Raw genomic sequence first — 72,089 nt, 5'->3', positions numbered from 1 at the left:
TGTGAAGCCCCTCGGAGATCTTTCGCCAGCGCTGTTATGAATGGACGGATTAGTGTTCATTGAAATTTGTTCAAGGAGTGGAGTGAGTAGAGCAGAGGGGTGGGGACTTACCCAGCTAGGAGGATTCTACATGGAAAATCCATCTCTGCGCTTGATACGAAGAAATTCCTCCTCCTCCCCTTTAAACAGTTCGGCCAATATTTTGGCCAGAGCGGCGGGGGTGTCCAGACCCTTCCGGCCGCAGCGGGAGGCGTCATCCTCCCCATTGTAGTGCCACATGGGAAGCCCTCTGTACTGGAGTGGCTGAACCCCCCTTACTATGGAAGTCACCATTACCTCGACTATTGATAATCCGGACTGGGCGAGCGTCTTTATCTTGCTCATGAGTTGACGAACTTCCACACTATCTTCCTCCTCGAGGCTTTCAGGGCACCAACTGTGGCGTTTCTTCAAAGGAACGCTTGTGAACTCGGGAAGACCCCTCCGAACTGGGTCAGGAAGTGCAACGTCCTTGATATAGAACCATTCAGAAGGCCATTCTTCGGATGCTTTCTTCGGTGTGCCGGACAAGTATCCGGTCTCGGCAATGCGCCATACCTCGGCTCCACCCACTTCAAATATGGATCCCTCGCAGTTACGCGGGACGAGACAGAAGAGCTTTCTCCACAATTCAAAATGGGCCTCGCAACCCAGGAACAGCTCACAAAGAGCCACATAACCCACGATGTGCAGGATGGAGGCGGGAGTGAAGTTGTGCAGTTGGAGGCCATAATACTCCAGAAGCCCTCGGAGGAACGGATGAATTGGAAATCCGACACCTCTTAGCAGATGAGGGACGAAGCACACTCGCTCCCCCCCCCCTAGGCGGGTTGGGGAAATTCTCTGCCTGGGCCTCATCGTTGAAGGAGGTCAACCCTGCCCGAACAGGGACCAGATCCGCGGGGGGGGGGGGGGGGGAGAAATCGATGTGTTTGCAGCTTCACTAGCTGACTGTGGGATACAGAACATTTCTCCCAATCGCCATTTTCTGGGGCGCATGGACGGGAGGAGCCGGGAGTGCTAGCCATGCTCGAGTGGTCTTTCCTAGCGATCTCTGAGGATTTTTCCGGGTGGTGCCGAATGGATCTGAGATCCAATCTATTTAAATAGACAATCTTTCTTACATGGCCAGGGTGTTATGTGCAAAAATACCCTGACCTCTCGCATTCACTTGACACGTGGAAGCTGAAATTGTTGATACACAGAAGCCGAGGGGTACGACATTAAATGGAAGGCTGAATACATCGCTTTGAAGTCATCGAAGGAGGAACCCGCCTTGCAATGCCGAAGACAATCTGTGCGCCGGACACCTCGTTATTGAAGCCTGCTTCAGGGGCTACTGAGGGAGTCCTGGACTAAGGGGTCCTCGGGCGTCCGGCCTATATTAGACGTGGGCCGGACTAATGGGCTGTGAAGATACAAGACCGAAGACTCTCTCCCGTATCCGGATGGGACTCTCCTTGGCGTGGAAGGCAAGCTTGGTGACCAAATATGAAGATTCCTTTCTTTGTAACCGACCTTATGTAACCCTAGATCCCTCCGGTGTCTATATAAACCGGAGGGCTAGGTCCGTAGAGGCCAACAATCATAATCATAGTCATACAGGCTAGACTTCTAGGGTTTTAGCCATTACGATATCATGGTAGATCAACTCTTGTAATACTCATATTCATCAAGATCAATCAAGCAGGAAGTAGGGTATTACCTCCACAGAGAGGGCCCGAACCTGGGTAAACATTGTGTCCCCTGTCTCCTGTTACCATCGACCTTAGACGCACAGTTCGGGACCCCATACCCGAGATCCGCGGGTTTTGACACCGACATTGGTGCTTTCATTGAGAGTTTCGCTGTGACGTCGAAGACAGGGTTGATGGCTCACCTTGTTGTCAAGGATAATATCACCTCCGGAGGAGCCCTAGCTCCGGGCCGAACCCTCCGACTTGGCGGCTTTACCATGACCGCCTGTTCGGCTGTTAAGCCGACGATGGCCTCTCAGATGTTCCAAGAGCTGAAATTGGTATTTCAGACTCATGCCCGAGTCGAGAGGTATGAGACCTGTGACAAGTACTTTGCCTACAAGATGAAGGAGAATAGCTCAACCAGTGAGCATGTGCTCAGAATGTCTGAGTACTACAATCGCTTGAATCAAGTGGGAGTTAATCTTCCAGATAAGATAGTGATTGACAGAGTTCTCTAGTCACTATCACAAAGTTACTGGAACTTCGTGATGAACTATAATATGCAAGGGATGACGAAAATGATTCCCGAGTTCTTCGCGATGCTAAAGTCGGCGAAGGTAGAAATCAAGAAAGAGCATCAAGTGTTGATGGTTAACAAGACCACTAGTTTCAAGAAAAAGGGCAAAGGAAAAGAAAGGGAACTTCAAGAAGAATGACAGGCAAGTTGCCACTCCCGCGAAGAAGCCCAAAGCTAGACCTAAACCTGAAACTGAGAGCTTCTACTTCAAAGGGAATGGTCACTAGAAGCGGAGCTACCCACATACTTGGCGGATAAGAAGGATGGCAAAGTGAACAAAGGTATATTTGATATACAGATTATTGATGTGTACTTTACTAGTGTTCATAGCAACCCCTGGGTATTTGATACCGATTCAGTTGCTAAGATTAGTAACTCGAAACGGGAGTCGCAGAATGAACAGAGACTAGTTAATAATGAAGTGACGATTGATATGAACATCATCGCACACTCCCTATACTTTCGGGATTAGTGTTGAACCTAAATAAATGTTATTTGGTGTTTGCGTGGAGCATGAATATGATTTGATCATGTTTATTGCAATACGGTTATTCATTTAAGTCAGAGAATAATTGTTGTTCTGTTTACATGCATAAAACCTTCTATGGGCATACACCCAATGTAAATGGTTTATTGAATATCGATCATAGTGATACACATATTCATAATATTGATGCCACAATATGCAAAGTCGATAATGATAGTGCAACATATTTGTGGCACTGTCGTTTAGGTCATATTGGTGTAAAGCGCATGAAGAAACTCCATGCAGATGGACTTTTGGAATCACTTGATTATGAATCATTTGATACTTATGAACCATGCCTCATGGGAAAGATGACTAAACTCCATTCTCCGGAACAATGGAGCGAGCCAATGACTTATTGGAAATAATGCATACCGATGTATGTGGTCCGATGAGTGTTGAGGCACGCAGCGGGTATCGTTATTTTCTGACCTTCACAGATGATTTGAGCAGATATGGGTATATCTACTTAATGAAACACAAGTCTGAAACATTTGAAAAGTTCAAAGAATTTCAGAGTGAAGTGGAGAATCATCGTAATAAGAAAATAAAGTTTCTACGATCTGATCACGGAGGCGAATATTTGAGTTACGAGTTTGGCCTTCATTTAAAACAATGTGGAATAGTTTCACAACTCACGCCACCTAGAACACCACAGCGTAATGGTGTGTCCGAACATCGTAACCATACTTTGTTAGATATGGTGCAATCTATGATGTCTCTTACCGATTACCACTATCGTTTTGGGGTTATGCATTAGAGACAGCTGCATTCACGTTAAATAGGGCACCGTCTAAATCCGTTGAGACGACACCGTATGAATAGTGGTTTGACAAGAAACCTAAGCTGTCGTTTCTTAAAGTTTGGGGTTGCGATGGTTATGTGAAAAAGCTTCAGCCTGATAAACTCGAACCCAAATCGGAGAAGTGCGTCTTCATAGGATACCCAAAAGAAACTGTTGGGTACACCTTCTATTACAGTTCCGAAGGCAAGATCTTTGTTGCAAAGAATGGATCCTTTCTAGAGAAGGAGTTTCTCTCGAAAGAAGTGAATAGGAGGAAAGTAGAACTTGATGAGGTAATTGTACCATCTCTCGAATTGGAAAGTAGCTCATCACAGAAAACCGTTCCTGTGATGCCTACACCAACTAGAGAGGAAGCTAATGATATTGATCATGAAACTTCAGACCAAGTTACTACCGAACCTCGTAGGTCAACGAGAGCAAGTTCTGCACCAGAGTGGTACTGTAATCCTGTTCTTGAAGTCATGTTACTAGACCATGACGAACCTACGAACTATGAGGAAGCGATGTTGAGCCCAGATTCCGATAAATGGCTTGATGCATGAAATGTGAGATAGGATCCATATATAAGAATAAAGTGTGGACTTTGGTGGACTTGCGCGATGATCGGCAAGCCATTGAGAATAAATGGATATTCAAGAGGAAGACAGACGCTGATGGTAGTGTTACTATCTTCAAAGCTCGAATTGTCACAAAAGGTTTCCGACAAGTTCAAGGTGTTGATTACGATGAGATTTTCTCACTCGTATCAATACTTAAGTCTGTCTGAATCATGTTAGCAATTGCCGCATTTTATGAAATCTAGAAAATGGATATCAAAACTGCATTTCTTAATGAATTTATTAAAGAAAAGTTGTATATGATGCAACCAGAAGGTTTTGTCAATCCTAAAAGTGCTAACAAAGTTTGCAAGCTCCAGCGATCCATCTATGGACTGGTGGAAGCATCTCAGAGTTGGAATATATGCTTTGATGAGTTGATCAAAGCATATAGTTTTATACAGACTTGCGGTAAAGCCCGTATTTACAAGAAAGTGAGTGGGAGCACTACAACCTTTCTGGTAAGTATATGTGAATGACATATTGTTGATCGGAAATGATGTAGAATTTTCTGGAAAGCATAAAGGAGTGTTTGAAAGGAGTTTTTCAAAGAAAGACATCGGTGAAGCTGCTTACATATTGGGCATCAAGATCTATAGAGATAGATCAAGACGCTTGATAAGACTTTCGATGAGTACATACCTTGATGAGATTTTGAAGGACTTCAAAATGGATCAGTCAAAGAAAGAGTTCTTGCCTGAGTTGAAAGGTATGAAGTTGAGTAAGACTCAAAACCCGACCACGGCAAAAGATAGAGAGAATGAAAGTCATTCCCTATGCCTCAGCCATAGGTTCTATAAAGTATGCCATGCTGTATACCAGACCTATTGTGTACCTTGCCATGAGTTTGGCAAGGGGGTACAATAGTGATCCAGGAGTAGATCACTAGACAGCGGTCAAAATTATCCTTAGAGGACTAAGGAAATATTTCTCGGTTATGGAGGTGATAAAGATTTCGTCGTAAAGAGTTACGTCGATGCAAGCTTTCACACCGATCCAGATGACTCTGAGTATCAATCTAGATACGTATTGAATGTGGGAGCAATTAGCTAGAGTAGCTCCGTGCAGAGCATTGTAGACATAGAAATTTGCAAAATACACACTGATCTGAATGTGCCAGACCCGTTGACTAAACCTGTCTCACAAGCAAAACATGATCACACAGTACTCTTTGGGTAATCACATAGCGATGTGAACTAGATTATTGACTCTAGTAAACCCTTTCTGTGTTGGTCACATGGCGATGTGAACTATGGGTGTTAATCACATAAAGATGTGAACTATTGGTGTTTAATCACATGGCGATGTGAACTAGATTATTGACTCTAGTGCAAGTGGGAGACTGAAGGAAATATGCCCTAGAGGCAATAATAAAGTTGTTATTTATATTTCCTTATATCATGATAAATATTTATTATTCATGCTAGAATTGTATTTACCGGAAACTTGATACATGTGTGGATACATAGACAAAACACAGCGTCCCTAGTAAGCCTCTACTAGACTAGCTCATTAATCAGAGATGGTTAAGTTTCCTGACCATAGACATGTGTTGTCATTTGATGAACGGGATCACATCATTAGGAGAATGATGTGATGGACAAGACCCATCCGTCAGCTTAGTATAATGATCGTTAAGTTTTATTGCTATTGCTTTCTTCATGACTTATACATATTTCTTTGACTATGAGATTATGAAACTCCCGGATACTGGAGGAATACCTTGTGTGCTATCAAACGTCACAACGTAACTGGGTGATTATAAGATGCTCTACAGGTATCTCCGAAGGTGTTTGTTGGGTTGGCATAGATCGAGATTAGGATTTGTCACTCCGAGTATCGGAGAGGTATCTCTGGGCCCTCTCGATAATGCACATCATAATAAGCCTTGCAAGCAATGTGACTAACGAGTTAGTTGCGGGATGATGCATTACAGAACGAGTAAAGAGACTTTCCAATAATGAGATTGAACTAGGTATGAAGATACCGACGACCAAATCTCGGGCAAGTAACATACCGATGACAAAGGGAATAACGTATGTTTTCATAACGGTTCGACCGATAAAGATCTTCGTAGAATATGTGGGAGCCAATATGAGCATCCAGGTTCTGCTATTGGTTATTGACCGGAGAGGAGTCTCGATCATGTCTACATTATTCTCGAACCCGTAGGGTCCACACGCTTAACGTTCGATGACGATTTGTATTATATGAGTTATGTGATTTGGTGACCGAATGTTGTTAGGAGTCCGGGATGAGATCGCGGACATGACGAGGAGTCTCAAAATGGTCGAGATGTAAAGATTGATATATAGGACGATGGTATTCGGACACCGGAAGTGTTCCGGGAAGCACCGGGTACTTATCGGGTCACCGGAAGGGGTTCCGGGCACCCCCAGCAAAAGATATGGGCCTTATGGGCCAAGAGGGAAAACACACCAGCCACAAAGGGGCTGGTGCGCCCCCCCCCCCCCCATATGGGCTGGCCAAATTGGAGAAGGAAAGGGAAGGAGGAAAGGAAAAAGGGAATAGGAAGGATTCCCCCTTCCCCCTCTTCCCTTCCTACTCCGAATAGGAATAGGAAAGGGGGAGGCCGAATTGGGAGGTGCCCAAGTAGGATTCCTCCTACTTGGGGTGGCCCCTTGGCTGCCTCTCCTCCCCTCCAACCTATATGTATGAGGGGGGCACCGCTAGAACACACATCAAACATTGTTAGCCGTGTGCGGCGCCCCCCCTCCACAGTTTACGCCTCCTGTCATATTCACGTAGTGCTTAGGCGAAGCCCTACGCGGATCACTTCACCATCGTCATCACCACGCCGTCGTGTTGACGGAACTCTCCCTCGACACTTTGCTGGATAAAGAGTTCGAGGGACGTCATCGAGCTGAACGTGTGTAGAACTCGGAGGTGCCGTACGTTCGGTACTTGATCGGTCGGAACGAGAAGAAGTTCGACTACAGCAACCGCGTTAACAAACACTTCCGCTTTCGGTCTACGAGGCTACATGGAGACACTCTCCCCCTCTCATTGCTATGCATCTCCTAGATAGATCTTGTGTGAGCGTAGGAATTTTTTGAAATTGCACGCTACGTTTCCCAACACCCGCTGCCACGGGAGGGTAGGACAAAAGATGTCATGCAAGTTCTTTCATAAGCACGTATGACTATTTATGGAATACATGCCTACATTATATTTATGAACGGGAGCTAGTGCCGTATCGCCCTAGGTTATAACTGTCACATGATGAATATCATCCAACAAATTGCTGATCCAATGCCTACGATTTTCCTACATATTGTTCTTGCTAAGTTACTACTGCTATGGTTACTATTGCACTTGCTAGAAAACTACTGCTATCACTGTTACCATTACTATTGCTACTGCTACTACTATCAAAACTATCATACTACTTTGCTACTGATCACTTTGCTGCAGATAATTAATCTGCGGGTGTGGTTGAATTGACAACTCAGCTGCTAATACTTACAAATATTCTTTGGCTCCCCTTGTGTCGAATCTATAAATTTGGGTTGAATACTCTACCCTCAAAAACTGTGGTGATCCCCTATACTTGTGGGTTATCAGGCCACTACACTGATCCGTATGTGGTCGCTACTTACTCCGACGGATGACATGGAGCGTATGGTTACTGGGTCTATCCGTTGGGAGACGGTAGCACGGGCTATCTTCAACCGGTTTGGATGGCGGTCATGTAATAGGATAGGTAATTAGTTTCCTATCTATCTTTATTCCGCCAGTTGTGGCTATCCCGTTTTCATCCTTTTAGCTCTTTGTGAGCCTTTTTATTGTTTTTCGAGACTTGGAGACTTTGTTGAACATTTTGCTTATTAATAAGATGGTTGCATGCATCATTCTGATGCAGAGGCAATGTCTTCCATGGATGAGTGGCACTACCTGGCCAAGCGGTCCAGACAGTTTATGAAGGGATGGGGTGCGAATTTAGGTAGGGACCTTCGGGTGCACAAGGCTACCCTCCTTGCCGAGATCCGGGCTCTCGACCTTTGTGCAGATTCCGTGGGGATCTCTGCAGAGGACTGGGCTCACCGCTACAATCTTGAGGACTCACTCATGGATATCTATTCCAAGGAAGAGGAATATTGGCGTCGGCGTGGGACCCAGAATTGGGTCCTCTTTGGTGATGGAAATATGGCATATTTCCAGGCTATCGCCAACGGTAGGCGTAGGCGTGGAACCATCCCTTTGTTATGGGATGGCGACAGGGTACTTCAGGATCCTTTGGAGATCCGTGTTCACGTCGACGGGTTCTATAAGGACCTGTTCGCCGGGTGCCCTAGAGGGGGCGTAGCATTGGCGGATCACCTCTGGACGCTTGCCCAGTAGGTCTCCCCAGATGAGAATGCGGCTCTTATGGCCCCATTTGTGGCGGATGAGGCGGAACGCTTTGTCAAATCCATGAACCCTGCTTCGGCTCCCAGTCCGGACGGCTTGCCTATCCGTTTTTTTAGGCTTTTTGGTCTACCATCAGGGATGACATCCTAGCCCAGTTCCTCGATTTTGCTAGAGGAACCCTTGATGTGGCTCGCCTTAACTATGGGATCATATCCTTGATCCCGAAAGTCTGAGGGGCTTCGGACATTAGGTAATTTCGGCCAATTATGGTCCTTAACATGATCTTTCGAATCCTGGCGAAGGGGTACGCCACTAGGGCGGCCCTTATTGCCCCGCGGATCCATCATCCGAACCAATCGGCCTTCACGAAAGGCAGATTTATTCTGGATGGGATCCTGGTCCTTCATGAAGTTAGGCAGAAAGGCCTCCGTGCAGTCTTCTTTAAGATAGACTTTCACAAGGCCTACGACTCAGTGCACTAGTCCTTCCTTCGGGAGGTTATGTTGAAACGCGGATTTGACCCTCATTGGGTTACCCGTGTGATGCAACTTGTGACTAGTGGGCGCACGGCGATTAATATCAATGGGGAGGTGGGGCCATATTTTCCCACTGGTCAGGGGGTGCGTCAGGGCGACCCCCTCTCCCCTTCCTCTTTAACTTGGTGGTTGATGCCTTGGCTACAGTCTTGGACTTGGTAAGGCGAGCTGGCCACATCAGAGGTATCTGTCCCCATCTCATCGGAGATGGGGGATTAACACACCTTCAGTATGCGGACGACACGATACTGATGGTGGAGGGCTCGGATGAGGACATCCAGCACCTCAAGTTCTTGCTCCCCTGCTTCCAGGAGATGTCGGGTCTCACTATTAACTTCACGAAGAGCGAGGTGATGCTGCTTGGTTACTCCGCGGAGGAGGCGACCCGTATAGCTAACCGCCTCAACTGTCGCTTGGGGTCCTTCCCGACGACTTATCTGGGCATGCCAATTAGTGATGTGCGCCTTCAGGAAAAGGATCTCCGCCCTACGGTCTCCAAACTCCAATTTCGGGTTGAACCGTGGCAAGGGAGGTGGCTTTCCAAGGCTGCACGGGTGGTTCTCATGAACTCTTCCCTCATTAGCTTGATCATGCATATTATGGGATTCTATAGTCTACATGAATCCCTCCATCAAGAGATCGCCAAGTATCTCTCCCGGTTCTTCTGGGCGGGAGAAGGCAATAAGCAGAAATACCACATGGTCAAGTGGTCTGAAATCTGCAAACCCAAGGATCAAGGTGGCCTTGTGTTATCTCCTCGAAGCGTATGAATATCGCGCTCCTCACCAAGTAGCTGTGGCGCATTGAGACTGGCGTCGGCGGCCTATGGTTGGATATTATCCGCGCAAAATACCTGCGCGGACAACCTCTCGCCTTTGCCCCCCGGGTTGGGGGCTCCCAGTTATGGCAGTCAATTATCCAATTGATGCCTGTCCTCCGGATTGGCACCTCGATTGCAGTGGGTTCTGGCTCTAATACCCTATTCTGGCTAGATAGATGGTCAGGAATTAGACCGTTCGCGGAAAGATTCCATGCCCTATTCTTGATATGCTCCCACCCACGTCTGTCGGTGGTAGCCGCCCTTCATAACATAGGCGCCATCACCTTTCGTCGCACCTTTGGGGCGCTGGAACGAGAGCAATGGGAGGAGCTTTTGGAGTGCGTAGCTCTGCACACTCCCTCGCTCGAATCGGACTCTATTGCGTGGCACCTTGAGCCGAGTGGGACCTTCTCCACTAAATCTTTATACCGCGCGATCTTGCCGACCCCAGGTCCCAATGAGCTCACGGTGCTATGGGAGATCAAGCTACACTTAAGATACGCATCTTCTTGTAGCAATGGGTGCGTGGTCGCCTGCCCTCGGGCACGGAGATCCAGAAGCGTAATGGCCCGGGTGATGGCCTCTGTCCCTTATGTGGCATACCGGGAGACTCCAACCATATCTTCTTCCGGTGCCCGGCGGCACGATTCCTATGGAGCTGCTTCCAGAAGGTTGTGGGTGGGACATGGTGTCATGATAATCTCCCAGACTTGTTCAAGGAGATCCTTGATTTCCCTCCTATTAGTAGGCCTTCCCTTTGGGTGGCAATGGGTGCCCTGGCATGGACCCTTTGAAATTGTCGCAATAAATTGGTGATAGAGCACGTGATCCCTTGTCGTGTGACTGACTCCATCTTCAAATTGTGTGGATTTCTACAGCTCTGGAGACCGCTTAGCAAACGGCGCGATCGTGGCTTCATCTACTCCATCATCGCAGGTATTCGTTCTTCTGCCGCCGCGATGTCCCCGCCATCACCTCCACCACCGCCCGAGCCTGATTAGAGTCGCTTTTCTCTTGCTTTTGGGGCTTGTTTGGTTGTGCCCCTAGCCGGACCTCGTTTATTTTGATGTTTCTCGTCTGAACTTGTACTCTTATGTGTTGGATGCTTGGCGGTATGCTTTATACTATAAAGCGGGGGAAATCTTTTTTCGGATTCTGATGCAGAGGCCGGGGATAACCTCCTTTCCGAAAGAAAAAATGAGCGGCGCGCTGCAGAGCCTGCTTGCTAATTGCCCCGGGTCCCGAACTCTGCCAGTCAATATGTTGGTGGCCTACCTTTTGGCAATGCCAAGCAGTGCCTACATATGATCACTCAGTAGATTGTCATCCTGGCCAACTGAATCAAGATTTACCTACCGGCACTTGATTTAGCAGCGACTGTAATTACTTCATCGGTGGATTGAGCTCTGCGATCCCTGAACTCACCGGAGAGCGCTCTGCTCCAACGAACACACTATCTGCCGTCAGGACCAAACGCCGAGTGCCACGCACAAGATAAGCATGTACTCCTATCTCGTCGCGCCGCGGCTTGAATGGCGAACAGTTGCCCGCGTCTCCCTCGCCAGCTGAATCCGCTCTCACTTTTCCTCTCCGTAGGCCACCTGTTGCTTGCGCCCGACCGGCAGAATGCACGGCGCTCGGCGGAATGCCGGAATGTGACGACATTATTCCTGTACCTCGCGCGCTTTGCAGTTGCAGACCAGCGCACAGCATGCCTCCTGAAACCTGAATGGTCCGCGGCTCCTCTAATGCTGTTCGCCGGCCGCTGTACGTACAACGCAGGCAAGTACAGGTCTGATGGAGTGTGTTCAGGCTCGATCTTATCGGCCATCATGATGCTTTTGGTTACGCGTAGATAGATGCAGTACGTGGAGGGACGGACGGACATGCGTTGGTCTGCCCGACGCAGCCGGCCTGGCAGGTCTTGGCGCCGCACAGAGAGGAGACGATGATGGCCTGTTCGTTTTTGGTCCAAGTAAACAGTAGAGGCAGGTAGATGCGACGACCACGCCAAGACTTGCAGGGCATGCTCTGGCTCTGGATGGAGCCCTAGAGGATAGAGTCCGGTGCTCTGTCTGTCTGTCGGTACGAGATGGATCGTCTCTGGTAGCCGTAAGACGGTAAGACGGGCGTATGTAGAGACATGGCTGCGCTTCTCGGCCTGCGCGTGTACATAGGACTGGCTATTCGCTGAATACAAACGATCCTGTTATACCCTTCAGAACACGCTTCATACCCAATTTAGAGTGCAGGCATTATAATTCCCCGGTTGGGAAGAGGAGAACCGTCCCTGAATCCCATCTGAACTGAAACATTTCTTGTGAAATTTCGTCCTGCAAACAGGCACCTGCCGTGCAGAATGATTCCTCGAGCATTGCATTTCCGAGAAGACATGTCAGCTTTGTTCCACTGTGTGCTTCACTGTATGAGGCTCGACCTGCTAGAGCTGAATTATCAGGACATGGTGCACTACAGTGTACTCCCTCACCCTGAACCCTATTGTTTTGTTAGATCTGGTGCGATGCCGGAGATCTTTCTGACGGGAGAGTCATGGCTTCTCCCTCCATTGTAAACCCAGTGGAGCGGACCACTTGAGACCGGACCCCGGATTCCTTTCAGCCATCACAAGCGTCCATCCTTCAGACCTAACCTGATGTTACATACAGTACATGGTTGTTGTGCGTCTCAGTTAGTCCCAGACGCCAAATTCTGCGCGGCATGTGGTCACTACGTACGTGAGGTCCGTCGTCCTATATTCTCCAAGAACACAGCGCCAAATCGCCTACTCCTCTAACTAATGATACGTATAATGCCATGGACCGCTCAGGACAAGATCCAGAAGTACAGCGGCTTTGTCTCTCTCCGCAGCTTTCTGCAGGCTGTTCCATCTCTAGCCAGTACCGGCGGCTAGAGAAATTTATGCGAGCGAGTGATTCCTTTCCTTGCGCCACTGAGAATACAAGTTTTTAAGCAGCAGTTTGGAGAGTATTTTGCACTTGTTAGGCGGGTATGTGGAGTCACGTTCATTCTGAATATTCCAAGATTTTTGTTTCAATATGATGGATCTTGCTTTTTTGTTCGTCAATTGAAAATGCATCTGTTAGGTCGTGGTCTTGGAAAATACTATTCCCTCCGTAGTGATCTAAACGCTCTTATATTTTCTTTACGGAGGGAGTACGTACTAGTGTAGCAAATGCTTTGTTCGTGGGGCTTCTTATAAAGACCATCTGGACGGCCTATCGAATGATTCTCCGCCATAGTAATAGAGTACAGTTGCATAAATATACACTTGCAGGTGGCAACACCGGAGCAAGAAAGAGCACAGCGTCGAACGAAAACACTAGAGTTATGTGAAACTGCTGCTTAATTCTGCGGTTCTAAGACTGTACATTATTTATTTTTCTAAAGTAGGAAGTTTAGAGACGTAAAAACAACTCTTTTACTACTAACTAGCAATGTGTCCGTTCGTTGCAACGGATCCAAAGTAGAATAATGTTTATTCATAAATTTGAAAGAAAAAATACTCTAGTTTTGATATACATATATCACTAAAAATATTTTATGTTTCACTCAAAATATATTCCTTAGCCTGTTTTAATGAGATGATGGAGGAATGTGATTGGTTTCAAGATACTAAGGGTTTTTCTGCAAATTGGAGCAAAGAAGTGGGCTATTATTGCAAAAAGGTCACAACTTACCTCACAGTCGTTAGATACATATTTGATGGTCAGAAATGATGGATGAGACACACAGCATCATCATCAAATGAGTATTTTATAGGAGTAGAGATGATTCCTTTTTAGGAGTAACTTTTACGAGTAAATGACTTGCATGCGGAAAATACTGAAGCTCGGAATAGACATCTCGCACACACAAAAAATATGTGTCTTTTTTTTTTTGAAAACCCCTCCCATATATTAATTAATTAAAAATGTTCATACAATCGTCTATTACAACTTCAGTCACGGAGGGCGAAACACTATTAAGATTCACACCATCACACCTATTAACAAAACTGAATTTAGCAATTTTATGCGCCACCCTATTGGCCCTTCTGTTAATCTTGGAAATCTTGAAACTTGTCATCAACCTGGAAATGCTCAATGCTTCCATCTTCAAACCAGCTAGGGAAGACCTGTCCAAATAATCATTTCCTAAAAAGGAAGCCACAAAAGAACAATCAGTTTCTAAGATGATGTGTCTTGAACGAAGTGTTATGTTATCTGCATGTCGTCGAGAATCAAAGTGTCAGACTACAGAATGAATGTAGGAGCACAGTAGGACGTGAAGAAACACAGGGCTATCTGTAGCTGCAAGGTGGCAAAATACAAACTGCCTGGGAATATGGAGGCACAAAAGAGTAGGCCGTCAGGTTTACCAGCAGAGCACTGCTACGGAGATGACACTCTGCGGACGATTTTTGGACGACAAGCGTACCAAGCCGTCCATGTATGGCACCAAACGGCTGCCCACCGCAGGATGGGGCATCGTGCAATGATCGTGCATATCATTCATCGTGTGTAGAGCAGTTCCGTTACCAGCAGGGCAGTACGGTACATGACTGCAAATTTTCTTGTTTCCATATCGATCCGTTCTCCTGCGCTTTGCTTTGATGGTCCTCCGTCCATAAGGACATGCTAGAGTATGTAACAAGGAAGAACGCTGCTATACGAACGACACTCTGGCGCACGGTTTTCAGACGATGCTATTGATTGAAATTGCTACACCTCCGTAATGCATCTACTCAATCCTACGTAACCTACCTAACATATTCTCTCGGCCCCCCTGATTTTCACAGGTGTGGGCCCCTCCCACCCCCTCGATACTCTTGTACTCGATCCAATAGCAAGTATCCACGTTTTCTGTTATGTAAAAACCTTATGTTAGTTTACGTACGTCTAGCATTACTCGCTATTGATTGAACCATGCATGCATAAGACCAAGTGTAGCACAGCCGCTGGATCACGTGTTGTGCGAGAATCTGGCACGGAGTGTCGTGCACCGAGTAGTTCCGAACAAGGAAAGCCCTTGTCATTCCTTCAGATTCACACCTTACAGCAAGCATCGTAGAGTCTGTTGATTAATTGTTCTCTCCGTGATACTCCCTCCTTATAGGTAATTAAACAACCCTCTTATATTATGAGACAGATGGAGTGTAGTTAAATCCCGATATCTGAAACCGGCCACCAAGAACACAACACTATTCTACATACATGATCGTTGAGGTGATCGCATCGGGAGATGATTGAGGCGGCCGGGCCAATTCGATTATCAAACAGGTAAGCCAGCCAGGGAACCACATCTCCATGGTTCTTATCCGGTGATGAACGGCGACGGGTGACCCGCCGAGGAAGACCCGCAGGCCGGCCCCGTATGGACACGCAGACGCTGCCATGCATGATGGCGCAAATAATTGGCGCCACAAAGGCAGAAAACATCGCTACATGTTCGCTAGCTTACACGCAAACAATGACAATGGCGCGTGCCGCCGGAGTTATCCATGCACGCAACTACTACCAGGATAGGATCGGACTAATGTTACAGACACGCTTCCGTTTCCAGCTCAACCTAGCTAGCTAGCACGGTCCTCCGGCGTGCACCTCGGCGACCATCTGGTGCACCGCCGCCGCGATCTCGTCCACCGATGACAGCCGGCACTCCTCCTCCATCTGCGCGCGGCACAAAACGGCGTCATTCACGGCATGGAACAGAGTGCGGATGTACATGGCAGAGTAATGTGTCGGAGGCTCACCCTGAGGCTGAAGGAGTAGAAGACCAGGTGGTCGGCGGTGGCGGTGGCGTTGAGGTGGAGCACGGTGAGGCCAAGGCACTGCATCGCCACCACCATCCTCACCAGCTGCCTCGGCCGCCGCGGCGCCAGCACCTTCACGCTCGCGTGGCTCTCCGCCACGGCCACCTCCACGTCGGCCACGCCCCGCCGGGCCCCGCGGCGGCTCTCGGCGTCCCCGGAGCCGTCGGCAGTGCCCGCGCCCGCGCCCGCACCCGTAGAATACTGAGGGGACGTGAAGAACCCGGCGAACGGCGGCGTCGACGCCAGCTGCGCGCGCCGCCGCTTCTGCGCCTCCAGCGACTGCAGCAGCTGCTCCAGCTCCTTGACGAAGTTGATGGCCCCGGCCACGATCGACGCCTGGTCACCCTGCATCACACGGCACAACAGAGCATGCCATTGATTGATTAGCCAGGTCGCGAGCAGAGCAGGCAGCGCGAATCATTCGGCGCACGGCCGGTCGAGAATGTACCACGCGCGCGCGCGCGACACGCCGTGCGACGTTCCCGCCACCCCCCACGGACGGAAGTACAGATTCGATCCGTGACGAGTGGAACCAAAGCGAAAGGCAGCGGAGCTGGCGGTGTGCATGCATGCATGGGGAGCAATGGCATCGCTGCGACGACGGGATTGGACACCCGTCACAGTGAAAGAAAGAAAGGCCGGGGGACAGCCAGCGATGTGGTGAGCGCCGGGCCGTTCGTGCATGCATGCCATCGGTTGTGAGTTGTGACACGACCGGTAGAGCCTAGCTTGGTTGGGATAATGGTACGGGTCGAGGCCGGCCGGGAGCGTGCGCCCGCGCCTGCACGCACAGTGAAAGGTGTACTGCCCATGATGCGTCGTGTGCGCACGTACGTACCCGCTGCGCGTAGGAGGGCGGCATGGCGGACCGGAGCACGGCCAGGTAGTCGTTCATCTGGCGCCGCCGGTTGCGCTCCACGGCGATGTGGTTGCGCCGCTGGCTCTCCGTCTCCTCCCTGTTCTTCACCGCCTTGGGGCGCCGCCGCCGCCTCCGCGCGGCCGCGGACGACGAGGCCTTGCCGCGGCCGGACGCTGCGGGCCTTGTCGGGGCGACAGCAGCCGGCGGCGACACGGGCCCAGGCCGGCAGTGATTCTCCTCCCAGTTCCCCTCGAAGGCCGCGGCCCAGGCGGTGGCGCCGGGCACCTCTTCTTGGAGCACCACGCCGCCCTTCTCCTCGAACTCGTCGACAATGCTGATGCCGCGGCCCAGCGACGGCGCGTACATGGACATCGCCGCGGCCACCTTGTCCGTGCTGCACGCGAGGTGCTCATGCGGGAACACCACAGCTTCCAGCGCCATAGGATCGAGCTTCCGCTTTCCCACTAGCTGGAGACCCAGCCTCACACCATGCTACTACCCAGTGAAGCCAAGAACAAGAAGAGACTAGGTAGTCCTCAGCGCCGTGGGCAACTGGGCATGCATGCCATGGAAGGGAACTATGGAGAGGTGGAGGAAAGAAGGACGGATGCAAGTGTAGACGCGTGGTCGCTTTAAGAGCGTTGCGGCGCGGAACGAATAATACGGAGGGCCTGATCGGGACAAAGACCCGATCTGCCACTGGCATGTGGGATGTGGCGATTAGCCGGTCGATGGGGCAGAAGATATTCTTTAGCTGTTGGCTATATAATTGCGGAAAAAAATTATATGAGACCAGGTCTCATATTTAGCAGGTGAGACCCCTCCTAATAGATGATACGTGGCATTCACAAATCAGGTGGGGGGTGGGGTAGATGCTTTATGATTTGTGAATGCCACGTGTCATCTATCAGGATGGGTCTCATTTGCTAACTCGTGAGACCTGGTCTCATAGAAATTTTTTTCATTAATTGCACTCGACTTTCACGAATCTGTCATATGGGTTCATTTTGGTCCATGAACCATGAAATCGTAAAATGCAATTCATTTTCTGATCCAAATGAGACTATCTCTGCATGTTGTGCTAGGTTCGTCAAATCGGCTGTGAACTATGTATGGAATTTTCCCGATAACCCCTATCATTTCTTGAAATCGCATAAAAATGCCACACACACACACATACACACCTGTATCAGTACAGTTCCGAAGATGGAGCGGTGGCAGTTGGCGGCGGCGGCCTCTGAGAGCACGCCGGACCAGTGTGTGCCCCAGACCCGGCAAGTGGCTAGGTTGGGGTCTCAGGTCTTAGATGTTAGGCTTGGGTGCGAGGTCTGAGGTATTAGGCCTGGACTATCAGCATCCCTTCATCAACTGGATAGGAGTAGTGACAGATGTTGCCTAGATGGTGGCTTTAGACTTACTGTTGTATTTTCTTTGTAAGGACTTTTGTGAATAATCAATAAAGTGGTTGCATGCATCGTCCAGATGCAGAGGCTGGGGTTCTTCCTCCATTTCTAAAAAACACACACCTGTACGTTCATCTATTCATGCTAACCCTAGCACGACGATTCACGGGCACTGCGTCTTGGGGAGTGATGACGTATCTACTTGGGGAGACAAGTGGGCGCATAAGGGGAGGCTCATGCCAAGTCACCAATGCCGCTCAACCGCCACCAATGCTGCTCACATCAACAAGGGAGCGGCACATGCCAAGTCACACCAAAGGCAGTGCAACATGAAGGAATAGTTGCTCTTGTGTTCGTCCTACTCCCGAAGGAGGAAGCTCCGGGAGTGGAGCCATAGGGTGAATTTGCTCTTCGCCCTGCTCAGTCATCGTGCAGATAGCTCAAGTGAGAACAAACGGGTAGTGAGATCGGGAATGACGATTATAGGAAAACACAAGGACCTAACGCAAGAGGTACATAGTGCTCAACTCATGTGTGACTATTTTTCCAACATGGCACATCACGTAGGTGGAATTAGCTCGAGTTGGCTCGACTTGGACCAAAATGAAACTGTGAGGCCAAGTTTCTGGACCACTTTGTGACATTTTTATAGATTAAAGTGAACCCACGCGCCAAGTTTGTGTACCTCTTGTGGAAGACGTAGGACATATGATTAAGCAGAGAATTCATAATGTGCCTCATTTTACCACAACATCTCATTGCTTCATATTAGTTTGTCTTTGGTTATTTTCTTACTTTTTTATGCTTTGATCATGTGTTTTGCTAAGTAGTGCACATATATCCTATTAAAAAGGTAGTAAGTGATGCAGTTGACATCGATGTTTCTCAATCAAGCTTTTTCAACTACATTTTTTCTTCGTAACCGTTTTTTTTTTCAATCGTGTCCTTTCAGTTGTGTGCTTCCTTGTCAATTGTGTTTCTTCTTACCCTGCAAAAAAAATGTTTCTTCTTCTCAAATGCATCCTGGCAAGTGCATCTTTGTTCTCTACATGTATTTTTAATTATGTCTCCTCTTCTCAATTGTGTTTCTCCTCGATTTTGTCCTTTCAACCATGTTTCTCCTTCTCAAATGTATCATATCAATTATGTCATCCCTCTCAATTGTGTTTTTGCTTTCTGAACTGCATCCTTTCATTGCGGTTATCCTTCTCAAGTGCGTCCTCTTAATTGTGTCCTCCTTCCCAAATGCATCCTTCGAACTATATTTTCTTGTCAATTGTGTCCTTTCAAGTGTGTTTCTCCTTCTTAAGTGTGTCCTCTCAATTGTGTCCTCCTTCCCAAATGCATTCTTCGAACTATATTTTCTTCTCAAGTGTGTTTCTCCTTCTCAATTGTCTCGTCTCTACTACTTACATTGTCTCCTTCTCAATTGTCTCCCTTCATTTACTTATACAAGACCACCATGAAAAATACATTTTGCATCTATACAATGCCATCAATAGTAATCGAGACAAAATTTAATGATATTTCCTCGTATTAGTAACTTGTTTAATACTTGCATCGATGCAGTCATAATGACACTCCACTCAGCTTTCTATCCCTTCCTTGCATGCATGTGTCATATTAATGATCCCAGTAAAAAAAAGTTGGTTTACAAAGCAAGGTATTAAATTTTACCTTGGTACCGTGCCCTTCCAATTGTGTTTCTCCTTCATTATTGTGTAGTATATCAATTAGGTTTCCCCGTCTAAACGGAGTTTCACTTCCTCGGTTGTGCTCTTCCAACTGAACAAACAAATTTTGAGCTTTCTTTTCACTCTAAAAGATTACATTCCATTGTGATACTATCTCCCCTCGTTGATGTGCGACTAAGGAAAGCCCAAAAAAAAACCCTAGTCATTCCTTATTAGAAAGCCCAAGTAGCTATTGGAGGGCTGATCGATGTCAAGAGTAAACATTTACTTGTTTCTTAACTGGTATAAATAAACAAGTTCCCATCCAGGAGCACTACAATCCTTGATTCTTTTCTCTGTGTTGCCTTGGTGGTGTACGTGACGTATAGATCAGTACAAAGACTCATTGGAGTGTTGCCGGCAAGTACTCCAGACAGTGGCAACTGTGGTATCTAGATCTCTTTCTTCCTTAGCAGTATTTCTTAACAGCTTCCTGGACAGCGACTAGTCTTTAGCAAGGTCGAAATTTTAAAAATGTCTGATTGCCGCAGAAGATGACAATTACGTGGCCACTATAACCCAAACCTAAACAGGAGCGGCCCCGGCCAGCTAGCTTCACGCCCCACATTCGAAAGCTCCGTTTGCACGGCCCCGGCAGCACCGGCGTCGCGGCTGAGAAGAGAACCACCGGAATTCACACGCCATGCGCCGCCGCGCACGGAATCCCGGCGGTTTCGCCTGCTGATGCAAACGCAGGCGTGCCACTGCACTGACGGGGCGAACCATCGCCTTCAGGCTTCAATGCTGCTGCCCATTCTGGAGTAGCACTAATCATGCTGACTAACCAACTGCCCATTGCCGTCACTGTCCTGGCGGAACAGATGCAAACAGTCGCCGTGCGCTGCATGCGATGATGGGTTCGTATCAAGGGCCTGATCTGCCACCAGCGCCATGTTGTGTGCTGGTAGCTCGCTGCAAAAGCAGAAATGTCTGACAGCTCCCGGGTGCCCCTACACCCCCATGAACAATAAATTCACAAAAAATTGAAAAACTATCAAAAAATCTGAAACTTTCAGGGATCAAAGATTACCAAAGGTTTGATGTTCGTGCAAAGTTTCAGCAACAAATAACCTTCGTGGAGCCCTCACCAAAAAAAATAACAAAATCACTGCTAAAAAATGTACAGAAACTTTGAACAATGATTTTGTTTTTTAATTTGAGTGCTCTTCGAATGTTATTTTTAGCTAAAACTTTGCAAGATCATCAAAAGTTTCATGATGTTCGATGTCCCAAAGTTTCAGATTTTTTTAAATTGTTTTTAAATTTGTTTTGAATTTACTGTTCATAGAGGGTGTAGGGGCACCCGGGTGCTGAAAATCCTGTCTCCTGCAAAAGGCATAAAAGGCCCAACGCGGCTGTGCAAGTGCTTTCTCTACACGGAAACAGGAGCCGGCGAGAGATGGCCGGGCGCGGGTGCCCGCCTTCGCGGATGCTACGCTGATAACGAGCCCGGCCGGTGCCCGATCGGCCGGGATCGCGGGGAAAAGCAGCGGCGAGGTACACTTACGCCGCGTGCCGACACGGGCAAAAATTCCTGATGCGATCGATGGATGCCCGTCGATCTGTCGAGATGGCCGCTGTTGGATGGCACTGTTCGCTGCTATGATGGTGGCATCTCCGCCCGGGGCGCTGTGAAACCCTTTCGCTGTGCGTGTATGGGGGCGGTGAATGGTGATTGGCAATCCGATTGTCGCTCTGATAGTAGTTATGAACTTCTGGTTTTGTGGACGGTAGCGGCAGGCAGATGGCGCGCGGTCATGTTCTGTTTGAAAGAATGCTCTGGAGCAATAAGATATTTATAGTCTGCTCCTGAGTGGACAGTCATATCATAGCAATAGTTTCTTTTCCTTTTGCGGGGAGTTTAATTTTCTTTTGAAGAAAACTGAAGCTTATTGTAGTTTGCCAACTTTTTTTCCTGAGAGCGTGCATACATTAATCTGAAAATCAGAGAAAAAATGGTGCCCTTTTTTTTTGCAGGAAATTTACTTGTATTACTCACGTAGCAATGCAACAATCGACATTACAAAGTTTGACGGCTTCATCAGGGCCATCCTAGCCACACTCCGGTGCGACCCGTACTTGTACGCAAATTCGTCATAAAATAACTTGCAAAATTCTGAGTATGACTAATCTGAGTAACACAAGAATTTCATTGTTCCATGAGTGACTTGATCTCACAAACAATAAAGTAAAATCTCGATCTGTCCATGGCTCCTTTCTTTACTACTCTCTCAGTTTCAAAATAGATGACCCAACTTTATACTATAAAGTTGGGTCATCTATTTTGGAACGGAGGGAGTATAAGTTAACATCTTGCAAGCAATCTGATTGGGCAGTTGGCTCCGTTGAGTTGCAAGCAAAAAAAAGAACTTTAATCGCTAGCAGTTCAGCTTACGAGGGCGTCATGGTAATTAAGTAAATGACGGCATGTTGAGAAAACAATTATTCGATCACGCAATATCATCCTTCTGCCCGCGGTACAATTGATTCCACGAAGGACCCATCAACATTGGGCTTCACCCGTCCATCATTAGAAGCTAACCAGCGAGGTGGAGTAGCAGATTGTGTCACATATGCAATCGACTTTGCTAGACGGGAAATTCAGCAACATGTTTACCTTTAAGGTGATCCTTCTTGGGAGCTTGGTTCAGCACCAAGATGGATTGCACATGGCTAGACAAGAATCTCCTTGAGACCTCAATCCGAGGCGGCTCAAGATTATAGATCACAATTTAATTATTATTTTTAAAACGGAGGCAAAAGATTTGCCTCATTCATTAAATAAGAGAGAAATGTTTTAGAGTGTTATAAATGACCCACATGCTCGGCATGGCAACTACTCGCGCACAAGAATACACCCTAGTTTTTTAGCTCCCGCGAGAACCCAAAGCTTGACGTCGTTGACGATAGCACGGAGAAGGACCGGAGGCGGCACGCTCTTGCGTCGGAAGACCCGAGCATTACGCTCGTTCCAGATTGTCCAAGAGACAAGCATTGTAAGTGAGGCCAAGGCTCGTCGGTTTGGGTTTTGCAAGCAGGTTCGCTTTTCCCACCATTCCAAAACGGATCCATCCAAGTGCCAAGAGGAGGTTCCATGTGCGCTAGACCAAATTCAAGGATGACCGAGTTCCATAGCCTTATGGTGTAGCGGCATTTGTAGAAGAGGTGTGCACCGTCTCGCCAACACGTTTGCAAAGCGGGCAAAGTTCACAGTTTTGCCAACCGCGCCCCTCCAATTTAATTCTTGATATACCAGATCCTCCATAACATTATCAAGAAGTAAAGATGCAACCCTTCCGCCGTATCCCATGCGGCATGCAATAACCATTCAGGGCCACTGTTGATCATATCATTAACTTTCGGCAGAGGAACACCACGGTTAGACGACATCTTCGTTGATTGGTGGTGATCGGTAGTCCACTGCATCCCCTAGTGCCATTCGCAAAGGGGAACAACTAGAAATCAGATTACTGATATCCTGCTTTTATCAGACTAGTAACCAGCCGTACGATTGGTTTAATTGGATACGTCCGATTCACCCACTAAAACAAATCTGGGAGTTGTTTTGCGTGTGTAATTGGATGCTTCCATAAATAACGGGCCGCTAGTTACGTGGGATTAACTGCTTCCAAACGTGGGCCTTCCTGATTGCTAGCTTCCATATGGCTGCTTCTCAGGATTTTTATTTGCATCCCATAATTGACTGCACCCCAAAATCACGTGAACATCAAATTATGGTTCAACTTATTCCCCATTCGTTTTTCTCTTATTTTTAGGAAAGTATCATGAACAAAGAATTTGCTTCAACTGCTATTATAGTTTGCTTCCAACGCGCTTTTTTCTCCATGTAATATACCCCATGTGAGCGATAATATTTGCTTCCATCTAGAGAAACTTATGTTTCTAACTGTACAAAATTGCTTCTACCCTCAACAATTCTTTTTATCTCGACATCACTTTATCTATTCCAATACCAGTACAAATATTCAGTCAATCAGTGAATTTGCTTGCACTACAACTAAAATTTGTTTCTATCCGGTAGAAATTTGTTGCTGCACACTTTTTCTAATGCAACTACTTGGCCAGAGTTATCATGCTTCCTGTGTTCATATACCATGTTTCCAACAACATATATATTTGCTTCGTTCAAGTTGCTGAAATTTATGTGCTTCATCCACTCATATAACTTGTGTTCGACTACCGATACATTTGATTCCTTCATGTTGCAAAAATATTACACTGCTTCCTATGCTCAAGTTTGCGCTTTCCATATCCGATGACATTGCTTCCGTCTACTAAGTGGTATGTTCCCTACACATGCTTTACATAGAACAATGGTTCGTAGGCACTCAATTCCTTTCTTTCGGCGTCATGGGGAGGAAATCACGTTAAGGTCACCACATTGTATAATTTTGTTTCCATTGACCAGAGAATTTGTTGGAATATTAGGCAAGTTCATGATTAATTCCAGTAAATAATTCATGACTAGAAGAGATACTAGCATGCAATAATCTAGCAAACTAGAAGAACAGCAAGACATGCATAACAGCAGCAAACACGTAACAATAGTTGTAGAAGCAGACATGAACAGAGGATGTCGGACGTACTGATTGTTAGCTATTATGGGTGCGACAGTGTTGATGACGATGTTGGCGACGATCTGCTGCTGACGGCGATGAATACGACGATGAGTAGCACCGCCCGACTTGGACGGAAGACGACCCGTGATGACGAATTTGAGCAGTCGCGCACAGCGCTTCCCAAAAACCTAATTCGTCCTCTCCCGGTGCAGGATCGCAAAGACGAACGGTTCCGGAGACCTGCTCTCCCACGCGCCGATGCACGCCGGCGTTTGGGATGGAGTAGACTACGATGGCGGCGCAAGTTGTGAGATGAGGCAAAACCCTAGGTGTTTTTCGGTGTGTCTCTGGCCGCAGCCGGTAGCTGTATATATATTAGGACCAGAGGCGGTATTGTGTCGCGACCACAATCTCAGACCGACTCGGTTTCTAATTCGTATACTTACCGGACAAGAAATCAAAAACTTGTCTGCCAAGACATAAAAATAAAACGGCAAAAGGAAGCTGCGCTCCTGCAAGGAAACTCGCCTCGCCTCGCCTCGCCTCGCCTCGCCTCGCCCGGCGAGGCGAGCGAGCGCGCGCGTGTGGTTTCCCTTTCTCTTCTCACACACCACTTAGAGTGGTGGAGAGAACCCACTATATAAAGAGGTCCAACTCTTCTTCAACTTCCGGGGTGGGACTAAACTTAGCACCACCACTTGCCATTTTACACATGGGCTTTGAGATTTCAGAAATTGCTATGGGCCTAGCCCATTAAACAGTTTTGATGCAATAAGAAAGAAGAATGGAAGCATACAGTTACATGCACTAGCAAGTGGTATGTTAATCATTCCTAATTTTGTTAAGCATGAAAGCATAGATTACAAGCAGAGATTGAGAGAGCACCCAAGGAGAGATATGGGATGAAAATTGAACATGCAAGCATGCCACACTGTGGCATCAACCGTTGAATGTATGCAGTACTACTAGAATGGAAAGACTAATTGCACAACCTGAAGTGGCCATTGCAAGAACAGAAGTTACAGTGATAACCTGGATCCTTTACTATATAAATAAGAAGTATACGAAGCATGTTTGTTTAAAAATAAAATAGTTATCCACATGCTCAGAAGCATTTGTACACGTAGGAAACATGGCAAAAGATTGAAGTTCCATCTATATATCAGATATGTGGAAGAAGCGTTTGTAATCATCTAGGAAGCATTTGTGCTTAAGAATCACCTTAGGAAGCATGGATGCTATTAAGAAATGATATCTACACCTAGGAAGCATGGCAGGAGATTGAAGTCGATCTGTATGTACAGTCGTACATATATACGATGAACAGATGAAGAAGCATCAGTACATGAGAAGCACATAGGAAGCATGAAAAATATGATATCTCAACATGACTCACCTTAATTGGAAGCATAGAACATTGGAAACGGAAACAAACCAAGATTGTGGCCAACATGGGCCGTTTTTTGTGCCACCAACAAGGAAAATTGACCTACGGAAGCACATTCTCTAGCTTGAAGAAGCATATATGTAGTGCAAAGTACCATGGATAAGTAGCATGAGAAAGAGTGCTCTAGGAACATAACTAGTGTTGCTTGGAACTGTTGAAATTTAAAACCAGAGTAAACATATTGTCGCCTAGATGGGGATGCATGTTTGTGTGATATACATACCAAATTCTCAACAGTTGGTTGATGATTTAGTGATCTAATACACAATGACAGTACAAATTCTCACCCATCAGGGAATGAAAACTAATATCTGAACATATATTTATTGTTTTTTAAGCGGGAAGATATGAACAAAGATGTAGTGGTGATGAGCAGAGCGGCGGAACTGGCCGCTGAGGTGGTCATGCTGCTCGACGACGAGGAAAGAAGAAGGCAGGTGCGGGCGAGGCAGGGTGAGAAGGGGATCTCGGCGACGCGAGCTCCGCCGATGCGTGCGTGCCGGAGGGAGAGCTCGGGGCGATCATGCGATTGACGGCGATTAGACTCAGGAGGAATCAGGGAGCGAGGTTATGGCAGGGTTTGCGGGTGATTAATTACTAATCAATGGGATTGTTTTTTTACATAATAACAACAATATCTGACCGTCAGATTCTAATTGAATCAACGGCATTGGACTGGTCCGACGTTGGCCTTTCATCAGACTATAGATAGGAAGTATTTCCCTTCGCAAAGGGACCTCAACGATCATCTAATTGATGGCTTGGTCGATCTTGAATAGAGGTGCAAATTAATGACCCTATGCAGTTATGCTATGCGGTTATGGGTTACTCTTCAATTTTCTTTGGTCAATAAAATGAACTAGTTTCCTAAAATTATGGTTTTAAAAAATATTTTACTTGTTGAACAACTGTAGCTCATTTGATTTAACAAAAGAGAGTTAGAGGTACCCCGAGGGACCAATTTGCACCCCTACTATAGAGGCACTGCAATACCATTGTCTCTGATGGCGCTCGACGGTATGTGTGACCCCCTGGGGCTCACGGGCAGGAGGGTAATTCTGCGAAGCGTAAGGGTCCAAACTCGAGTGTTTTCTTTTTGGGGCTAGGTCTTGGACTAAGCTATACATGAACTTTTGCATCGAGATGTGCAGCTATTCAATTTGTGTTTTCTAGAAGAAGAAAAAGAACGATGACAAAATAAGTTCGTCTTCATAATGCTTTCTAAGTGTTATGGCTACTGCGATATTCACAGTCGTGTCTGCACAGTCACATAGGGTAGTAAGATCCTTTTTTTTCACGACTCACGAGGCCATCAACTTCATGAATTATGACCCATCCTACAAACAAGGCAACAGAGAGGTAGACCTAGGATGGTTCAACACCCATTTTGCCAAAACTAAATTTAAGCATAGCGTGGAGGATATTGGTGCCACAGTTCCGAGTTGCGACATACTTTGGCAAAGAGTTGAGTCTATGACATGTGAGCCTCATGAAACTAAACTGTAATGACAATCAACCATGTACATAAGAGTTTTTTCTTACAAAGAGATCTCCCTCTTTTTTTAAGAGAAAAATGAAATGGTTTCGTCGTTTTTTTCTTTTTAGAACTAATGAAATGGTTTCGTATTATTTGAAAATAGGCACGGGCCAAATTTGCAGTTTAGAAGTGGACTTTCCAGCCCGTCATCTAGCCCACCTAACGGCCGTGAGGCAGCATGGGCTCTGCGGCTGTCGCATACAGCCCAATCACGGCCTGGACCAAATGGGAAGCAAAGGCCCCAACAACGACGGAAGCCTAACCGAGCGCGGTGGCCGTGAGGTGACTGGAGTTGGTACGATTAGAGTCAAGACGAACAAGCTCCAGCGAGAAACAGCTACCTTCTCCGGTGATCTTGGCGTCCGTATTCCTTCGCTGCACTGGCGTCTCGAGAACAGAAACGAACTAGCATGCTGAACGATCAGAGACTTCCACGTTTTTGGCAGATCATCCCATCACAGTTAGCATCATCGACCGCCTCTGTTGGCGTGCAGTTTTTGTTGTTCTGATGAAGCCCCGTCTTTTATCATCGCGGAACCTTTCTCTATAACGTATCTCCAGCGGCAACAGTAAAAAACCTCCCTCACCTTCATCTCTAGTTGTTTCCGGTGGCGATATGCAAGAAATTCCGGCAGATTGTGTCTGATCATTGGTGGGGTCGTGAGGATGGTAAGAAGAAGATGCATTGGCGCTCTTGGGATTGGCTGTCCACACCAAAAGCACTCGGAGGCATGGGGTTCAGGGACTTGGCGCTCTTTAACCAGGCGATGCTCGGTAAACAGGGCTGGCACCTCTTGACGGACCCCGGATCGCTGTGTGCGCAGGTCTTAAAAGGGAGGTATTTTCCGTTTTGTGATTTTTTTGGAATGCATCTGCTCCCCGCTCGGCCTCGGCCACTTGGCGGGCCATTCTCCATGGTCGTGACCTGCTCAAGCAGGGGGTGCAGTGGGGGCTGGGGGATGGAAGAAGCACACATATCCTCACTGATCACTGGATACCTTCTACTCCTCCAAAGTTGTTGCGGCCTTTGGCTCCTATTCCTGCTTCGGCTACTGTTCATTGCTTGTTTGATGAGGAGAATGAATGCTGGAATGAGGAAACGGTGAGAGCTTTCTTCCCTGATGAGGTTGCTAATGATATCCTTAGAATTCACCTCAACTGGGAGGGAAGACCGGATTTTGCTCGGTGGCCGTTTACCAAGTTTGGTGAGTATACTGTCCGTTCGGCCTATAACATGGCCAGGACGAGCCGTTTCTTGTCTGACCGTAATGCAAATGGTGGGGTCAATCCTCGAATTGGCATTTGGAGGAAAGAATGTGGAAGAAACTATGGAATGTTCAGGCTCCTAACAAGATGAAGATTGTGCTTTGGAGGCTGGCTCACAACTGCTTGCCTTCGGGTGCACAAATGCAGCGGCGTCATATCCCGACGAGGACGGACTGCTTTTTCTATGGGCGTCCGGAGAGCATTGAGCATGCCCTTCTGTTTTGTGTTCACGCTCGTGCAGTTTGGGATGAGATCAAGGCTGCTTTTGGGATCAAACTGTTTCGCTCATCCTTCAGCTCCCCCAAGCAATGGTTGTTTGACTTGCTCGCGCACGGTTCCGATCGAGACATATCCATCATCACGGTGGCATTGTGGCACATTTGGGAGGCCAGGAATTCTGCCCGGAATGAGCCAGTGGCTCCTCCTCTGAAACGCACAGCTGCGAGGGCGCGGGCTTACTCGGAGATGATCCTTCTGCACCTCTTCAAATCTGGGTGTGCAGCTCCATCGGTGTCACCGGCTTCTAGCTCGGGGTGGTCTCCTCCTCCGCCAGGTACACTGCTCCTTTCTTCAGATGCCGTAGTCGTCGTGGAGCGGAACTTGTCGGCGGTGGGTGTTGTGGTTCAGGACCACACCGGCCAGTGTGTGGCGGCGGCCTCTGAACCACTCCCTGGTGTTTCTTCCCCTGAACTGGCTGAAGCGCTGGCTGTTCGCCGGGCTGTTCTGTTGGCTCACCAGGAGAACTACTCGCATGTGGTCATTCATTATGATTGCCTCTTGGTGATCCAAAGGCTGCGATCTTCGGCCCAGGACCGGTCCATGGTGGGATCGATCATTTCTGACATCAAGACAGATGGCTAGCGGAGCTCTGTTGTCTATGTCATTCCAGCATGTTCGTCGGCACCGTGTTGTCTTAGCTCATGTTCTAGCTAGGTCTAATTTGAACTCTTTAAGTCTTTGTTTTTATCACTCTGCTCCGGATTGCATCCGGAAGACTCTTTGTAATATGTTTGCATGATTAATAAAGGCTGACGTTCTCTCAGAAAAAACAGGGGACCAGTCCGTGGACACAAATGCAGGAGGTAACCATTCAATCGTAGCCGCATTTGTCCATCATCAAATTCAAATTTAAATCTACACTGATCCACACGACGTGCCGGATCATATCCGCGCCGGATCGCATCCCCGATCACAACCAAAAGGAAACAAATATTCTTAGTGTTAACATGCTTGAATCCAAAAAAATAGCAGTCTAGCAGTCCATTTATTTCTGCCCTGCCGGACCGGTCATTCCAGCAAGATGTTTCCCGATCAAGGAGGTGCCGTCGTCGCCGCGTAGGTAGCCTTCGCGGCTGCGTCCACCTCCGCCTCCGCCGCGTCCTCATCTTGCGCCGCCGCCAACAGATCTTTCTGCCGCTGCAGCATCTGATAGCGGACGGATTACATGATCATTCTAGCGTGTGCATCAAAAGAGTTGATATTCAAGGTCAACATGTTGGCGTCCTCCGCATTGGCGACGATCTTCACCCTCTTTTCCTCGAGCGCGGCCTTCTTCTCCTCGAGCGCCGCCTTCCTCTCCTCGATCATGGTCCTCCTCTCTTCGAGCTTGATCTTCTTCTCCGTCGCATTCATCAACTGCTTGAACATCTCCGCCTTACGCTCCTCCTTGATGTCCGAGCGCCTCACGCATGCCTCTTCCTTCTTCACCAAGATCTCCTTGAACCTCTCCGTCAGCTTGGTCGCCACACCTTCTCGCTTCGCCCTTTCCTCCTCCCACTTCTTGCCTCGCGGATTTCTTCTAACCTTTTTCGGCGGTTCTTGGGCTGGGTCGGTAGGGTCACCGGTTTCTTCCTCGTTGGCTTGGCCGGCAGTATTGGCAATGAAGACGTTCCACTTCGGCTGCCCATTCAATTTCAACCAACAATGCATGACGGTGAAGGACTTCTTTTCAAACTTCTTGTACACTACACAAGCACGAGTAGGCTACAAAAGTGAAACAATGCATATCCGTCTAGTGAGCAACAAAACAATACATGTCCGGCTAGTGATCAACAAAACTAGAGCATATCCGGCTAGTGATCAACAAAACTAGAGCATCTCCGGCTAGTGATCAACAAAACTAAAGCATATCCGGCTAGTGATCAACTTACTTGCTCAGTGATTTGTGCACCGCTAGGCCACCGTGCGATGAGATGCTTCTTTTTTTTGCGATGAGATGCTTCAGGTGCCCGCAATACTTGGAGGCGACCTCTTGGGTGGTGTGCCATCGATGGTTGAGGGACTTCCACTCACGGCTGCGGATCAACGCGTCGGAGTAGGACGCGAAATGCTTGTGCTCATGGAACCATATGTGAATGTTCCTCCAAAAGGTTGTGCCCTTTTGCTCCGTGCCATGGACAAGGAGGCTAGTGGCCAACCACGTCGCACAGCAGCTCGTCCTCCCGCATGTTGAAGCTTTCTCCTCTACCCTTCTTCTTCGGATCGCCGGCTGTATCATCCGGATCATCATCATCGCCGTCCTCCCCCTCCTCTCTCCCCATCGGATGCTGCTCTCCGATGGCCCAATGTTCTTATTGTTGTGTGCCATCGCCAGTCTGGGTGTAGGACTGCTGCGTGACCATCTGGGTGTAGGAATACTGCTGCTGGTAGTTGCCGGACTCTGTGGGATCCGAGTCTTCCATCCTCATAGCCCCTCCTCCTCCCTCGCCTCCGCCGTGGATGATATCGAGCATCTCCATGTCTGCGTCATACGCCTGCTCCCTCGCTCTCGGCATTGCAGCAAACAGCGCGCGGGCACCCATCTACTCTCCACCCGCCGTCCTCGCCCGGACGAGCGATGGCGAAGAATAAGTGGCGCCATGTTAACATCGACGATATAAGGAACCGTACCGGCGGGGCTTGCACCCATCTGCTTGGCGGCGTAGTAGTACGGAGGCATGTAAGGTTCCGCCCGTCTGGCGGCGTCCACCACAGCCTCGCCTCCCGCCCCGTCCGCCACGCCCATCGCCGCCATCAGCCCCACCGGCGGTCAGACACTTCCTCATCTTCTCCTCCTTTGCGGCCTTCGCTTTGACGCGGTGATTTTGCCGCGTCTCCGAGCTAATCTTCCGGGCGAGCGTGATGCTCGGATCCTCCGGCACCTCCGCCGCCTCCATGTCTGACAGGTTCTCCGACGGTTCCATGCGTCGGCGGCGGAGGGAAGGAAAGGGTGGGAGAAAAGAGCGGGAATTGAGCGGAGAGCGGCGGGGAGTGGAAGAAGAGAGTAGGGGATTTTGATGCGGAAATAACGTGGGGTGCTACAAAAGCGCGGGCTTGGCCTTTCTTTTGGATGGGCCAGGGGACATTTTGCGTGTCTGGACTCCCGCAAATCTCCCCACGTTTGTCTTCAGTTTGCGGAAGAAACCGCATTCGGACCGTTCCGTGGACCGATACAGATTACTGTTGGACAGCTCTCGCGGTCCGAACAACACAGTCCAGACTGTTACGAAAGATTCATGGGTCGGCGAAGATGCCCTGTAACCAACCTAACAACACCGCTGCACGTCCGTTTCAAGCTAGCTAGAGTCTAGCTAAGGTTCATGTCGCCATCAGTTTCAAGCTAATTAACGACCGAAGCAACAAAGAACTCGATTTATTAATTGAACTTCGGGAAAAGATTCTGCCATGCACGTAGGTACGGCCAGGCAGACAAGACCCCAACGGGATTCACCAACTGCTGGATCGAGGAGGCTTCTGAGAAACCTCCCGATCGAGACATGGCATGCATACGCGTCGACCAGGCTCCGCCCCTCGGGTCCTCGTCGGCGCTCTTAGCCGCGGACTGTTTGCCGGTTTGGCGCCTACGCTCGCGCCGGCGCGGTGGCGCTGCCTTGCACCCTTCAAACACCGCACCTGGCGCGGCGATCGCGAGGCCGGGTACGACGTCGGGGTGACACGGCGGAGCCAAACGGATGGCCGTGGCTGCTCGCGCGCACCGGCGGGACCCCACCAGGAATGGACCGGCCGGTGTGTTGCCGTGGCATACGGTGGCAGAGGAGTCCTTGTCTTCCCGTGGCCCGGACGGCTACGTACAGGGGGGCCATGGAAACTGTGGCTGCCGTTTCGTGCGGTCTCGGCTCGGCTGGCCACGCGGCCGCGGCCGTTGCCACTAGCACGCGTGCGCGTAGACCGGAGCCGGACACAGCCAGGCCGACCTGACCGCTGTACGTGCGTACGCATGGGCATGGCATGGCAGGGTCACCTCGCTCCCCGGCCGTCTGAACTGAACCCCGCGTCAAAGTGGCGTTGAGAGAAACGTCCTTGTTCTTGAGTAACGGTTGACACCATTGAACTTCATACCACATGTTCAACCGCTGCTGGGTTGGGTTGTACTCCACTTGTAGTGGTGTTTTTTACGCGGGAATGTTGACCTTTCGGCTTGCTTCTAGTTATGTCGATCATGGGTATCCATCGTATTCTGATGATGGCTGGGTTGTGCTCCACATCGGCGCATGTGTTGGCGTACTCAACACAATGGTGTCTGTGGTGGTAGATCTGGCGTCTTGGCAAATCCGCAAAGTGTGGATTTCATCATGTTCCGAGGTTTTGGTGTCAGGTGGTGGGCGCCGGGCGCCTTCATCGTCGTTGGAGGCAGGAGAATTTCTAGATCACTAGGTCTGTGCACATGTCCCTTCTAGCAATCGGGGGATTGCAGCAAGATTTCTTCATCACAAGTTAGTGGCAACGACACGAAGGCCTTTGTTTTCTCTGCTGCTTTTCGAATACGAAGTTTTGAGTTTTGAGCTGAAAAGCTTTGAGCATCTACAGCGGGGCGCTTCAAACCATCTCCAACGCTTGGGTAGACGGACCGATTACTGATCGGTTACAAAAAAGCGATCAAGACGGGCTCCTTAAACGGGCTTCAAACGCATGGCCTGACCGGCACCCTTCATATTCAGCCCAAATATGAGGTGGATATGGGCGTCTCGGCACGCCCGGGCGCATCCGCCACATCGAACTGACGATGGGGTCCCACACGTAATCACCCGGAAACCGGCCTCGGATAAGTAATGTAGCCTTGTTATCAGCATCTCCCAGACCTTTTCACCCGAAAAAAAGCATCTCCGAGATCTTTAGCGAGCATGTAGCCCTCTAGAAAGCAAACAAAAACGCATGGCAGAAAGCAAACTCCATCTTTGAGCATACACAGAAGGACACACATGACGAAGCCATAGTGAGCTCAAAAACACCTCGATAACTTTAGAGAAGCCTTGTGATCGTTGATGCCCACCCTCTAGAGAACAAAAATCTTCCCTCCCATGTGAAGTAAACATCTTGATTTAAATACTTCTATTTTTTCGTGAATACGCCAAGGAATAGCGTATCAATTTCATGGAAGAAGGACAAAGAAGCGGGTCACAACACCACGTCGTTCGGCATACAACACTAGATCGGCTCTAGCTAGCCATGCACCTATGACTACTCATTATCACCTACAACCAACGGTGGCGGCTAGCACGAATGAGGCCGGCTCCCAACCACTGCTTACCTTCTTGACGAACAACGTCGATGATGGCATGTGAGGAAGGTCGGGCTCCATTGAGGATGACGTTGTTGCGATGAGTCCACGTGCACCAGAACATAAGAATCACCCCTGTCCAGAGATCCCTCTTTTCATGTTGTACCGTAGCAAGGTTGGTCGACCAGTTTATGATCTCTGACGTCGCATCCGGAACACATGGAGCGAGGCGCCACCATCCAAGTATCTCGAACCAAGCCGACTGAGTCACCACACAGTTTAGGAGCATTATCGGGCTCTTGATCGCAAAGCGGACACCGAGGAGGGTGCTGCAGGCCCCTGCTTTGTGAACAATCAGCAGTCCGGTACCGGCTATTAGCAACCAACCACTTGAAGAATTTGGCATATATGGAGGAGCCCATGATCGCTAGATACTTCTCTGCAATTTTTTTCTGATTGTAGATGGCAATTTTTTATGGGTATTATAGCAACTTAATTGGTAATGATAGCCTCATGCACTACTGGAATTTTTCTCTTTGCCGAGTGTTAGGCTCTTTACCGAGTGCATTATATCTGACACTCGGCAATATTATCTTTGCCGAGTACCTAGCTCGGCAAAAACGCGAAACACGGCAAACAGGCACTTTGCCGAGTGTTGTGGATAAAACACTCGGTAAAACAACAAAACACGGCAAACAGGGCTTTACCGAGCGTCACACTCGGCAAAAGGTGGTCTTTACCGAGTGTCACACTCTGCAAAGGGGGTCTTCGCTAAACTGCATGGTTTTGGCTGTACAGGTTGCATACGACCTCGGATGAAGATGGTCCAAAGATCAAATTTGTTCATTTTGACGAGACGGATAGTTTTCATGTTGAAAACTTTTTCATTTAAGCCATATTAATTACACTTTTTGGCATGCTAAATATCAATATAGTCTCAAATGACCAAGGATGGCCATATTCATTGCATAGTTTATTATAATGTTCCCAAATTAGACACATAGGTGCATATTAACATTACAAACAATGTTGCTAAATAGAGTTTCCTGCTTTTTTATACAAAAATATCAATTTTCATTTTCCAAGTGTCAAAACTGGGTGTTTTTTGTGAAGCAACTACAAAAATCAGGGTGCAAAAGGCCACCACCATAATTATCACAGTAAGTAGACCATATTTTATGCACAATTCCTAAGTTTCATGGATTTTCTAGTTTTCTAGCTACTTTCGCACATTTAAATGACTTTATGTCAATTTCCCGAAAGTAATTCAAAATTGAACTGCAAGTGTGTGATAGCTCAGTCATAAAAATTAGCAAAAGATATTTCTAGATACACAAGTAGTCATTATATGGGAGAACCACTTAGAGTTTTATGAGATTCAACCCTTTGTGATGAATAGCCATGTTGACCATCTTGACCCCGTGTTGGAAAAATGAAAGAAAAAGAATACAAGTTTAAAAAGTGCAATCCTTTCGCATGGAGTCCTTTTATGTGTACAAGTTGCGAGGAAAAATATCAAACTTTCAATATTATAAATTTGAAAAAAAAAATCCTTCACAAAACGGGCTATCTGTATGAACATTCATGACTTTCAAGTCAAAGGACCAAGGTGATGGTCATATTCTTTGCATAGTTTATTATAATGTCCCCAAATTGGACAGATATGTGCATCTTGACATTAGAAACAATGTTGCCAAATAGGGTTTTCTAATTTTTTGTACAAAAAAATCAATTTTCATTTTCCAAGTGTCAAAACTGGGTGTTTTTTGTGAAGCAAGTACAAAAATCAGGGTGCAAAATGCCACCACCATAATTATCACAATAAGTAGACCATATTTTATGCACAATTCCTAAGTTTCATGGATTTTCTAGTTTTCTAGCTACTTTCGCACATTTAAATGACTTTATGTCAATTTCCTGAAAGTAATTCAAAATTGAACTGCAAGTGTGTGATAGCTCAGTCATAAAAATTAGCAAAAAATATTTTTAGATATACAAGTAGTCATTGTATGGGAGAACCACTTAGAGTTTTGTGAGATTCAACCCGTTGTGATGAATAGCCATGTCGACCAATTTGACCCCGTTTTAGAAAAAATAAAAGAAAAAGAATACAAGTTTAAAAAATGCAATCCTTTCGCATGGAGTCCTTTTATGTGTACTAGTTGCGAGGAAAAATACCAAACTTTCAATATAACTAATTTGAAAAAAATTCCTTCACAAAACGGGCTATCGTGTATGAACTTTCAAGTTAAATGACCAAGGTGATGGCCATATCAAGTTAAACGTCGGAATTAAACATACAAGTGCATATTGCCATTAAAAACAATGTTGTCAAATAGAGTTTCCAACTTTTCTGTAAAAGAAAATTATTTTTCATTTTTTAAGTGTCAAAAATGGTATTTTTTGTAAAGCAACTATAAAAAGCAAGGTGCAAAATAGTACCACTCCAACTTTCACAGTAAGTAGACCTTACATTAAGCTTAATTCCGACGTTTTATGAATTCTTTAGTTTTTTAGCTACTTCCACAATTTAAATGATTTTATGCTGATTTTTTAATCAGGTCTTTTCCGAGAGCAACACTCGGTAAAGTGTGCCTGTCTCTGATTGGTTGGGAGCTAGTGCCACGGAGCGATGACATGGCAAGCAGACAACCACACATCTCGTATCTCATGCTTTCTCTCCATGCATTAGAACCACACACGTCTCTATCACAAACAAACACAAACACACATGCATGCCACACACAGCCACACACACCTTATCTTCTGTCCCTCTCATCTCTCTCACGGTCTCACACATCCATACTCCCCATACACAGGCACACAGCCATGGAGAACTCGAAGCACGCCGGCGGAGGACTCGAGCAGCTGCAGCAGCCTGCCGGCGTAGTGCTTGAGCACCTCCAACTTCAGGTGCGCACCGTTCGTTCTCCGGCTCGCCCGCATGCCATTTCTCAAGCAGCAAAGTAGCAGCAGCTAGCAGCACGTACGCTGGCGGCCAGCCACCAAGCTCCCTCATGCACGTAGCAGCGAAGCAGCAGATGCGAGGCAGCTGCAAGCGGCAGCGGCAGCACATGCACACGGCGGGAAGGCAGCAACTCACCAACCACACGCCGGCGCGCAGCGGCACCAACAACCTCGGAGGCCACGAGCCACATGCGTCGTCGACGGCGCCACCAAGAGCGGCGGCCAGGCTCATCTCGCATAGACGCGTCTTCTTGCTGAGCAGCAGCACCCGCACGCTCCGGCAAGCCAACAACGAACCGGCCAAGCTAGCACACAAGCAGCGGACAGGCTAGCTTGGCAGAGGAGAGCGCATTGCTCAGACGAGTGGTGACTCGCGAGCTGTGGGCCACTGTAACTCGCCGGCATGAATCGACGTCGTCGTTGACGGCGGCGTTTTTTTTAGTTTTGTTGAACATCTTTACCAAGTGTACAACTCGGGGAAGCCATCACCTTTGCCGAGTGCAACTGTACCAATTTTTGCCGTTTCCGTCGTCCGTTAGTTATGTTTCACCGAGTTCCAATATTTGCCGAGTACCACAAAAAACGCTCGGCAAAGGCGTTGCCGAGTGCGGGATGGTTGGTTCTCGGCGAAATTCTATTTGCCGGAAGGCTGTACGCCGAGTGTCCTTTGCCGAGTGCAACACTCGGCAAAGGCTTTGCCGAGTTTTTTTGGCCTTCGCCGAGTGTTTACGGCACTCAGCAAAGCCGTCGATTTCAGTAGTGATGGAGGGAAAGAAAGAGGAGGGTCAAAAACTCTCATGCACGCATTTCTAAAAACAGGATTACTAAATCTCGGTTGACTCAAACTTAATGAAGTCTTAGTCGCGCCTACCTTATGTGAATGTCCGTGTAAAAGAATAAGAAAAATATTTCTTCTGTATATGTTTTGTCACTTGAGATCTACCCACACCCTTCTAGAAAAAATCTCTCACGCACGTACCGGGCATGCTACTACGTAGGGAACAGCTGATAACCGTTGATGTGATACGATACGATACAAGCACTCTGCCGTTGGTCGACCACTTGATCTGACACGTACGTGGCGCTCAGAGGAGTCCAAAATTCCACACCATACTGCCAGCGTGCTGCTCCTAAGAACACCTGGATGGTCGACAGTCAAAGTGCCAGATAACTAACATCTGGCCCGCGGCTCTCCTCTTCCTCCCGCCAGACTCGGCGCGACCCACGCGACGGCGACGTCCTCGGCTGCAAGCTCAACTCGCATGCACAGACGCGCCTACCTGGCTCTCCACACGCAGACGAGCTTAACACGGTGCAATTTTCTTCGACGCGCGCGCGGGCTCCTCTGCCTCTATATAGCCCAAACTCCACAGTCTACAGTCCGCACTGCATGCGCGCGCAGACCATCCGCAGTCAGCTGAGCTCGCTAGGTTCCCAGTTAGGCGCGGCGAGCTAACGACGAGCCCGCCCACGTCTCCCCGCCGCGCTCTCTCCAAGGATGGACGCGCTCTGCCTGCTCGCCGCGCTCCTGGCGTGCGCGCTCGCGTCGTCCGGCAGCGCGCAGCCGGCGGACCCGCAGCAGGGGAGCTACGGCAACGATGTGGCCGACCAGGATATGCGCATCAGCACGACCATGGTCGCGCTGCTGGCCGCCGTCGTCGCGGTGTTCTTCTTCATCCTCGCCTCCATCATCTACCTCCGCCACTGCACCGGCTACTCGTACCCCCACGCCCCGCGGCCGGACGACTCCCGCGGCTCCGGCCCCGGCGCCGGCTTCTCGAGCTTCATCGCCAGGCGGCAGCAGCGGCGGGCGGCGACGCGCGGGCTGGACGCCGAGGTGGTCGAGGCGTTCCCCACCATGCGGTACGCGGAGGCCAAGGCGCTGCGCGTGGGGAGGAAGGCGGCGCCCCCGCTCGAGTGCGCGGTGTGCCTCAGCGAGTTCGAGGACGAGGACAGGCTCCGGCTGCTGCCCAAGTGCAGCCACGCCTTCCACCCGGACTGCATCGGCGAGTGGCTCGCCAGCCACGTCACCTGCCCGGTCTGCCGCCGCAACCTCGACCCTAGCAAGGACGGCGGCAGCGACGACGAGGCGAGTAACCCCCCGGTGCTGGAAGCCAACAGCACCTCCAGCGAAATCGCCGTGGTTCGGCACCACCAGGCAGACGGCGCGCGGGCACCGGCCGTGGTCATCGACGTGGTGACAGAGGAGGAGGCCGAGCAGCGCCGGAAGGAGGCGATGGAGCTGCAGCGGATAGGGACCCAGCGGCGCGCGATGCGGTCGCGGTCGCGGCCGGCCGGGACGAAGGCCGCGAAGCTTGTCCGGTCGTACTCGGCCGGCCACTCCCTCGCCGTAGTCCGGCTCGACCGCGACCTGGAGCGGTTCACGCTGCGGCTGCCGGAGCACGTGCGCAGGGAGATGGTCGCCGCTGCCGGGGAGCAGAGCTCGCACCGTCGCGCACAGAGAGCCGGCAGATGGCCATCGTTCCTAAGGTACACCAGGACGTTGTCGGGAAGGTTCTTCTCGACGCCGAGGAGGACGGAAAGCTCCGAGGGAGGGGAGGTGTCCTCGTCATCGTCGACGAGGACTAGAGGGAAGCGCGTCGCCGCCGTTGATTTCCTCGAAGGTTCTCCTCTGGGCGGCGGCGTGTCCGGTGCCAAAGTCGGCTCTGTGGCCGGCGATGTCGACAAGGCAGCTAGCCGGCAGGTTCGAACGTAGAAAAGAAAATGGACTTCTGAATCTAGAAGCGGTGTTCTTCCACGCATGCGGGGAATCTGTCTGTACTATTAATCCAAGAAAGAGACTGTAATCGCCGCATGCAGAATGCTCAAGAAACCCTGTTGAGGCGCCTGAATTTTCTTTTTCTGCGTCAGTCTTATTTAATTTCCATATCTAGTCATCTTTTTTTGTTTGAAAAAAAATCCATAGTCATCTGATATGACACTGAAGACTGAACTTGTGTTTTCCTAACGAATTGGGACCGGATGCACCCTGGTTCTCAAAAAAAGAAAAAAAGAGGGACCGGATACACCCTTAGTCCACTTGGAAATTAAAGTGCATACTAGGGTTTTGACCTCTTTTTTACGAGGAAGAGGGAGTTTGATTCCATTGATAGTTACAATCAAATGACACTAGCTACCTATACAAGGGGGTCCTTGACCAGGCTGCATTGCACAACCATGGCCCGTTCACTACAACTATATAAAGCCAAACGATCCGCTACCCTATTCTGTTTTCTCAAAAGTTTCTGAGGAATAAACTCCCGAACAAGCATGTGTTCCTTGATCTCTGCAACTAAGTGACCATATGCCGACCTGGATAGCCTATTATCATGAAGACATGACAGGTTGGAACGTAGAAAAGAAACGGACTTTTGAATCTACTAGAAAGCGGTGTTCTTCCACGCATGCAGGGAATCTGTCTATACTATTAATCCAAGAAAGAGACTGTAATCTAATTACCGCATGGACTAATGCTCAAGAAGCTCTGTTGAGGCGCTTGATTTTTTTTCTGCGTCAGTCTTGTTTTAACTTCACACATGCGCATAATGATTCAACACTTTCCCTATCATGTTATCTGAATATCTGATATGACGATATTGAAGAGAGAACTTGTGTTTTATCGACGAAAGGGATTGAATACAGCCTCAATCCACTAGCAATTAAAGTGCATACTAGGTTTATCATGACCTCATCGACACATAACATTTCTTTTGGTAGATAACAAGCGTCTATTGGGATAGAATTTCTGTTGGTTGATAGCGGGTGCCAAATCTAGGGTTTTGTTTCATGGTGGGTCAGAATTGGCGATGGATTGGAACTACTACCATAACTTAAACCACACAACCAATTGCATAACTAAAAGACACGACTACATTGTGGCTAGCTCATCCCGACATCATCTTACATTTATCCGGTTTGGAAAGGCAACCAATCCCGTAACTTCTCAAAATGGAACCCCATGCTGCCCCTTGCTCCCGGCCGAATCAGGTGCATGCGGTAGGCGCCCACATGCCATCCTTCTCGTGCAACTTGTCCTTCTCATAGTAGTAAACTAGAAAAACATCCCAACCATCGCAGCAAAATCCCATCCATACCCATGTTAAGAGCAAGCAGTGCCGAATTCCCCCCCTTGACCCCCACCGATAAATAACTTGATAATTATTGTATCTTATACATGTAAGATTCATATGTGGCTCCTTGCGGTATCACTAGAAATAAATGGAAAAGAATGACCCCCTTGGCCCAAAACTCCCCAAAACAATAATGTGTATATATCATGCGAATGCGAAAATATTAATGATCGTTGTTGCTTTTTAAACCATGTCTTAGTTTCCGTTTTGAATTACTTACATGAATGAAAAAAAATAGTCGAGTGTATAATTGATCATGTTTGTGTCCAGATTAACATCCTCCGAACAAACATGCGGCATTGCGAACCAACTTCATAGAAAAAGACTTATACCCGCCACAAAAAGATCCAATGAGAAATTGCAGTTGATGCCTTTAGTATGGTCCATGCACACATCATTGATAAGCTCGGGGTTTACACCCATGTGTACAACGACGAGCCATGGCGTGCCAAGTTCTATTATGCCATCCATGAAAACATGGACAAAAATACTTAAAAAAAACAGTAAACCAATATGGAACCCTACTTTAGACCTTATGCGATGTAACTAAACTACACATGTGAGCACAAAACTACACATGGGCAACGGCTAAAATTACATGTGGGCAAACTACATCTATGCTAGATGAAACTATCTCCACGCTAACATTAAAACTACATATGGGCTACCACTAAACTGCACCTGAGTTTGGACTAGTGAAACATATGTACTGCCACTAAACTGTTGGGGAACACAGTAATTTCAAAAAAATTCCTACGCACATGCAAGATCCATCTAGGTGATGCATAGCAACGAGAGGGGAGAGTGTTGTCTGTGTACCCTCGTAGACCGAAAGCGGAAGCGTTATGACAACGTGGTTGATGTAGTCGTGCGTCTTCACGATCCGACCGATCCTAGTACCGAAAGTACGACACCTCCGCGATCTGCACACGTTCAGCTGGTGACGTCCCACGAACTCTTGATCCAGCTGAGTGTCGAGGGAGAGCTTCGTCAGCACGACGGCGTGATGACGGTGATGATGAAGTTACCGGCGCACGGCTTCGCCTAAGCACTATGACGATATGACCGAGGTGGATTATGGTGGAGGGGGGCACCGCACATGGCTAAGACAGTTGTCTGTTGTCTGTTCTAGGGTGCCCCCTGCCCCCGTATATAAAGGAGCAAGGGGGAGGCCGGCCGGCCCTAGGGCGCGCCAAGGAGGGGAGGAATCCTCCTTTCCTAGTCCTATTAGGAGGGGGAAGGAAGGTGTGGGAGAGGGGAAGGAAAGGGGGGGGCACCCCCCTCCTAGTCCAATTCGAACTCAAGGGGGAGAGCGCACGCGTCCTGCCTTGGCAGCCCCTCTCTCTCTCCAATAAGGCCCATCTAGGCCCACTAGTTCCCCCCGGGGGGGGTCCGGTAACCCTCCAGCACTCCGGTTTTCTCTGAAATCACCCGGAACACTTCCGGTGTCCGAATATAGCCGTCCAATATATCAATCTTTATGTCTCGACCATTTCGAGACTCCTCGTCATGTCCGTGATCATATCCGGGAATCCGAACTACCTTCGGTACATCAAAACACATAAACTCATAATACCGATTATCACCGAACGTTAAGCGTACGGACCCTGCGGGTTCGAGAACTATGTAGACATGACCGAGACACGTCTCCGGTCAATAACCAATAGTGGAACCTGGATGTTCATATTGGCTCCCACATATTCTACGAAGATCTTTATCAGTCAAACCGCATAACAACATACATTGTTCCCTTTTTCATCGGTATGTTACTTGCCCGAGATTCGATCGTCGGTATCTCAATACCTAGTTCAATCTCGTTACCGGCAAGTCTCTTTACTCATTCCGTAATGCATCATCCCGCAACTAACTCATTAGTCACATTGCTTGCAAGGCTTATAGTAATGTGCATTACCGAGAGGGCCCAGGGATACCTCTCCGACAATCGGAGTGACAAATCCTAATCTCGATCTATGCCAACTCAACAAACACCATCGGAGACACCTGTAGAGCACCTTTATAATCACCCAGTTACGTTGTGACGTTTGGTAGCACACTAAGTGTTCCTCCGGTATTCGGGAGTTGCATAATCTCATAGTCATAGGAACATGTATAAGTCATGAAGAAAGCAATAGCAAATAAACTAAACGATCAAGTGCTAGGCTAACGGAATGGGTCAAGTCAATCACATCATTCTCTAATGATGTGATCCCGTTAATCAAATGACAACTCATGTCTATGGCTAGGAAACTTAACCATCTTTGATTCAACGAGCTAGTCAAGTAGAGGCATACTAGTGACACTCTGTTTGTCTATGTATTCACACATGTACTAAGTTTCCGGTTAATACAATTCTAGCATGAATAATAAACATTTATCATGTTATAAGGAAATATAAATAACAACTTTATTATTGCCTCTAGGGCATATTTCCTTCAGTCTCCCACTTGCACTAGAGTCAATAATCTAGATCACACAGTAATGATTCTAACACCCATGGAGTCTTGGTGCTGATCATGTTTTGCTCGTGAGAGCAACATTCAGATCCGTATGTATCTTGCAAATCTCTATGTCTCCCTCCTTGACTTGATCGCGGATAGAATTGAAGCGTCTCTTGATGTGCTTGGTTCTCTTGTGAAATCTGGATTCCTTTGCCAAGGCAATTGCACCAGTATTGTCACAAAATATTTTCATTGGACCCGATGCACTAGGTATGACACCTAGATCGGATATGAACTCCTTCATCCAGACTCCTTCATTTGCTGCTTCTGAAGCAGCTATGTACTCCGCTTCACACGTAGATCCCGCCACGATGATACGTCTCCAACGTATCTATAATTTTGATTGTTCCATGCTATTATATATTCTGTTTTGGATGTTTAATGGGCTTATTTATACACTTTAATATTATTTTTGGGACTAACCTATTAACCGGAGGCCCAGCCCAAATTGCTGTTTTTTTGCCTATTTCAGTGTTTCGCAGAAAAAGAATATCAAACGGAGTCCAAACGGAATGAAACCTTCGGGAGAGTTATTTTTGGAACAAACGTGATCCAGAGGACTTGGAGTGGACGTCAAGAAACATACGAGGAGGCCACGAGGCAGGGGGTGCGCCTACCCCCCTGGGCGCGCCCTCCACCCTCGTGGGCCCCTCGTGGCTCCACCGACCTATTTCTTCCTCCTATATGTACCTACGTACCCCCAAACCATCGAGGAGCACCACGAAAACCTAATTTCACCGCCGCAACCTTCTGCACCCGTGAGATCCCATCTTGGGGCCTTTTCCGACGTCCTGCCGGAGGGGACATTGATCATGGAGGGCTTCTACATCAACACCATAGCCTCTCCGATGATGTGTGAGTAGTTTACCTCAGACCTTCGGGTCCATAGTTATTAGCTAGATGGCTTCTTCTCTCTCTCTTTGGATCTCAATACAAAGTTCTCCTTGATTTTCTTGGAAATCTATTTGATGTAATCTTCTTTTGCGGTGTGTTTGTCGAGATCTGATGAATTGTGGGTTTATGATCAAGATTATCTATGAACAATATTTGAATCTTCTCTGAATTCGTTTATGTATGATTGGTTATCTTTGCAAGTCTCTTCGAATTATCAGTTTGGTTTGGCCTACTAGATTGATCTTTCTTGCAATGGGAGAAGTGCTTAGCTTTGGGTTCAATCTTGCGGTGCTCGATCCCAGTGACAGTAGGGGAAACGACACGTATTGTATTGTTGCCATCGAGGATAAAAAGATGGGGTTTATATCATATTGCATGAGTTTGTCCCTTTACATCATGTCATCTTGCTTAAAGCGTTACTCCGTGCTTATGAACTTAATACTCTAGATGCACGCTGGATAGCGGTCGATGTGTGGAGTAATAGTAGTGGATGCAGGCAGGAGTCGGTCTACTTGTCATGGACGTGGTGCCTATATACATGATCTTACCTAGATATTCTAATAACTATGTGAAAGTGCAACTATCCCTGGGTGGTTTTGGTAATTCCTAACAACATATAGCTCATTGAGCTAATGCTATTTCAAGATAGATATTTCAGGAAAGCTCAATGATTGGCATGGCATGGATTAGGAAGTGGACCCTTCAAAATGCTAAGGACAAAAGATTGGCTCAAGCTCAAAGCACAAGACTCTACATTTTCTATTTTAGTGATCCAAGATCACATTGAGTCTAAGGAAAAGCCAATACTATTAAGAAGGGACACTACAGGAAACAACTATTTTGCCGTCTGCCACGGCGGACGGCAAAGGCTCGAACGGCGGACGGAAAAGGCCTTTGCCGTTAGCCGCGGACGGCAAAAGGCTCTGGCAAAGTAGGCTACGGTAAACAGGTCCTTTGCCGTCTGCTTTTTATGGCGGACGGCAAAGAGTCCTTTGCCTACAGCGGCGGACGGCAAAAAGGAGGGACGGCAAAAATACTGGACGTCCGCCAGCGTTAGTCCGTTAGGCGCCTAACGGCGTCCTTTGCCGTCCGCCAGCGGACGGCAAATTTGAGCGCCTCTTTGCCGTCCGCCAGTTGACGTCAGCAATGCGTCAGCGCCCGCTGTTTTTTGCCGTCTGCCACGGCGGACGGCAAAGGCAAAGTCTTTGCCATCAGCTTAGCTTTGCCGTCCGCCACGGTAGGCAAATTTGCCAAATGGCCCATCTCTCAGGAAGCACAGGTGGGCGCCACGTGCCCCCTTTGCCGTCTACCACCGATGGCAAAGGTGTCTTTGCCGTCCGCGGCGGACGGCAAAGAGCCTGCACTGCCTCTTTTTATTCTGTTTTTCTTATATCCAACAATTATCACAGGAAATATATCACAGGAGCCAGCACATATATATCCAACATAATAAATATCCAGCACATATATATCCATACATACATAGTAGGTTGCACATAGTTCCATCGATCCATACATATTACAATATGCAAAGTTGCATCATAGCAATCTAGTTTCATCATAGCAAGCGAGCAGAATACAAGAAGTGCATCAAAGGAAAAAAACAAGCAATCCATCATAGAAAGCTGGCTTCCGTGAAGTGAACGAAACCTGCAAAATGACAAATAAGAAAGTTAGAAAAAGAAGACTAGAAGAAGAATTAGACTAGAAGAAAAATAATAGAAGAAGAAGAAGACTAGAAGAAGAAGTATATGCCATTTATTAGCTAACCTAGGTGAAATGGATCGTTTATGAGCTATCTTAGGTGAAATGGATCGTTTATGAGCTAAGTTAGGTGAAATGGATCGTTTATGAGCTAACCTAGGTGAAATGGATCGTTTATGAGCTAACCTAGGTGAAATGGGTCGTTTATGAGCTAACCTAGGTGAAATAGGTCGTTTATGAGCTAACCTAGGTGAAATGGGTCGTTTATGAGCTAACCTAGGTGAAATGGGTCGTTTATGAGTTAACCTAGGTGAAATGGGTCGTTTATGAGTTAACCTAGGTGAAATGGGTCGTTTATGAGCTAATTATGCAATTTTTGACATAAGTTAGCTAAGTACATATCGTTTTAGAGCTAACTTAGGTAAAATGGATGGTTTATGAGGTCAGTAAGCTTATTAAGTCATTTTGGAGGAAAAGAAGCTAACTCTAGGTCATTATGGTAAGCATATTGGAGGAAATAAAGCTAAGTCTAGGTCTTTATGCATTTGTTAAGCAACACACTAGAGAAACTTACCGTGATCAGGGAGGTGTAGGAGCGGGGTGGCTAGTGCCGCTACCTGGAGAAGGATCGTGCGATGCGTTTCTGGAGTTAAGATGCACCAAAGATCATTTCCAATGTCTCGTTAGCATTATGACACTCAAATGTTAAGACTAGCAAGTAATGTCCATTCAAATTAAACTCACCGTGCTCCCAGGAGCAATCACTGGCATCGGCGGAGCGGGCTGACCGGACTTCTCGCACACAGACTGCACATTTGGTTTTCACAACAGAGTCATACTAGTTAGTAATGAGACTCAAATGTTAAGACTAGCAAGTAATCTGCAGAAGAAACTTACCACAAGGAGCTCGTACATGGCCCTTGCCTGCATGGCATTCCGTGCCCTCTCCTCCTCCATCATCTTTCTCGTCCTCTCCTCCATCTCCCGCTGCCTCTCCGCCGCCTCCGCCAGAAGTTTCTCCGTTCTATCTCTCTCAGTCTGTATAGCAGCCTGCAACACCACTCACATGACCATTTGTAATCATTGATGGAAGCGCACACAATGTAATGGAGAAAGATAACTGAGTACGTATCACTATCCTTGATGGCGAGTTGCACTGGCCGTTCACGAGGCCTTATCTCAGGAGCGGAGCTCGACTGGCGCGCCTTGATCTCCGGGAGAGTGCGAGGACAACGGATAAGTCCATCTCCAATGGCTATGGAGCCATGGGACCTCCCGCCACCAGATATCATCACCAGCTCTGGATCAGTGGGACCCTGGCTCGGGTTAAAGTCCTCCCCTTTCCTCGCCTTCCCCTCATCTCTATATCTCACGAGCTTGTTGTGGGAGGAGATGTTGGTGAAGTTGTTTGCATCATCGAGGTTAGACTGAGAGAAAGCCTTGACTTTCTTGAAAGAGCCAGTGTGGGCCATGGCATACAGGTCGTACACCTCTGGCACCTTATCCGCCTTATTGTAGCGTGCCTGAAAGAGAGAAACAATGAAAATTAGTAGTTAAAGGGCTCAAGCTAGCATGATGAATGAATTGCATGAATCATGAAGCAAACCACATACCCAGTTGCGCCCGAACTGATATAAGTTGGAGCTGCCTTGATGGTGTGGCACACCTTCCATTTGGGCACGTTTGTCCTTGGCCTCGTTGTGGAGGGCTAGCCATTCTTTTGAGCACCACTCATCGACCAACACCTCCCAACAATCCATCCGATCCGCACACCATCTCGGAGGCGCCTAAGTTAGCAAATAGAAACTTGAGCGCTACGGCTAAGAATTACTAAATGAAGGAACTTAAGTAGAAGGCCTTAAGAATTACCTTCATGTACTGCTCCTTACTCAGGAACTTATCGCGGCACGCCGGCTTGGTCTTCTTGATACCACGCAAGGCGTAGTAGTCTCGAACAGCCTGCACCCGAGCCTCGTGCCGTAAGTTCTGGAGTAGGCGCTTGCAGACGTTCTGGATAACATTTGCCGCGTCCTCCTCGTATCCCTCCTCACACCTGTAGAATGTCTGCAATCAAATGAGACAATATTGATTAGTACAATTAATAACTAGCTAGTTGAAGATTTTGAAATGTGTAAAGGAGAAATTACCCAGAACGTCCTGATCACCATGTCTGCCCTCGTGTCGCACACGACACCGTCGATAATGACATCCGGCGGGGCCGGGGCAGCCACGTAGTGCTCCCAGCTCAACCCAAGCTCTGGAAGCCGACCCTCACCAGGCAACGTGACAAACCCCGGGAAGTTTTGCCGGCAAAGAACTCCAAGAACGGAGTTGGGTCGGCGGACACTATGATGGTGGTCCCAACCCCTGCAGCATGACAAGGCCAACGCATTAGTTATTTGAAGAAACGTGAACGCAGAAGGTACAAAAATATTAAATGCACTTACGTACCTCTCCCCATCAGGGAAAATCAACCACCTCTGCTCGCGGGTCGCCGGCACGGACGGGAGCCGTGTAGCACCACGCTGGTAGACGGTGCCACCCTCCTCCTCAAGATCAGTCGGCTCCCCGCCATCATCAGCATGGCCACTCGGCTCCTCGGGCTGATCCGGCCAGGTACCCCATCCGGACGTGTGCTCCTCCAGGGTCTCGTGGGCCGAACTCTCGTGGGCCAAAGGCCAGTCGACCCGAGGCTCGTGGGCCCAAGACCCGTGGACCGGAGGCTCGTGGACCGGAGTCCGTGTAGCCTCCTCCTCGGACGAGTCCACCCTAGCAGTCACGTGCTCGGGTGAAACAGGTGGGGGTGGCGGCGAGGAAGGCGCCGTAGCAGTCACCCTACCTCCTCTCCCGCGACCACGTGCCCCACCTCCTCTCTTCCTACCTCGTCCCCTGCTGGGCACCGCGGTCGACGAAGAAGGGCCCGGCGGTGTGGACATACTGTCCAGCAACGCTCGGCGGAGAGGTACGTCTGGAATCGAAGACCTCAGACCACGCGCCGACGAAGAAGGGGCCTTGGCGCGCTCCCGACCAGCGCCCACCATCTTTCAACACCTGCCATGACAAACAGTAAATGAAATTAGTACAACATAAAAAAAAGACCGACATGAATAATAATATGTGTATCACTTAAGTGTATCATCATTAAGTACAACATTAAAAAATTTAATACCTGACACTACTAATAATCTCGATCAGTATCATCAATAAATGCATAATCATCATCATCACTATAATCAATGACGGGCTCATAGGGTTCAGTGGCATCAACATGTGCAAGGCCACCTTGACGTAATCGGTCAAGCAATGACAGGTCATCCGCAGCAGTAACCTCTTCTTGTTCCAGCTCTTCTTGTTCCTCCTCTGGGGTGATGTCGGATTCACTGTCGCTGTCTACTTCAATGTTTTGGGGTGAAGTATAGCGGTTCTTGAAACGCTTTTGGAAAGACGTGTCTCTTGGAAGAATTCTCCTTCATATGTGTCTGGGTTAATGTGAGGTTCATAATCCTCTTCCTTTGGGGGAGATAGTCTAGCACGTGGCGGCACTTCATAAACGACATCCCAACCTTTCAGATTTGGATTAGTTTGGCAGGCCCACGGTAGATAGAATACTTGGGTCGCCTGTTGAGCCGTAATATAGACATCAGGAACATCTAAATGGGTGCTTTGGTTGATTTCAACTAGCCCTATATGTTCATGAGTCCTTCTAGTCTCCTTCGGCTGAAACCAATAACATTTGAAGACTACGACATTCGGTGGGTTTTCACCATAGAATAGAAGTTCATAAATTGCTTCAACTCTCCCATAATACTCGGTACCTCCTTCGCCGATAGCAGATACACAACAATTTGTAGACTTTCGGTCGGCCATAGATAGCTCTTTGCCATAGGTACGAAAGCGATACCCGTTGATGTCGTATTTGTCAAATGAACGGACCTTATAGTCAAAACCATTAGCGACTTGTCTCAATTCGGCGTCCATAGACTCTGAATTAGCCTACAAGTTTAATATGAAAGGATTGTTGCATTACACACAAATTAGCGAATGAAACCGGGATAGCCGCCTACAAATTAGCCTACAAGTCTAATAGAAATTACCGTTTGTTTGAACCAAGAGATGAAACCGGGATAGCCGCCTCCTTGCTTTGCGAGAAGCTCATACTCTTCGACAGAATCCTTTTGGATCACCGCTCCATACAAGAATAAGGCGACGTATCAACTGTATGAAATATCCAGGAATAAGAGCAGTTCAAAGGAAATAGAAGTTGCGAAACTATGTACCGAGAACTTACTCGATGTACGGCCGCACTTCTATCAGGTTGTTGAAGATATACAACGAAATGGTCCGCCATTGTTCGTTATCCAAAGATACTGGATTTGAAACACTGGCTGGTGCGAGATTCTCTTTGAATAGGCTGAGGTTGGATCCACCCTTTTTAGGGTCGTCAGCATTGTACCGAGGCTTCGGATTATGCAAATGATGATTTTTGGCTTCGTAGTGTGCTGTCACGAAGTTTGCCTCCTCCTCAGTGATGAATGCCTCAGCCATCGATGCTTCAATTCTACGTTTATTTTTACATTTTTGTCGAAGCGTCTTCTGCATCCTCTCAGTTGGGTAGCACCAACGATTTTGCACGGGCCCCCCCCAATCTTGCCTCAGTCGGGAGATGCAAAATCAAATGTTGCATTGGATTTTACATTTTTGTCGAAGCCCGGTCGGGGTCTCGGGGCCGGGGTGTCGGGTCGGGGTCGGGGTGCCGTGTCGGTGTCGGGGTCGGGGTGTCGGGTCAGGCTCGGGGTCGGGGTCTCGGGGTCGGGGTGTCGGGTCGGGGTGCCGTCTCGGGGTCGGGGTGTCGGGTCGGGGTGCCGGGTCGGGGTCGGGGTTGGGGTGTCGGGGTCGGGGTCTAGGGGTCGGGGTGTCGTGTCGGGGTGCCGGGTCGGGGTCGGGGTGCCGTGTCGGGTCGGGGTTTTTCCCTCTTTTTTCCTTTTCCTCTTCTTCCTATTCTTCCTTTTCTTCCTCTTCTTCTTTTTTCTTCTCCTCCTCCTCTTCTTCTTCTTCCTTTCCTTTTTCCTCTTCTTCTTCTCCTCCTCTCCTCTTTTTTCTTCTTCTTCTTCTTTTTTCTCCTCCTCCTCCTCTTCTTCTTCTTCCTTTCCTTTTTCCTCTTCTTCTTCTCCTCCTCTCCTCTTTTTTCTTCTTCTTCTTCTTTCCTCAAACTAAACTAAACCTAAAACTAAACCTAAAACTAAAACTAAACCTAAAACTACAACTAAAACTAAATCTAAACTAAAACTAAAACTAAAAAGGAAAAAACAGAAAAAACAGAAAAAAGGAGGGCTCACCTGGGGGGTGGACGAGGCCTGTGGAGGAGGGGGGCGGGGCGGTGGAGGAGGCGGCCTGGGGCGACGGGGGGCCGGGCCCTGGCGGTGGGGCGCGGGGCGGCGGGGGGGGGGCGACGGGGCGGTGGGGGCGACGGGGCCCCGGGGCGGCGGCGAGCCGGGGCGGCGGGGGCGACGGGGCGGCGGGGGGCCGGGCCCGAGCGGTGGGGCGCGGGGCGGCGGGGGGCCGGGGCGGGGGGGGGGGCGACGGGGCGGGGGGGGGGCGACGGGGCCCCGGGCCGGCGGCGAGCCGGGGCGGCGTGGGCGACGGGGCGGCGGCGGCGCGCGGCGGGCGGCGGCGGCGGCGGGGGGGTGGGACGAGAGAAACGGTGAGGGAGAGAAGAAGTGAGTAACGGGCGGGGGGTACGGGCCGTTAGGTAGTGAGCTCTTTGCCGTCCGCCCCTCTTTGCCGTCCGCTTTTTTGCCTCTTTGCCGTCTGCTAGCGGACGGCAAAGAGGTGGCCCGTTAAGTTTTTCCCAAACGGGCGGGGGGTGGGGGCCACCTCACTCTTTGCCGTCTGCCAGCAGACGGCAAAGATTCTTTGCCGTCTGCTGGCAGACGGCAAAGAGCTGGCAGATGGCAAAGAGCTTCTTTGCCGTCTGCCCTTTCTTTGTCGTCTGCTTTTGGGTAGCTGATGGCAAAGAGCTTCTTTGCCGTCAGCTAGCAGACGGCAAAGAGCTGGCAGATGGCAAATTAGCTGATTCCAGTAGTGGGATGAGGTGTTGCTTATTGAGGTGCTTGCTCAAAATGCTTAGTGATATGCTCCAAAACCCTCCACTACTTTCTCATATCCACATATGTCCCAAACCACAAGTCCAACTCAGCCCCACCGAATTTTCATATCCGGAGCCACCGAGTTCAGTTGACATAGCCACTGCCAGAAACCCTAGTCTTTTCGGTCTCACCGATAGGGATCTCGGTCTCACCGAGATGGGATTGTAATCTCTCTGTTTCCCTTCGTAACGTTTCGGTCAAAGCGAGATGAGCGTTCGGTCCCACCGAGATTGCAATGCAAACTCTCTGTTTCCTTTTCGTAACGTTTCGGTCCAACCGAGATGAGCGAATCGGTCCCACCGAGTTTGCCTGACCAACCCTCTATTAGTCTATTACCAAAATCGGTCCCACCGAGTTTGTGTAATCGGTCTCACCGAGATTACATTATGCCCTAACCCTAATGATATCGATCCCACCGAGTTGACATGTCGGTCCCACCGAAACACCTAACGGTCACATTATGAACCAATTCGGTCTGACCGAGTTCTCTGAATCGGTCCCACCGAGTTTGGTGATTTGTGTGTAACGGTTAGATTTTGTGTGGAGGCTAGATATACCCTTCCACCCACTCTTCATTCGTGGAGAGAGCCATCAGAACATGCCTACACTTCCAATACCTATTTTCTGAGAGAGAACCACCTACCCTTGTGTTGAGGTCAAGATATTCCATTCCAACCACATAAATCTTGATCTCTAGCCTTCCCCAAGTTGCTTTCCACTCAAATCTTCTTTCCACCAAATCCAGTCCTATGAGAGAGAGTTGAGTGTTGGGGAGACTATCATTTGAAGCACAAGAGCAAGGAGTTCATCATCAACACACCATTTGTTACTTCTTGGAGAGTGGTGTCTCCTAGATTGGCTAGGTGTCACTTGGGAGCCTCCGTCAAGATTGTGGAGTTGAACCAAGGAGTTTGTAAGGGCAAGGAGATCGCCTACTTCGTGAAGATCTACCCTAGTGAGGCAAGTCCTTCGTGGGCGACGGCCATGGTGGGATAGACAAGGTTTCTTCTTCGTGGACCCTTCATGGATGGAGCCCTCCGTGGACTCGCGCAACCGTTACCCTTCGTGGGTTGAAGGCTCCATCAACGTGGATGTACGATAGCACCACCATCGGAACCACGGATAAAAATTCTCCGTGTCAACATTGCGTTTGCTCCCTCAAACTCCTCCCTTTACCTTCATATGCAATTGTTTTACATTCCGCTGCTATACTCTTAGAATTTCATGTGTAGGTTGATTGGGAAAAGGATAGATTTTTATTTGGTCAAGTAGGCTAATCACCCCCCTCTAGACATACTTTCGATCCTACAAGTGGTATCAGAGCTTTGGTCTCCATTTTCTTTGATTTCCATCGCTTTTGGCGATCATAGCCTTGGTTTCACAACCTAGGTGAGTATGGCGTCTAGCGAGGGAAATTACCACCGTATAGGTCCTTACTTTGATGGTACAAATTTTGCTAGTTGTAAGCATAAGATGAAAATGCATATTCTTGGACATAACCCCGCCGTTTGGGCTATTGTGTGTATTGGCTTGCAAGGTGAATTCTTTGATGAGAGAGAACCAAACCGTGAAGCTACCGCAGAAGAGTTGAAGATGCTACATTGCAATGCTCAAGCTTGTGATATTCTCTTCAATGGATTGTGCCCCGAAGAATTCAACAAAATCAGTCGTCTTGAGAATGCAAAGGAAATTTGGGATACTTTGATTGATATGCACGAAGGTACCGACTCCGTCAAGGAATCCAAATTAGATGTGCTTCAAAGTCAACTTGACAAGTTCAAAATGAAGGATGGTGAAGGTGTCGTCGAAATGTACTCTAGGCTTGCTCTCATCACAAATGAGATTGCCGGATTAGGAAGTGAAGAGATGACCGATAAATTCATCATCAAGAAGATCCTAAGAGCCTTGGATGGAAAATATGATACCGTGTGCACATTGATCCAAATGATGCCCAATTACAAAGATCTCAAGCCAACGGAAGTCATTGGAAGAATTGTTGCTCATGAGATGTCACTCAAGGATAAGGAAGAGCTTCACAACAAGTCAAGTGGTGCTTACAAAGCCTCGTGTGATGCTCCCACATCATCAAGTGAGAAACAAACCTTCAATGAAGAATTGAGCCTAATGGTCAAGAACTTCAACAAGTTCTACAAGAGTAGAAGCAAAGAAAGAAGTTCCAAGTCAAGGTCCTACAATGACAAAAGATCTTCTAGTCATGAGCGAAATTGCTACAATTTTGGAAGACCGAGACACTACTCCAATGAGTGTATGGCCCCCTACAAAAGAAGAGAAGATTCTCCCAAAAGAAGAGGTAGAAGAGAAGAATCACCACCGAGAGAAAGGAGGAGTAGAGATGATCGTTACGAACGAAGACCCTCTCGGAGAAGCAAGGACTCGGAAAGGAAGGAAAAGTCATCAAGGAGCTACACAAAAAAAAAGACATCAAGCTCATGTTGGTGAATGGGTATCCGGCTCCGACTCCGACAATCACTCCGAAAGAAGTTATCACTCCGACTCCGAATATACTCAAGATGAAGGTGTTGCCGGTCTAGCACTTGTGTCAACCAACTCCTACGACATATTTGACTCACCAAATGAAGGAATTGGAAGATGCTTCATGGCCAAAGGTCCAAAGGTAACACATCCCGAGTATGTTGATTTCAATAGTGATGAAGATGATTTGCTAGGTGATGATGATTTACTTGTTGACAACTCTAGTGATGAAAACTATGATGAAACGTCAATTAATCATGCTAATCAAGATAAAACGAATGATGATGATAAGAAGGAGATTGAGCGTCTAACTAAAGAACTAAACACTCTTAAGTTAGCTCATGAAACTACCTTGGAAACTCATCGAGAACTTTTAAAGACTCATGATAAGCTACGCTTTGAAAAGCTCAACCTTGAGCAAGAGCATGAGTTTTTAAAGGCAATCAATGATGATCTTCGCAAGAAAAGTTCTTCTTACATTGCCAAGCGTTTACTCTTGTCTACTTACATGCCACAAGTTAAATCTAGTAACAAGAACAAGAAAGATGCTACATCTAGTAGTAACAACAATCATGCTAAATCAAATGTTGTTGCTTCTAGTAATTCTCTTGATTCCACTAATGATTCTCTTAGCCAAGTTACACTTGAGCAAGAAAATAGCTTATTGAAGGGAATTATAGAGAAAGGTGTTTACAAGAGCCTTGCCGGAAGTAAGCAATTTGAGGAAATTGTGCGCAAGCAAGGAAGACACCGGAAGAATCAAGGTGTTAGTTTTGAACGAAAGTTCAATGCCAATGGAGTTGAGTGGGAAGAAGATCAATACCCCAAGACGAAGTTTGTTCCTGAACAAGAGAAGTATGATCCTACTTCCTTCAAGCGGACACAAGCTCAAGATGATCTTCCACCACAAGACCAGAAGCAAAGAGGCAAGGACAAGCTTCAAGAGGAAATTGATGCATTTGAAGAAGCACCTAAGGCCTTGGTCAAGTGGGTTCCCAAGACTACATCAAGTTCTACTTCATCAAGTACAACTACAACTCCAAGGATTCCCATCAAGATGGTGTGGATCCAGAAGAAGAAGAACTAGAGAGTTCTTGAGGGTGACTCCGCCAACATACTTCACTCTTATCATTTTGGCAAGAACAAGTGCAAACAACTTCCATATCTTGCACTAGTTCAAGGAGTCACAAACCCTCTTGTTGGTAAGACAAGGGACAAGGTAACCCAATGCTTTCATGGACATCATCTTGTGTATGCATCACTCTATGTCTATGGATATCCTTGTTTGTTCCTTGTGGGACTAACCCGTGTAGGTATTGAAAGTGCAACTCACTCCAAAGGATTGCTCCAAATGATCTACATCAACATTGAGCATCTACATCTTCAACACCTACACGAAGTCATCATCGACAAAACCCAAGGTTAGTTCATCCCTCTTAGGGGGAATATCACATCTAGGGGGAGCTTTACTCTAATCAATTGAGCTAAAGCAACTCTAATGGTGTGAACACAATAATGCTTTATGTAAAAGTGGTAACCCCACTTGTGCTTAAACGGTGAGTATGACCTATGATCAAATGTTCTCATTTGACTCCTATGTCAATATACTCATATATAGATGACCTAGTCATCGCCAAATTGCTTGATAGATGCTAGAGTGTTTGTGCATGCTTTGTCACATATTTCATTTGCCATTCTATTGTGTGAGCATGTTGGTTGCATATTTCACTCATTCGAGGACATCCATTTGTTGTTTTGATTGTTTGGCTCTTTCTCTTTTGCCAAATGGATGGACAAGAATGCCTAAGGACTCCCTCTAGCTATCTATGCTTTTCTCGTCTCAAACTCTATTCATGCTACATCACAAAGTTTGATCAAGTCAGATTCGAACCACTCTGTGTGAGGAGCACTCGGAGTTCCCGATTTGTCATAGACTTAAACCTCCAAAACCTCTTTGTGCATCTCGGTCTGACCGATTCATTATTTTCGGTCCTACCAAGTTAGTAAGTTGATCTAGGGTTTTCAATCTCGGTGCAACCGATTAGAACTTTTCGGTCACACCGAGTTGCAGTAACTGCTTGCAGTTTTGCATCTCGGTGCCACCGAGTCGTTCCACTCGGTCACACCGACAGGGTCAGGTTATATATACCGACGGGCCAAATTTTGGAAATTTTTCCGAACCATCTCACCCGCGCATAACCTGCTCTGCTTCTTCGGGTCTCCGGATCGTCCTCTCGTCGCCAGCGACCTCCCGCCGCTGGTCTCCACCGCCGTCAACGGAAATCTTCATCGCCGTTGCCGCCGTAGCAAGTTCGTCGCCGAACTAGGGTACGGACTTGAACTTTGTGCTAATCCCTAACTCCGATTCTTAGCACATTGCTTTGCCATGATCTTTGCCACGATTGAAATCATCCTGTCCAGCGAAAACATCCCGCATATTAGTTTTGATTTGAAAATTTCGGGTTAGGTCTCCGTCGAATTCATCTCGGACCGACCGAGTTGTAGAAATCGGTCTCACCGATTTTGGCTTAGGCCAAAGCACACGCATTTTCGGTCTGACCGAAAATTGCAAATCGGTGTGACTGATACGTCTCCGTCATATCTACTTTTCCAAACACTTTTGCCCTTGTTTTGGACTCTAACTTGCATGATTTGAATGGAACTAACCCGGACTGACGCTGTTTTCAGCAGAATTGCCATGGTGTTATTTATGTGCAGAAACAAAAGTTCTCCGAATGACCTGAAACTCCACGGAACTTATTTTTGGAAAATAATAAAAATACTGGAAGAAGAATCCACGTCAGGGGGGCCTCCACCTGTCCACGAGGGTGGGAGGCGCGCCTGCCCCCCTGGGCGCGCCCCTGCCTCGTGGGCCCCCTGACGCTCCACCGACCTCAACTCCAACTCCATATATTCGTGTTCAGGGAGAAAAAAATCAGAGAAGGATTCATCGCGTTTTACGATACGGAGCCGCCGCCAAGCCCTAAAACCTCTTGGGAGGGCTGATCTGGAGTCCGTTCGGGGCTCCGGAGAGGGGAATCCGTCGCCGTCGTCATCATCAACCATCCTCCATCACCAATTTCATGATGCTCACCGCCGTGCGTGAGTAATTCCATCGTAGGCTTGCTGGACGGTGATGGGTTGGATGAGATTTATCATGTAATCGAGTTAGTTTTGTTAGGGTTTGATCCCTAGTATCCACTATGTTCTGAGATTGATGTTGCTATGACTTTGCTATGCTTAATGCTTGTCACTAGGGCCCGAGTGCCATGATTTCAGATCTGAACCTATTATGTTTTCATGAATATATGTGAGTTCTTGATCCTATCTTACAAGTCTATAGTCACCTACTATGTGTTATGATCCGGCAACCCCGAAGTGACAATAATCGGGACCACTCCTGGTGATGACCATAGTTTGAGGAGTTCATGTAGTCACTATGTGTTAATGCTTTGGTCCGGTACTCTATTAAAAGGAGGTCTTAATATCCCTTAGTTTCCATTAGGACCCCGCTGCCACGGGAGGGTAGGACAAAAGATGTCATGCAAGTTCTTTTCCATAAGCAAGTATGACTAAATTCGGAATACATGCCTACATTATATTGATGAATTGGAGCTAGTTCTGTGTCACCCTATGTTATGACTGTTACATGATGAACCGCATCCGGCATAATTCTCCATCACCGATCCAATGCCTACGAGCTTTTCACATATTGTTCTTCGCTTATTTACTTTTCCGTTGCTACTGTTACAATCACTACAAAACCCAAAAATATTACTTTTGCTACCGTTACCATTACTTCCATATTACTTTGCTACTAAATACTTTGCTGCAGATACTAAGTTATCCAGGTGTGGTTGAATTGACAACTCAGCTGCTAATACTTGAGAATATTCTTTGGCTCCCCTTGTGTCGAATCAATAAATTTGGGTTGAATACTCTACCCTCAAAAACTGTTGCGATCCCCTATACTTGTGGGTTATCAGTGACCGAGTTTGATTCTTTGTGAAACCCTAGCAGTCTCGGTACCACCAAATTGTGACTCGGTCTGACCGAGTTCACTAGTTTAGGTTCCAAAAGCTGCTTCGGTATCACCGAGTTTACAAATCGGTAGATCCGAAATGCTTTCTGTGGAGAACTAAAACTAAGTTTTTAAGTCATCCTTTTTGCAAAACTCCTGTACTTTGTGATGCTCATCTACTCTACCTCGTCTATAACCTATTCACAGGGTCTGCTGTCAGAGTATTTGCAGAGATGTCTGACCAAAGTGACAGCTAGAACAAGTCAGAAGAGCAGGTTCAGTTGAGTGAGGGCACTATTCCCTCTAGCAGCTATGATGAAGGCAGCAGGAGCACTCCCAGCAATCTGCCAAAGGCTGCCACCAGGACAAGGAAGAAGAGGGATTCTGACTCTGAAGATGAAGATTATGTGGCTGTTGAGGATGAAGCCACTTCAAAGAAGAAAGTGCTGAAGAAAGAGTATGGCTCAGCTGCTGCAACTAGGCCAGGACTGAAAACAAAGGCTCCAGCAAGAAGACAACCCATGTCTAAGCCAAGAAAAGTTGCCACAGGAGAAACAATGGAGTTCACTCTTGAACCCAAGGAAACTGGAGATGGCAAGAAGAGAAAAGAAAGGGTCAAGAAGACCATTGCCAAAGTTATTGGGAAGCCATCAATGATGAGAGATTCTGAAGAAGAAGAAGAGGAAGAGGATGCTGCACCAGCACCCAAAGCACAAAAGCTTATGGGAGATGCAATTAAGTCAGGGGCTGCTCCATCAAAGCCCAAAGCTGCTCCCAAGGCTGCTGCTCCAGCTCCAAAGCGAAAACCCAAGAGAAGCACTAGGAACATACCTGCTGAAGAGAAGAACAAGGCCCCAGTGCCTCAAGCTGCTGAAGAAGAAGAAGATGATTCTGTTGTGTTGAGGAAGCTAAAGCCCAAGATCCCTGACCACACTGATGCACACCCAGTTGCAGAGAATATGAAAATCAGGAAGGATGCAGGATTGAGACTATGAAGAGAGTCTGATCCCTATGCTGTCAGAAGAAGGACTGCTATGGACTACAGATTCCACACTAAGGAACAGCAGGACTTCTATGAGACTATTCTGCTTAACAAGAAGCCCATTGTGTGTGACATGAGATGGGTTGACTGGGAGTTCATCAAGGAGAATGAGGATCACTTCCCTGGTGTGCTTGATAGCTTCAAGGCATGTGGAGTGGACACTTTTGTTGCTTAGAAGCTCACGAAGTGGAATGATGAGCTCATCATGCAATTCTACTCCACTGCCCACTTCTATCCAGATGGAAGGATAGTGTGGATGTTTGAGGGTACTAGGTACCAATCCACAGTTGATGAGTGGGCCAAGCTTATAAATGCTCCTGAGGGACATGAGGATGACTTGGACATTTATGCAGAGAAGAAGAAAGGCCACAACAGTATGGCCAACATGTACAAAGAGATCCTAGATGCTGCATTGGATACACATAAGTTTGGATTTGTCCATTACTTGTTGTCTGGTTTGCCAACAATCAACTGGATCTTAAGGCACACAGTGCTACCCAAGTCAGGTGATCACAAGATGATCAGAGGACATGCTATCACGACCGGTTTTTCAATAAAATATTTATTGAGAGACCAATCCCTTTTACGGACCAGCGAGGAAGAATTCCTTCTCACTGGTAGACAATATCTTGGTCACAGAAGAAAAATACCAGGAGTACTAAATATAATACAAGGTTGAGCAGAGACTGCCCAACAATTTATTACATGCACGCCGCTAAAACAAGACGGCGGATAGGGTGGCAAACTACTAACTTACGATAATAACGGTGGGGGAAATATCACCGCGAAGCGAGTGATATGATTCCAGAAGACTACAGCTCTTCGAGCGTCGGAGTGAGGCTCGAGGAGACTTATTGCGGGTGGCGGAAGCGTATACAATACAAGTGACCAATGTCCGGGATCGCGCAGGACTGACTGGGACTCCTCTAGGCATCGGACGCGCTATCAAACTCTTCATCCAAGAGATCGCCTTCGTCAACATCTGGCCAAATCAACAAGCCAGGTGAGTACAATGAAAGTACTCGCAAGACAGTTCGGACATAAGATATAACAAATGTAAACATGAAGCATATGAACAAGTTAACCGGTGCGATTAGACATAGAGGTAATAAATACTGGGTGCCAAGCGAGGGTCTGAATGACGCCTCAAGCGGAAACTGCAGAATAGTAATACTGGTGCCAAACGAGTGTCTGAAAGACTCCTCGAGCGAAAAATGCGGAATATTAATGCGGGTGCCAAACGAGTGTCTGAAAGACTCCTCGAGCGGAAAATGCGGAATAATAATGCCACAGTCGGGCGTCGGGGCGACACCACATAAAGGGCTTATAACAGAAAATAATAGACAGTGCATGCCGCAGTCGGACGTCTGAGCGACATCACATAAAGGGCTTATATTTAAAGTGAAAAACGAGTACACGCCACAGTCGGACGTCTGCGCGACGTCTCATAAAGGGCTTATATCACAACTCATTAATACAATAGTTCGGGAACATAAATTATCACAAGCATGAGACAAATATAAAGTTAGTCCATCCACAGGAATAACAATAAATCTGAATTTACCACTTGAGCTTGTTCACCGGGGACAAGTTTTTCACACAGATAGATATGGATATAATACTTACACTGCTTGATCATGGATACGATGATTTGGAAAGAATTGACTCTGCAGAGTTTGTACTTAACCACAGCCAACGGATTTCAGTAGTCACGGGGACTAGTTCCGTCTATGGTGTTTTGGAAGAAACACGTCTAACCAGTACACACCCAATTCAACCATCCGAAGCCAGGGATCACCCTCGGCAACATTCAAGAAAAACCTTGAGACGGGGAGGCTACAACCTCGCGTAGCATGGGATCAAATTTCTATACACGCGCTTTAAGGGGGTGCCCCCCCCTCTCGGTTCCAACCGGAAACACCCATGCCCCCTGACCGAATGACTGGCTTTAATCCTGGGCCAAGGTACCATCATCCCGGCCTCTCTGTTTGGTGAGTACACGGAAAGAGGTTACCAACTTACTAAACCGCATCCTGGCAATGAGACATGTGGTAGCACGGAAAGGGGAAAGAACGGTAATGCGGCTCCAACCACGTTAACGTCGGATGACGCAAGGCTGGCATGCTACAACAGTACCACCTTGCTGCCCTTCATGTCACCACATGATTAGGCCATCTCTCATCAGAGATCATCGCAACTTTGGAACATGCGGGAAAAGATCGATAACGTGGCTCCAACCACGTTAACGTCGAAGAAAGTCGGATGACGCAAGGCTGGTATGCCACAACAGTACCACCTTGCTGCCCTTCATGTCACCACATGATCAGGCCACCTCTCATCAGAGGTCATCGCAACTTTGGAACAACCGGGTCGTTGCCTTACAAGCAACGAGGTATTTACCGACACTCATGTGCCACGCACAAACTCTCACGTGAACATGTAAAACACTTGTCATATCAAATGTTCAAAACATGCTTGCCTCGTTCGGAGAAGTCGGAGTCTAGCTCGGCGAAGTTCGCGGCTCCGTCACCTCTCCCGGAACCTACGGCAATCACGAAACGGGTACTAACGTGAAAACCAACACATGCACAGAAACTTTTCCAAATATTTTTTTAAATAAATCCCATAAAAAACTAGACAAAATTTGAAGATTGTCAGAAAAAGAATCACTCAAAAATACCTTTTTATTAAAAAGTTATAAAGGTTTCTGTCCAGGGACTTATCTGTAATGAAACAGAAAAGTTCCAGGGTTTTAACTGAGAAAACAGAAAACGCTTCGGTTGGGAATGCGCAAGCGCAAAGGAGAAAACGTATTCTGCCCGAAGGCGCCAACAGAAAACGGTTCGTGAATAAAAGAACAGAGGCTGACACGCGGGGTCCACATGTCAGGTTTTGAAAAGCTCGTCGGCGCCCGAAGACTGCGGTGGACGCCGGCGTCGAACCACGGCGAGTTAGGAGGAACGGAGGGTACCAAGAGCTTCAGCGTCCTCTTCCGCGACGGTGGGTGGTGGACTCGTCCAACGGGGAGCACCACGTCGACGGCGACACTTTCTCCGGCGGACGGCGGCTCGGGTGAGGATGGGGAACTCCGGTGGAGGGCTGCAAGCTTCAAATTGAAGTGCGGGTCAGAAAGAGGGATGCATGGTGAAGCTACTGGCAAGAGAATGGAGGCGGAGGAGCACACATGGGGGCGAATCGGGCTGGATCCCGTGGCGGGTCGCGGCGGCCGGAGTCGAGGGAGGAGACCTCCTCGGGGCTCTTGCAGTGGCTAGGCGTGCTCTAGGGGGAGTGCAGGGCTGGTGGGTGCTCGAGTTGAAGCTCGGGGCCTCTATTTATAGGCAGATCGACGGGGTGGCCGTGAACGGAGAATCTCCGGCGAGCGATTACGGCGGAGCAGTGGATTGGCAGGGGGCTTGAGCGGCCGGGCAGCATCAGTGGAGGTTGCTGGATTCGTTTTGCAGCTAAACGGGGTCGGTCTTGGCGTAATGGCGTCGGTCCACGGTGAGGTGACCGCACGGGCTCAACGGCGACAGAGAGCGCGCTCCGCGCCCTGCGGTTCACGACGAGAGCGGCAACGCGTTCGGGGGAGTGGAAGGCCACGCGGCGAGCTCCGGTGGTTTGGGCGGCGCTGGGTGGCGTCGTCGGCGCCGTGTCTCCCGCTGGCGTCCGCAAAGCCGCCGCCGGCGTCGGTCACGGGGCGGCGCACCTTCTGCTGCTCGTCGCCGACGCCCGCAAGGCGCCAGGCGTTCGTGCGGTGCAGGAACAAGGGGGCGGGGACGAGGAGCAAGGCGACGCGGTGGCACTGGCGAGATCGACGTCCTCCTCTGAAGAAAACGACAGCAGCCACTGACTGAATCTCTGAACTTCCTGAACTTTGACAAAGACAGTGCACTGCAGGTGTTCGACAGAAGGTTTTGGCTATGAGATAAATTTTTCTGGAGCTGTAACTTGGTGAGATGACCACTCAATGCACCCAGAGGCTGCCTGATTTTACTTGGAATTTTTGGAGAAGGTTTGGAATGAATTTCACCAAATTTGACAAATCTGGTCCAAACTTGCAGCAAGTGTAGTTTGAAAATTTTGAACTAAAGACCAGTGGATCTTCATGGTTCTAGGTTGAGGGTACAAAGGACCAGGGAGGAGAGTTGGTTTGGGGGCAAAAATCAAAACAGAAAATGGAGTTCCTTTGTAAATCTCCAAGTGGTAGAATAGAAGACAAAAATTTGTTTGAATATAATTTGAATGGAAATAATCACATGGGGAGGTTCAACTTGTTGGATTTGATGCAAATCATGATCCAGAGGTGAGGGAGTGGTTAGGAGAGAGGATTTGCACTAATGCCATGGCAAGAAGGAATTGTTGAAAGTGGCAAAGGATTTTCCAAAAGCCATAGTGCAAATTCAAAAAGGTTTTCCAAAGTTATTTTCCCCAAAAGAAAAACATTTTGTCTTGAGTCCAAATGAAAGGCAAGAACTTCCAAGACGAAAGGCAGATCTTGGGTGAATCCAAATAAAACTTTTGCCATAAGGAAAAATATTTGAGAGGGAGAGTTCTCTTAAAGGAAAAATTTAAATCACTCCCCTCAAGTCAAATAGAAATCTTTTGAAAAATCCAAATAAAAACTTGGGTGTCACACATGCTGTCAACTTGTTGCACATATTTGATGTTCCACAGAAGTTCAAAGTCATGAGCCGGATTGTTGAAACAATCAAGAGGACTGCAGCTGATCAGAAGAGAAGTTGTGGGTATGCCCCACACATTCAGGAGCTCATCAACTCAAAGATGGGCAAAGGTAAGTACATCTTGGATAAGGAGCACCTGCCCATCTATCCTGAATTTGAAGATAACACTGTTGTGATGAATGAGAATGAACCATCTTCAGTTCAAGCACATGAAAAGAGAGAGAAGGCTAAGGCGGAGAAGGCTGCAAAGATGCCAACTGTGGAAGAGGCATCTCAGGTATTCTTGAAGAGCAAGCAAGACCAGCTTGGATATCTGATCCAATCCACCCTGAGGATTGAGAAGGGCTTGGCCACCCTGACCAAGAACCAGGAGAACTTGGAAATGATTATTGAGACAAAATTCTATGACCTTGATGTCAAGGTAACAGAAATCCAAACTGCAGTTGAGCAACTTCAAGAGGAAGCAGAGGAGAAGAAGGGCAAGTCTACCACAGATGCTTTTGCCAGAGTGCCCAGAGGACAGAGATCTGTTGCAGTGCCAGTGACAGACACTAGAGCCACAACATCAGCACCAGCAGCTACAGCTCCAGTTCCACCTCCAGCAGCTACTCCACCAGCTCCAGCTACTTCATCAGAAGCCTTCGTCCTTGGAGTTCTCTCAACACCTCCTACCGAAGATCAAGCCTGAGAGTCGTTTAGCACTATGCATTTTCGACCTTTTTGGTAACTTGTTGCCAAAGGGGGAGAAAAATGTATAGATCATAGGCTTCGAGAGAGAGAGAGTGTTGGTTTTTATCTCTCTTTGCACTTATTTGGTTTGGTTTGAAACTTTATTGTGTGCTTGTGATGCTACTTTATGTCCTTGTGAGATACTTGTTGATCATGTGTTTGATCATATGCTACCCTTAATGCTTGTTGGATGATATTATCTTTATATTCTCTTATGATCATTCACTTTGCTTGGTGATGAGTGCATGCTTTAATTTCTATCATTTTGAGCGCTCCACCAAGATGTATGTGACATGGAAGAGTAACCCATGATCCTAATCGATTGTGCATTTGCATTCAAAAGCAAATTTTAAATAATGCACAAATTTAGGGGGAGCTCTTGCTTATCACATACTTCTCAAAGTGACGATGTTTTTCAATACTATTTATCGATTGTCGAAGCTTTGATCTATATGTTGTCATCAATTACCAAAAAGGGGGAGATTGAAAGTGCAACTATCCCTGGGTGGTTTTGGTAATTCCTAACAACATATAGCTCATTGAGCTAATGCTATTTCAAGATAGATATTTCAGGAAAGCTCAATGATTGGCATGGCATGGATTAGGAAGTGGACCCTTCAAAATGCTAAGGACAAAAGATTGGCTCAAGCTCAAAGCACAAGACTCTACATTTTCTATTTTAGTGATCCAAGATCACATTGAGTCTATAGGAAAAGCCAATACTATTAAGAAGGGATGAGGTGTTGCTTAATGAGGTGCTTGCTCAAAATGCTTAGTGATATGCTCCAAAACCCTCCACTACTTTCTCATATCCACATATGTCCCAAACCACAAGTGCAACTCGGCCCCACCGAATTTTCATATCCGGAGCCACCGAGTTCAGTTGACATAGCCACTGCCAGAAACCCTAGTCTTTTTGGTCTCACCGATAGGGATCTCGGTCTCACCGAGATGGGATTGTAATCTCTCTGTTTCCCTTCGTAATGTTTCGGTCAAACCGAGATGAGCGATCGGTCCCACCGAGATTGCAATGCAAACTCTCTGTTTCCTTTTCGTAACGTTTCGGTCCAACCGAGATGAGCGAATCGGTCCCACCGAGTTTGCCTGACCAACTCTCTATTAGTCTATTACCAAAATCGGTCCCACCGAGTTTGTGTAATCGGTCTCACCAAGATTACGTTATGCCCTAACCCTAATGATATCGGTCCCACCAAGTTGACATGTAGGTCCCACCGAAACACCTAACGGTCACATTATGAACCAATTCGGTCTGACCGAGTTCTCTGAATCGGTCCCACCGAGTTTGGTGATTTGTGTGTAACGATTAGATTTTGTGTGGAGGCTATATATACCCCTCCACCCACTCTTCATTCATGGAGAGAGCCATCAGAACATGCCTACACTTCCAATACCTATTTTCTGAGAGAGAACCACCTACCCTTGTGTTGAGGTCAAGATATTCCATTCCAACCACATAAATCTTGATCTCTAGCCTTCCCCAAGTTGCTTTCCACTCAAATCTTCTTTCCACCAAATCCAATCCTATGAGAGAGAGTTGAGTGTTGGGGAGACTATCATTTGAAGCACAAGAACAAGGAGTTCATCATCAACACACCATTTGTTACTTCTTGGAGAGTGGTGTCTCCTAGATTGGCTAGGTGTCACTTGGGAGCCTCCGTCAAGATTGTGGAGTTGAACCAAGGAGTTTGTAAGGGCAAGGAGATCGCCTACTTCATGAAGATCTACCCTAGTGAGGCAAGTCCATTGTGGGCGACAGCCATGGTGGGATAGACAAGGTTGCTTCTTCGTGGACCCTTCGTGGGTGGAGCCCTCCATGGACTCGCGCAACCATTACCCTTCGTGGGTTGAAGTCTCCATCAACGTGGATGTACGATAGCACCACCTATCGGAACCACGGATAAAAATTCTCCGTGTCAACATTGCGTTTGCTCCCTCAAACTCCTCCCTTTACCTTCATATGCAATTGTTTTACATTCCGCTGCTATACTCTTAGAATTGCATGTGTAGGTTGATTGCTTGACTTGTGCTAAGTTGTTGAAATCTGCCAAGAACTAAAATTGGGAAAAGAATAGATTTTTATTTGGTCAAGTAGTCTAATCACCCCCTCCCCTCTAGACATACTTTCGATCCTACACTATGCTCAATTCAATCAATTGCTCGACAGTAATTTGTTCACCCACCGTAATACTTATGCTATCTTGAGAGAAGCCACTAGTGAAACCTATGGCCCCCGGGTCTATTCTCCATCATATTAATCTTCCGTCAACAAGCTATTTCTATCTTTGTTTACTTTGCAATCTTTACCTTTTATCTTTATCATAAAAATACCAAAAATATTATCTTATCATCTCTATCAGATCTCACTTTTGCAAGTGGCCGTGAAGGGATTGACAACCCCTTTATCACGTTGGTTCCAAGGTTCTTATTTGTTTGTGTAGGTGCGAGGGACTTGAGCGTGGCCTCCTACTGGATTGATACCTTGGTTCTCAAAAACTGAGGGAAATACTTATGCTACTTTGCTGCATCACCCTTTCCTCTTCAAGGGAAAACCAACGCATGCTCAAGAGGTAGCAAGAAGGATTTCTGGCGCCGTTGCCGGGGAGGCTCACACCAAGTCAAGTCAAGATTTGACTCCCGTCAACGAGCCATTTCTGGCGCCGTTGCCGGGGAGTCTACGCACAAGTCAACATACCAAGTACCCATCACAAACTCTTATCCCTCGCATTACATTATTTGCCATTTGCCTCTCGTTTTCCTCTCCCCCACTTCATCCTTGCCGTTTTATTCGCCCTCTTTTCCGTCGCCTCTTTTTCGCTTGCCCCTCTTGTGCCATGGCCGAATCAAAAAGGGCCAAGGGCTCTTTCCATGGTTTTAATACTTTGGATAGCCCCTCGGTCCTCTCTAAGCTCATAAATAATGATGCTATGGAAAGACCTACCGGGGTTGTCAACAAGGGTTTGAATAATCTCGATGAAGATGATCCCGGAATTTTTCGTTATTTACATGATGTGTCTTTGAAAGATGCTTGGGATAGGCTTTTGAGGATCCGAGCTAGCTATGTGCCCCAATATCAAATTGAGGTATACCTAAAAAGCTTTTATGTTGGGTTGCCTGCTTCGTTCAAGCAAGTTTTAGATTCTATTTTTGAAGAGGGTTTTCTTGAAGGGGATCCCATAGATACCTATGAAAAGATGAAAACTATATTTGGGCACCCTATGAGTGAGAAAGTTGAATCCACCTCTCTTTTGTGCTTTTACCAAAACGAAATTATCAAAGAGATGAAAGCTAGCTTAGATGCGAATTTCCATAACGTGCTTAATCTTTCTTCCACCATTAATGGCCACGTGCTTTATCAAAATAGAAAGATAAATGCTATAGATAATAAATTTTCTCTTTTCTTTCCCAACACCAAAGATGGCAACGCCTAGATTTATCCTCGCTTTTATGCCTAGCTAGGGGCGTCAAACGATAGCGCTTGTTGGGAGGCAACCCAATTTTATTTTAGTTTTTTTGCTTTTTGGTTCTGTTTAGGAATAAATAATCCATCTAGCCTCTGTTTAGATGTGGTTTTGTGTTTTAATTAGTGTTTGTGCCAAGGTAAGCCTATAGGATCTTCTTGGATGATAGTTATTCGATCTTGCTGAAAATTCCAGAAACTTTCTGTTCACGAAAACAATTGTTTAAAATCACCAGAACGTGATAAAATACTGATTCCAGTTGCAGTAGATCAATAAAAAATTATCTAGGTCGTCTTATTTTGGTAGATTTTTCTGAGTTCCAGAAGTTTGCGTTAGTTACAGATTACTACAGACTGTTCTGTTTTTGACAGATTCTGTTTTTCGTGTGTTGTTTGCTTATTTTGATGAATCTATAGCTAGTAAAAGAGTTCATAAACCATAGATAAGTTGGAATACAGTAGGTTTAACACCAATATAAATAAAGAATGAGTTCATTACAGTACCTTGAAGTGGTGTTTTGTTTTCTTTCGCTAACGGAGCTCACGAGATATTCTGTTAAGTTTTGTGTTGTGAAGTTTTCAAGTTTTGGGTAAAGATTTCATGAATTATGGAACAAGGATTGGCAAGAGACTAAGCTTGGGGATGCCCATGGCACCCCAAGGTAAAATTTAAGGACAACCAAAAGCTTAAGCTTGGGGATGCCCCGGAAGGCATCCCCTCTTTCGTCTTCGTCTATCGGTAACTTTACTTGGAGCTATACTTTTATTCACCACATGATATGTGTTTTGCTTGGAGCGTCTTGTATGATTTGAGTCTTTGCCTTTTAGTTGTCACAATAATCCTTGCTGTACACACCTTTTGAGAGAGACACACATGATTCGGAATTTGTTAGAATACTCTATGTGCTTCACTTATACTTTTGAGCTATGTAGTTTTTGCTCTAGTGCTTCACTTATATCTTTTAGAGCACGGTGGTGGTTGTATTTTATAGAAATTATTGATCTCTCATGCTTCACTTATATTATTTTGAGAGTCTTAAACAGCATGATAATTTGCTTTAATTGTGAAATTAATCTTCCATATTGAGTTCATTGAATATCATGAGAAGTTTGATACTTGATAAGTGTTTTGAGATATAAAGGTGGTAATATTAGAGTGTGCTAGTTGAGTAATTGTGAAATTGAGAAATACTTGTGTTAAAGTTGGCAAGTCCCGTAGCATGCACGTATGGTAAAACTTGTGTGACAATTTTGACACATAAGGTGTTCTTTTATTGCTTTCCTTATGAGTGGCGGTCGGGGACGAGCGATGGTATTTTCCTACCAATATATCCCTCTAGGGGCATGCGTAGTAGTACTTTGCTTAAAGGGCTAATAAACTTTTGCAATAAGTATATGAGTTCTTTATGACTAATGTGAGTCCATGGATTATACGCATTCTCAACCTTCCACAATTTTCAAGCCTCGGCGGTACCGTGCATTGCCCTTTCTCACCTTGAGAGTTGGTGCAAACTTCACCGGTGCATCCAAACCCCGTAATATGATACGCTCTATCACACATAAACCTCCTTATATCTTCCTCAAAATAGCCACCATACCTACCTATCATGGCATTTCCATAGCCATTCCGAGATATATAGCCATGCAAATTTCCACCGTTCCGTTTATTATCACACGCTTCATCATTGTCATATTGCTTTGCATGATCATGTAGTTGACATCGTATTTGTGGCAAAGCCACCATTCATAATTTTTCATACATGTCATTCTTGATTCATTGCATATCCCGGTACACCGCCGGAGGCATTCACATAGAGTCATATTTTGTTCTAAGTATTGAGTTGTAATTCTTGAGTTGTAAATAATAAAAGTGTGATGATCATCATTATTAGAGCATTGTCCCATGTGAGGAAAGGATGATGGAGATTATGATTCCCCCACAAGTCGGGATGAGATTCCGGACTAAATAAAAAAAGAGAAAGAGGCCAAAGAATAAAAAGAGAAGGCCCAAGGAAAAAAAGGGGAAAGAAAAAAAAGAGAAAAGAGAGAAGGGACAATGTTACTATCCTTTTTTCACACTTGTGCTTCAAATTAGCACCGTGATGTTCATGATAGAGAGTCTCCTATGTTGTCACTTTCATATACTAGTGGGAATTTTTCATTATAGAACTTGGCTTGTATATTCCAATGATGGGCTTCCTCAAAATGCTCTAGGTCTTCGTGAGCAAGCGAGTTGGATGCACACCCACTTAGTTTCTTTTGTTGAGCTTTCATATATTTATAGCTCTAGTGCATCCGTTGCATGGCAATCCCTTCTCCTCTCATTGACATCAATTGATGGGCATCTCCATAGCCCATTGATTAGCCTCGTCAGTGTGAGACTTTCTACCTTTTTGTCTTCTCTCATAACCCCCATCATTATACTTTACTCCACCCATAGTGCTATATCCATGGCTTGCGCTCACGTATTGCGTAAGGGTTGAAAAGGCTGAAGCGCGTTAAAAAGTATGAAAAAATTGCTCGGCTTGTCATTGGTGTTATGCATGATGAGAACGTTTGTGTGACGATATTGAAACATGGCCTAACTATATGATTTTGTAGGGATAAACTTTCTTTGGCTATGTTATTTTGATAAGACATAATTGCTTTGTTAGCATGTTTGAAGTGTTATTGTTTTTATGTCAACATTAACTTTTATCTTGAATCTTTCGGATCTAAAAATTCATGCCACAATAAAAAAGAATTACTTTGAAAATTATGCTAAGAAGCATTCCACATCAAAAATTATGCTTTTATCATTTACCTACTCGAGGACGAGCAGGAATTAAGCTTGGGGATGCTTGATACGTCTCCAACGTATCTATATTTTTGATTGTTCCATGCTATTATATATTCAGTTTTGGATGTTTAATGGGCTTATTTATACACTTTTATATTATTTTTGGGACTAACCTATTAACCGGAGGCCCAGCCCAAATTGCTGTTTTTTTTGCCTATTTCAGTGTTTCGCAGAAAAAGAATATCAGACGGAGTCCTAACGGAATGAAACCTTCGGGAGAGTTATTTTTTGGAACAAACGAGATCCAGAGGACTTGGAGTGGACGTCAAGAAACATACGAGGAGGCCACGAGGCAGGGGGCGCGCCTACCCCCCTGGGCGCTCCCTCCACCCTCGTGGGCCCCTCGTGGATCCACCGACCTATTTCTTCCTCCTATATATACC

The 72,089-nt window shown here is 47.2% G+C and overlaps 3 protein-coding genes across 3 annotated transcripts; 2 read left to right on the top strand and 1 right to left on the bottom strand.

Moving 5' to 3' along the window:
• Positions 1-15,191: 15,191 nt before the first annotated feature.
• Positions 15,192-17,333, bottom strand: LOC109732043 (transcription factor bHLH94). Its single transcript, XM_020291229.4, has 3 exons — positions 16,600-17,333; positions 15,702-16,106; positions 15,192-15,618 (listed from the first exon to the last, which is right to left on the bottom strand). Exons 1-3 carry the CDS (start codon positions 17,059-17,061, stop codon positions 15,526-15,528), a joined length of 960 nt encoding a protein of 319 aa, XP_020146818.1. The 5' UTR covers positions 17,062-17,333; the 3' UTR covers positions 15,192-15,525.
• Positions 17,334-28,051: 10,718 nt separating this feature from the next.
• LOC141026139 (uncharacterized) lies at positions 28,052-29,447 on the top strand. The gene is made up of 2 exons (XM_073502119.1): positions 28,052-28,094; positions 28,828-29,447. Exons 1-2 carry the CDS (start codon positions 28,052-28,054, stop codon positions 29,445-29,447), a joined length of 663 nt encoding a protein of 220 aa, XP_073358220.1.
• A 7,391-nt stretch (positions 29,448-36,838) lies between these two features.
• Positions 36,839-39,902, top strand: LOC109732044 (RING-H2 finger protein ATL32). The gene has a single exon (XM_020291230.4). The coding sequence runs from the start codon at positions 38,549-38,551 to the stop codon at positions 39,764-39,766; it is 1,218 nt and encodes a 405-aa protein (XP_020146819.1). The 5' UTR covers positions 36,839-38,548; the 3' UTR covers positions 39,767-39,902.
• The last annotated feature ends 32,187 nt before the right edge of the window (positions 39,903-72,089 follow it).

Source organism: Aegilops tauschii, chromosome 6 (assembly GCF_002575655.3).
Source record: "Aegilops tauschii subsp. strangulata cultivar AL8/78 chromosome 6, Aet v6.0, whole genome shotgun sequence".
Taxonomy (NCBI): domain Eukaryota; kingdom Viridiplantae; phylum Streptophyta; class Magnoliopsida; order Poales; family Poaceae; genus Aegilops; species Aegilops tauschii.
This window is presented reverse-complemented; position numbering and strand designations above follow the sequence as displayed.

What these genes read in the sequence shown, in the direction of transcription:
- LOC109732043 (XM_020291229.4), bottom strand. Translation starts at nt 17,061, where the DNA reads ATGGCGCTGGAAGCTGTGGTGTTCCCGCATGAGCACCTCGCGTGCAGC. An exon ending in CGCCCTCCTACGCGCAGCGG is followed by an intron (nt 16,107 to 16,599) that starts GTACGTACGTGC and finishes CGTGTGATGCAG; the next exon opens with GGTGACCAGGCGTCGATCGT. An exon ending in TCTACTCCTTCAGCCTCAGG is followed by an intron (nt 15,619 to 15,701) that starts GTGAGCCTCCGA and finishes TGCCGCGCGCAG; the next exon opens with ATGGAGGAGGAGTGCCGGCT.
- LOC141026139 (XM_073502119.1), top strand. Translation starts at nt 28,052, where the DNA reads ATGGGGTTCAGGGACTTGGCGCTCTTTAACCAGGCGATGCTCG. An exon ending in CTTTAACCAGGCGATGCTCG is followed by an intron (nt 28,095 to 28,827) that starts GTAAACAGGGCT and finishes ACGCTCGTGCAG; the next exon opens with TTTGGGATGAGATCAAGGCT.
- LOC109732044 (XM_020291230.4), top strand. Translation starts at nt 38,549, where the DNA reads ATGGACGCGCTCTGCCTGCTCGCCGCGCTCCTGGCGTGCGCGCTCGCG.